Raw genomic sequence first — 72089 nt, forward strand, 5'->3', positions numbered from 1 at the left:
GGCTAACACGGTGAAACCCCGTCTCTACTAAAAAATACAAAAAATTAGCCGGGTGTGGTGGCAGGAGCCTGTAGTCCCAGCTACTCTGGAGTCTGAGGCAGGAGAATGGCGTGAACCCGGGAGGCGGAGCTTGCAGTGAGCCGAGATCGCACCACTGCACTCCGGCCTGGGCAACAGAGGTAGACTCCGTCTCAAAAAAAAAAAAAAAAAAAAAAAGATAGAAAACCAGATTTTCCTAAGACTAACTGGTAAGCCAGTTTGCATTCCCATTTCCCCTTCCTTAAAACAACAATTTACCTTTTGTCTGACTCAATCTTAAAAAGTTGCCCCATTCTGAGGCATAAAAACCTTCAAAAAGTGGGGTTGAGTATTAAAATAAATAATGCATGTTAAGCACTCGCATAGTGCCTAGCATAAAATAGGTGCTCAATAAAATCATAATCTTTTAAATAAGGCAAAATTGGCCCTTATGAGTACAGTGTTTGTGTACTATGTTCAGAGTTGCTCAAGCATTCTGGATTTCCTTTTCTTGCATTTCTCTATTGGGATGGGATTTGCCTTATGATTAGCATAAGTTATAAGCATCTTGGTCTGTTCTTCAGGAAAAGGAGGTAATTTGGGCTGCAGGCATGTTCTCATTAGAGAAAATGAGGGCAGTTAATGGTTAGTGTTCAAGAACAACAAAGCTCTTTCAGTTGCTTAGCAACTGAAGCGAAGGGGTGGGCAGACACTGTGTGAACAGTGGGGAAGAGAGAAGCAGGGAGGAGTGTAAAAATGAATTTAATGTCCGGCTCATTCCCAGGTGGGTGAAAAGTGATTTATATAGCTCTGGTATTTATAGCTATTTATTTGTTACATGACTGGAAATTGTAATGAAATATTTTGAAATTCAGCAGTGGTAAGTCACAGTGGACATTTACTGCTCTAATGCAAAGGAAATGTAAACTGTTTATTTAACACGTTGATTGCAAATGAAATATAGAAATGGTTTAGAAGTCTTCTAGCTTTGGAAATCCGTCAGGCTGCACAGACGCTACTGCCACCGTGTGGACAATACGGGGAGCCTAGCGGGAGCTGAGGGATGGGTATAAGAAGCTCCATCTCTGAGACCTTCTGATGGTTTTGCTCACGTGCCCCTGAAAATAATTTTGAAAACTTATGGCACATTTTTAAGTTGATATGTAAACATTTTAATTATAAGTTTAAATGGTTGTAAATAATATAATCTCTTATGGTTCATGAATATTGACATTTCAAAATAAAATTGCTATATTTCTCCTTTAAATGTATAGAAGGGAATTTAAATACCAGAGGGATTTGATATTCACCATCAGCTATTTTTAAATTACACAAAAAAGCTTTTTTAAATGAGTAATTTTCACATAATTCCTTTTCCTCCTTGGACTTATATTTGAATTCCATTTCCCCAACAGACTTCAATTCTGTTTTACACACATTTATGTTTTAATACATAATGCTATATTTAATATTATGTATATATAAAACACTATATATATTTCTCTGTAACAAAAATAAATATAAATTAAAATTTAAGTTATAATTTTTTCTGTTGACCACAAGGCCTTAGTTATCTACATTTTTAAGTATACAACTGATTGAAACACAGATGTTAAAATATTTATCAATAATTATTAAACACTAAAAAGTAATACTTTAGATATATGAGGCTTTAAAAAATTAGTTTACATATCCATGATGAATATTCATTATTGCTAGAATGAGACAAGGGTCAGCATCGATACTATTCATATTTATCATTTTTCTCTAGTTGTAAGCCTCAAGAAACTTCAGTCACAGAAATAAGTATGGAAGAAATTTTATTAGGAAGCATTAACTGAATTTTTAGAACAATTTGGAAGCATTAACTGAATTTTTAGAACAATTTCCAAGTTATTTGCCCTAAATGATGTATACTTTTTAAAAAAATTTATTTTATTTTTGAGACAGAGTCTCGCTCTGTTGCCCAGGCTGGAGTGCAGTGGCGTGATCTCAGCTCACTGCAACCTCCACCTCCTGGGTTCAAGCAATTCTCCTGCCTCAGCCTCCTGAATATCTGGGATTACAGGTGCCCACCACCAAGCCCGGCTAATTTTTGTATTTTAACAGAGATGAGATTTTGCCATTTTGGCCAGGCTGGTCTTGAACTCCTGACCTCAGGTGATCTTTTTTAGTAGAGATGAGATTTCGCCATTTTGGCCAGGCTGGTCTTGAACTCCTGACCTCAGGTGATCTGCCTCCCAAAGTGCTGGGATTGTAAGCATGAGCCACTGTGCCCAGCCGACTTATACTTTAAATAATTTTCTTTTTTTAATGACCAGTGGACACCTTGATTAGGTTTTGCTTCAAGGTTGTTGACAGCCAAGGAATCGGAAACTATAGGACCTGCAGCAGGATTTGGTGCCCAGTCATCAGAATCATTTACTCTTTCAGCACAGACAATAATATTTCAAATCATCCCTGTGATGGATGTTCTAGAGGTTTCTATACCCCAGACAGGGAATGTTTGTAACCTTCAATTGCATGGGGGGTAAGCTCTTCTTTTGCAGTGAGAGGGAAAATTTAGAGAAAGGGGCAATGGAAACAGAGAACTAGCTTAACAGTTGACTGGAGATTACCTAGGCAAATACATTTTAGAGATGCACACAGATGGAATTTGAAGATATAAATAAATTAATCCCCTTAAAATTATCTGTATAGATCTATCCTTTGAAAAGTCTTTCCACACTGATGCTGAAATCACTGGTTTATCCCAAAAGCTTCTCTATAAGGAAGCTTTTCACAAGGCTGATGCCAAAATGAGCTACATGGTAGGGGTCGAGGGGGCATAGTTAAGGTTTCAGTGTTGGATTCACTGAGTTTAAGTAACTATTATTTTGCTAGAATAACTTCTGCACTAAAAAAACCCCCAGAAAAACCCAAACCAACAACAAAAGATGGTGTTGGAAAATGTTAGCAATGATTTTGAAAGCTCTGACTTTCTAAAATCCCATGTTGGCCGTACTGTGTTGGTCCCCTCACTTATTATTATTATTAAATTGTGCCAGTCAGGATAGCCTAAATTAGGTCGAGGTAGCAAACAACCCCAAAACTCAACCACTTGAAGACAAGTCCTTGTTCATTGCAGATTGGCTACAGCTCTGCTTCTTGCCCAAGACAGTAACAGAGCAGCCCATTTGGAGCATCTGGTTTCTTGGCAGAGAGAGAAACAAGATCTTGTAAACCATGAGCAGTCTTTCAAAACTTCTGTTCCAGGAGAACACACATCATTTCCATCTAGTTTCTTTAGAAAAAGTAAGTTCATGGCCTCTGTTGAGTTCAACATGGTAAGGATGTACACACTTCCTCCAGGAAGAGATCACAGGTCTTCAAGCCAACGTAATAACTTATCACAAAAATCCAAAATCTAGGAACTGTTGGTAACCATAGTAAACAGATGTTTATCATTTTCTAAAATTGTTAAAAATACAGTTGACCCTTGAACAACATGGGTTTGAACTGTGTGGGTCCACACAGTGTGTGGGACTTTTTTTCAAAACAGTTACACCCAGCAAGACTGCTTCTCCTGCCTCCCCTTCCACCTTCTCCACTTCTGCCTTTGCCACCCCTGAGACAGCAAGACCAACTCTTCTCCTTCCTCTTCCTCAGCCTACTCAATGTGACGATGATGAGGATGAAGATCTTTATGATCCAGTTTCACTTTGTGAATAGTAAATACATTTTTTCTTCCTTATAGTTTTCTTAATGACATTTTCTTTTCTCTAGCTTACTTTATTATAGGAATACAGTATATAATGCATACAACATGCAGAATATGTGTTAATCAACTGTTTATGTTATTGGTAAGGCCTCTGGTCAACAGTAGACTATTAGTAGTTAAGTTTTGGGGAAGTCAAAAGTTATATTTAGATTTTCGACTACATGCAGGTCACAGCCCCAACCCCTTCATTGTTTAAGGGTCAACTGTATTCATTTTAATTTTACAACTTATTCCATCATACAGAAAAGTACAGAGATCAATACAAAAAAGACATGAGAATTTATATCCCAAAATTACCAACTGTTAACATTTGCTATATTTACAGCTTTTTCCACTCAGCAGTATATATTTTAGACATATCCATGTTGTTGTACATATAGATCTAGCTATTTCAGTTAAACTATTTAGTAGTAGTACATTATGGAAAGAGATCACAGTTTATTTATCCCTGTTGTTGGAACTTCAGTTTGTTTATACCTTTTGATTGTTACAAACAATGGCACAATAAACACTGTTATACCTGTCTCTCTGTGTACAAGAGTTTCTCTAAGATTTATGTGGACAACATAATTGAAAGGCTTCACAGAGTGGCCTTGTAGGGTTTAAAAAGCTAATTGCTTTTCAAGTAGCAGCTTTAGAAATGGTGGCTCCAAGGGGGCAGACTTCACAGGAAATGAAACTGTGGCTTAGTCTTACCCTAGACGATTTTCTTGTCAGAAAGAAGCCAAGACAGCCTCATGAGCCTCTCCCGGGCCTCTGGGCAGTGAGTAAGGCAGTAGAAAGCTTTCGTAGGGGCTGTTGAGTGCCGTGGTGACATTGAACTGAGAGCCAGCTGATCCAGAGTGGCCTTGCCTTCCAATGAGGGGGGCCGAGCAAGGCCCAGCCAGGTATTCCAGGGAGTGGATTTGGCGCCCAAGGAAGTTGCCGTGACATCAAAAGGGACAACTGGGGCCAAAGAGCAGAAGGGAAAATATACATCTCAGCTGATGACAATTTGAACAGGTAAGGACTGAGAACCAGTCTGCCCTTGCTCATGGCTTGATGTGTGACTGTAGGAACTGGGTTCAGGGCTGTAGTGAAATTGCTGTTGCTAGCTAGCATCTGTTTTATGTCTTTTCCGTTCTAAGAGAACCTGATTTTTGGTCAGGTGTTACCCCTTCCTCCCCCAGCTTCCAGGAGCCCATGTGCTTCAGTTCCAGGGTAGGTCTACATGGAATAAAGATAATCCTATCTGGACCTAACTGGTGTAGAAATGGGTAAGGAACCCAGTTTGGACCAATAAGAATTGAGGAGAGACTTACTGGGGAACTCTGAGAAAGTTCTTACCCCTCTGGAAGAACTTTGATAAGTTGTTTTCTTCTCTTCTTTTGAAGAGAAGGCTGCAGCCTGTGGATTAAACTGACATATGGAGCAAAGCAGAACCAAATGAACTGGAGCTAAAACGAGCTGGAGTCCTTGTCTTACCTCTGTGCTTTCAGTGATGTAAGCCAACAAGGCCCCTTATTGTTAAGCCTGTTTGAATTATGTTTTCAAATACTTGCCACTAAAAGTACTTCAACTGCCTCTAGAGAGTTTCAGGGAGTTGTGTGTAGAGTGGAGGCTGAATTGAATGAGACTAATTTCTGCCAGAAAGTAGAATGAGGGCTTAAAATAGAAATTAATTTCAATCCCAGAAATATATATATATATAGGCAGCCGTTGCTTTGCCTGGTTCTAATATGCATGTATGTCAGTTGTCATGGGTTAAATAATATCAATCTTCTAATAATATGGTTCAGATTTTAGTTAGTATGATACACTCTCTACATAAATAACAGATGCCCATCATGACCAACAAGCAATCATGTCATTTCTTTCTTCTTTTTTTTTTGAGACGGAGTCTTGCTCTGTCGCCGAGGCTGGAGTGCAGTGGCGCGATCTTGGCTCACTGCAAGCTCCGCCTCCCGGGTTCACGCCATTCTCCTGCCTCAGCCTCCAGAGTAGCTGGGACTACAGGCGCCCGCCACCACGCTCGGCTAATTTTTTGTATTTTTAGTAGAGATGGGGTTTCACTGTGTTAGCCAGGATGGTCTCAATCTCCTGACCTCATGATCCACCCGCCTTAGCCTCCCAAAGTGCTGGGATTATAGCTGTGAGCCACTGTGCCCGGCCGTCATTTATTTCAAAGTCTGTTGTCAATGCACAAAGTCTCTCTTCATGTAGACAGCAAAGCATGCCTGTTTGTTTCCTGGCGATAGACACATGACATTTAATAAAATGAATAATCAGAAGAGAGAATTGGCCAGTAAAGATGAAAGTGAAGTACCATATGAGAAACTGTAGATACGCAGTTACGGAAACTTAGGGTGAATGTATCAACCTGTGAGGAATGTGGCTGTGATGAAAACCACGAAGGTGCCCCAGAGGAAGAGATGACTGTAAAAACTATCCATTAAATGAACTCTTGGAGATATTTTCTGCAATCAAAAGTGTAAAAGATAAAATGTTGGAAGCTGATCCAAACTTAGAAAGGAACATGACAATTCACCAAGGCATAAAAAAGATGTTCAGTACTTATCATTAAGTTATATGTTGATGAGAAGGTAAGTGTTCTTCAAGCTGCTCTTGATAAGTTTTTACAAAGAAACAAAACACTTTAATTCTCAATCTCTCTAATACTATATATACTAAATAAATATTAGTTTTAATATCTTTTCATTTCTCTATAGCCAACAGTAAGAGAATTTTTAATATCTTGATAAAAATTTAAGAAGTCACAGAACAATTGCAATTATGCATGCATGCTTTTGCAGCAATCACTTGGCTTAAAATGCCTCCCACCCAGCAATCTAATAGGCATCTTTCAAGACCAGTTCAAATGTGAAGATTGCTTTGCACACTTTGTTTGCATGACTATTTTTATGGTCTTGCATCACTATGTAAAGACAGGACTGTCTGCATAATAAAATTACAACTTCCTGCACATACAAGTGTGTGGTCTATAAAATTCATACAATCTGAGAATTGTATGGATCACCTATTTGATGGGTTTGTATGGACTACACCTATCACATTTTGTTAAAACAATTTGTCTTATCTTGGTAAGTGGCATAGCATAGGGGTGAGGGTGCAGGACTGGGATATTTGGAGTTTTGTGCTCTAGTCTCAGCTTTGTGGTTAAATTACTGTTTAATGCAGGGCAAATTACTTAATTTCCTTGTTTCGATTTCCTCCTTGTAAAATAGGTGCACAAATAAGACAATTTTTAAAGTTCCATTGGGCATTGTTTCTAGAGTTCTCTACCATTATTAAAGAGAAAAAAAGAGGGTAGAATGCCCTCCCACCAAGGCTACTTCTGTTTGCATAGGAACCATGAATGTTTATTGAGTAAATAAATAATTAGCATGACTATGGTGCAATAGAGCTATGCATAAAATGTTTGATTTTGGTGAGAAGCTTCTGTTTATTGTACTCACTATTTTCATGTTGCCATTGCATATTAAACTACGGCTACTCTAATAAGTCAAGGTGCACTATTATGTATCCTTTTCAGTATGGTTGACTATTTGTTCCTATACTAAGCCCAATGCTGGGCCCTAGATGAGAAAAACTTAATTCCTGCCTTGAAGGATCTCACAATGGGGTGAGGGAAACAACTTCTTCCTGAGGGATGGGCATTTGAAATGGGTTTGGGAAGATGCATATGAGGTAGTCTGACAGGAAGAGAAATGGGGGTGTCAGGGCATGTTAGAAAAAGGGAATGGCTGGCACTAAGGCATGGATGAATAAAATAATATGAAGAATGTGACCACCAAGAGTAGAGTGACAGGATGGGCAGAGGAGTGGGGAGAAGAAGGGAGTAGAGGTGGGAGATAGCACTGCAGGGTTCTGTGTAGAAATTAGAAAACACTCCAGGTATTTCTAACAGGAAGGTTTTAATACAGGGAATTAGGTGCTTACACAATTGTAGGAAGGGAGGGAAAGTGGAAATTAAGGGGTTGCTGTGAAGTTTTTGGATCATGCCACCATGGCTGTTACTCAGAGGATGGGGGGAATGCTGCTGCTGCACGATGGCTGGGAACAGTGTAAAACCACTGCCAGTGTGACAGCTGATACAGTCCTGGACTACACAGTAGAATAAAGTATGGCTGCTGCAAAAACTGATCCTGCTGCAATTTGTGCATGAATTGCTTCTACCGTAAGAGGGAGAACAGCCTCAGCTTCCTTTCTATCTACCAGATCTTGCATGAGTCTATTTTACTAACAAAATCATCTGTAGCAAGGGAATGTGGGAATGTAGTTGCCTGCCTTGTTGCCCATGTGATTAAAAAAACTTAGAAAAGGAGTGAAAATAAATGCTGAGGGTCAATAGGCAATATCTTGCATAGCTGGCAGGCAAGTTGAGAGCCAGGGTAGACTCTGTAGGAACTGGGAAGGCATGCCTAAGAGGAAAACGCTGCATGGCATGCCAGTAAAGTTTAAATGCAGAGGCCAGGCACAGGGGCTCATGCCTGTAATCTCAGCACTTTGGGAGGCCGAGGCAGGCAGATCATGAGGTCAGGAGTTTGAGACCAGCCTGACCAACATGGTGAAACCCCGTCTCTACTAAGGCGGATCACGAGGTCAGGAGATCGAGACCATCCTGGCTAACACGGTGAAACCTTGTCTCTACTAAAAATACAAAAAATTAGCCGGGCGCAGTGGCGGGTGCCTGTAGTCCCAGTTACTCGGGAGGCTGAGGCAGAATGGTGTGAACCTGGGAGGCAGAGATTGCAGTGAGCCGAGATAGCACCACTGCAGTCCAGCCTGGGCGAAAGAGTGAGACTCCATCTCAAAAAAAAAAAAAAATTACAAAAATTAGTCTGATGTGGTGGCGCACACCTGTAGTCCCAGCTACTCAGGAGGCTGAGGCAGGAGAATTGCTTGAACCCAGGAGGTGGTGGTTGCAGTGAGCTGAGATTGTGCCATTGTGCTCCCACCCGGGCAACAGAGCGAGACTCCAGCTCAAAAAAAAAAAAAACAAAAAAGAAAGTTTAAATGCAGAATTATCATGATTAATTTTGTTTTATGAACATTGGTGATGCTGTGGAGGCCATTCTAAAGTAAAACAAACCAACAGAAACAAGCAAAACAAACAAGCTATGTACATGGAACCGTGCAATGGAAGAGCCCTCTAAGGTTTTTTAAAAACAATGTTTGTGCTAACTAATCCATCCCATATTCTTCCCCCCCGTTTTTTATTGGGTACACATTTTGTGGTGGGTATGGTGAATACAGATATAAATCACCTAGGGGCTCTGCCCTTAAGAAGCTAATACTGTTTTTCTTTTCAGTGAAGAGTAAGTAATTTTAGGGTTTTTTAATGGGATTCTTTGCTTGGAGTATCTTCTGCTGCTTGTAAGATAGTCGAAGAAAAAATGGTCTCATAATCAAACCAGTTTAAAAACACATTGTATGTATATTTCCTCTTATAAGCTTATGTCTCTAATCTTACAGTGAAAAAAAATGACTGTTTTACCAGTATTATCCACTTTTGATTCTTACTATTAAGAATATCGAGTTAATATCTTAATATTAAGAATACTAAGTTCTTCAGAGCACAGTTGGGGCAAGACTGGATGTTTCTATATTAATAGAAAAGACAGTCAAATTGAAGACTATCAGTGGGTTAGTTACAAGAAAAGGATTTTGATGTAAGAGTATGAAAATAAGAAAATAATTTTAGCTTTGGGTATGATTTATTAATTTCGGAAGCATTTTCAAGTAGAAAAGGACATCGAATTAAACTGATTTTCACACTAAAAACAAATTGATAGCTATCAAAAGTTACTCTGATAAGTGTGACATATGGAGTGCCATAACTACAAATCCTGGACAATGGCAGCTTGTAACTATTGTAACAGGAGATTGAATGGCAAGCTTGGCTACAGCACCTAGTCACAGGAAATGCTGCATTCCAAAGGTGTTGGACTCTGCAGAATTGATGGAGGAAATTTTGCAAAACCAGTGAACCAGGTATTGAATGCATTCACCTGCAAGTCTGTGAAAGGGTTGAAGGGATGGAAAAAGAAATGGATTTAGTGAGGATCTCTTTGAAGTTATGCTGTAATTCTTCACTTCTGCCACTTACGAGCCAATAAGGGGAGGTGTTCAGGGTGATGCTTCTCTCTCACCTCTTTCCTGCAGTGAGAGGTATGCTCTGGTGTCTGACTCACCTGGGGGACCTAAGGGAGATGAGCGGGCCAGCAGCTTTGGCAGTGGAGGGAGGGAGAAGTCTGGGTGTTTGGCTGGGTTTTCTCTCCTAGAATCAAGGCAAAGAGCACTGGATGTGGCTGATGGGAGATAGGGCCTGTATTAGTCCATCCTCATGCTGCTGATAAAGATGAACCTGAGAATGGGTAATTTACAAAGAAAAAAGAGGTTTAATTGACTCAGTTCCACGTGGCTGGGGAGGCCTCACAATCATGGCAGAAGGCGAAAGGAATATCTTACATGGCAGCAGCCAGAGAGGGAATAAGAGCCAAGCGAAAGGGGTTTCCTCTTATAAAACCATCAGATTTTATGAAACGAGTACAGTATGAGGGAAACCACCCCCATGATTCAGTTAACCACATCAGGGCAGGACTAGGACCATTCAAAATCCTGCCCAAGGATCTGTGTGGAATGGACGGCAGGAGAACCAGCAGCAGAGAGAGAGTTGCAGCTGGAAGTATATGTATTGCTTGCATCACAGTTCAGGCAAATGCTCCCAAGATGAGGCCTTCGAAGAATTCTCCATGTGAATCAACTCAAACATCTCCAAGTGTCACCTCAGAATTTAGCAGGGGAGTCCGACAACAGTGCAACATAGATCACCCTGGAGATATAAAGAGCTAGGGGGACATCAGATTAAGTCTTCTTGCAGGTCAATTTAAAAGTGAGGGCTAACAATAGAAATTGGCTTTCAGTGAAAGGCGGGCATTAGCTACAATGAGAAGCATTTGACTTAATGGATGCTACAAAAGAAGTTGAGGGGTGGTCTGCATTTACCTATGATTCCTAGATTGGATAAACATCAGAATCATCTGGAAGCTCCAAACCTACAGAGATTGGGACTTAGTAGAAATCAGAAACTCAGTTACACAGTACCTCAACCCCCACAAGCTCCCATGTAATTCTGATGCACTAGGTTTCAGCATTTAGCAACCACGGGGTGGTCTCAGCAAAAAGATCTGACTTGTGTTTATGAGGGCCTGGTTGGCTATGTTGTAGCTGTTAATGGTTTTACTCAAAACAGTATGCAAAAAAAGCCTACCAAAAAATACAACCACCATCTCTTCTTAAATGAATTATTTTTTATTGCTATTTTATAAAGCTTAATATTTTCCTAAAAATATTAGAAAAAAAATCAGAACAAAAAATCAGTTTACATGTAGTACAGTTACAAGTAAATAGCTATAGATAATATAGCCATTAGGAAAAAGAGCAGAGCTAAATAATAAGAAAACAAAAGCAGTAAGCAGCAATAAAATTAATACCTACTACAACTAGCAGTGCAATAAGATAAGCAGAAAGCAGCTTTACGTTAAAAGAAAGTTATTTAAATACAGAAATAGCACCTTACAAAAAGGAATTGAGAAATGTAAACTTGGTAGGTAGATTCAAGTATAAAAGTTATACCCCCGACTCTTGTACCAGAATGAAAGGGTTTTACAAACCCTGGTCAGTGTAGGGCACACACAGCCTCTGTGACAACTCAAAAAAGCTGCATTCTCTTAGTAGGACCACCAACGATTATTTTTTTCTTTTACTAAATTATACAATAATAGACTCAAGATTGCCATTGCTTCTTCACTACCCAAAATATCCAAGTCTAGCGCAGCAGCTTCAATTCCACCAGTTGTTCTGTAAGATTCATTTTCCTGACAGAAACAACCACTGCATTATTATTTTTACATATAAAGCCACATTAAGAAGTGGATATTGAATACAGAAGCAATTGTCCTTGGTCTTCTACTCCTAAGTATGGTCACCAAGTCATAATATCCTCACCAATGGGACTGCTTCTTAACATCCCTCAGGAATTATGAATTCTGAGGTTAAGATGGTCATATCATGATCAGAATAACAAAGATAGCAAAAATGTTAAAACAAGTATAGAGCATTCAGGAACAGTGAGGGGAAAAGCAATTTCTGTTTCCGTCTAAATGCAGACCTCTCCATGAAATATTTTGTGGAAGTTCTTAAGCATGGTAGAATTAAAATGCATATACCCTGCACAGATTGAAACCTGAAAAAGGTATATTTTTATTTGTTTTGATAGGGAACCCATCAGTTTTAGTTCAGGGTCATTATTACCATGCAATTGTTGATGGTTAGAACCACATTTTTAACCTAACTCTATAGAAGACTGTAACAAAGGAAAAAAAAATCTTGTAAACTTTAAAAGTTTAGTGTTGATAAAAATTTTTATATAAGTAGCAAATTTATTTAATGTAGCTACCTACCTCAAGTTTTAAAAAATCTTGTGGGGGGTAATAAGGCTAATATTATCCTGTAGTTAATATAAAGCTACTTTATTCAGACTCCCAGAGTCTCTTAAATTAATATTTTTATTCTTTCATATAACATTTTATTGGGTCAAAAAATAAAAATAAAATAAAACCCTACACCAGGATTCTACATCTAAGATAGAAGTTTTAAGAGAGGAAGAGGAAGGAAGAAAAGAAGTAGGAAGGAGGGAAGGAAGAGAGAATGAAGGAAAATAGGAAGGAAAGAAGGGAACCATTTACTCTGAAGAGACAAGAGAGAGGTAAATATCAGCAAGTCTAGGAATACAAAGAACTAGTATAGTTTGGTGACATAATGCACCCCTAAAGTAATGTGGGTTAAAAAAGGGAAATTGCATAACAGTTTCCAGAATTGTATTCATGCTAGAACAACCAACCCGTGCGCTCACCATTCTTATTTTTCAGAGGTACCATCTAACTACAGTTTGAATACCCTTGGATATGAAACATATGTCCATTTTCCCTCTTACTCTTCCGGACATGAAGTAGAAGAAAAACAAAAGAATCATCTCTTGCCCTGTATCAATTTTCACATCATTACTCTTCAGAATTCAACGAAAAGGTCTCATCCAGGTTCCAATTTTCCATATAATCACTTTCTACCATCCTGATTTATTTTACAAACAGCAATTGTTAGAAGGCATCCATATCTGATGGCGCTACAGCTAAACATTTAAATAAAAAACGCAGGGCATGTAGTGAAGGAAACTGGGCACAGTAGGATTTTTAGAAACAAACAGTAATATCTCACTGTTCACACAGTTATTTGAGAAGCAGCAGTTAGGCTGCTAGAGTTCTAGAGTTCATCTTTGTTCTCATGCCCACAGTCAGGGTTAGCACAGTTCATTTACAGCAAGGTGTGTCATTCACAGTTATTTTGGTCTTGACATGTGTCATGTAGATACATTTATCCACATTATTACTAGGTTGTAAAATAAGTGCAGGGCAAATTATAGAATAAAAGTATAAACATTCAAGTCGTCATACCCTGAAAAAAATGTGTTAAAGACTGTAGTTGTAAACTTTTTGCACTAAATCCCATTTCAGGAACAAAATAAATAATACCATAGGATTCACAACTGAAGGTGGCTTCCTGATGAAGCCTAAGGAAGCAGTAGCTTTTTTTAACTGCAGAAAGGAAGCTTCTCTCACCACAGATTTATTCAGGGCAAGTGGAAATACATGTTAAGAATGCTTACCCTAGTTAAGTGCTAGACAGCGCCCCCCTTTAGAAAAACCACAAGGCTCCGGTAGCCTATTCAGATCTACTTCCAGCAATAAGAAGATTCTTGAATCAAAACCGTAAGTCAGTCGGCGCTTTCACTGTGACACCATGCAGAGTCGGAACTCTAACTGGTATTAAATGCACAATTGATTACTTTCAGGAAATCAGATGATTGATGGTGGTGGGAAGTTAACAGAAGTGTGGATGAAAGAGAGAGGAAGGACCCGTGCTCAGGGCGGGATGGTTTGCATCCCGCCTCGGACATCCGGGACTCTCAGGGCGTTTGATCCCACCCCCACCGGCAAAGCGGCAGGTTAGTCAGCGCCGCCGCTGGGGATTTCTAGTCTCCTCTGGGCCGAGCTGGTGTTTCGTGACTGGTTCCTTTCTCTTCTCTTCAGGACAGGGTCTCCAAGGCTGCCGGGTGTCTTGAAAAACGTCTCACGATGTGTGCGTTGGATGCTCTTGGGGGTCACTGGAACTGGTGACTGAAAAAAAAAAAAAGTAAAAACAGAAGTGAAGTCATATTGTTTCTGATCTCTGAGTAGAAGGGCAGCCCTCTCTTGACCTGTGTGTTAGGATCCCAAGGCAGGTGTTCCTTCTTTTTGCTTTCCTATCACACTTACCCGGTTTGTCTCCCCTGCTTACCACAACTGAAAATTAAATTCATATTTGTTGTTTTGGGTGCAGAAAGGCAGTCTACCAAAGAGGTATCTTTGGTATCTGGAGCCAGGGACGGGGCTCTGCCACTGTGGACAAGTTACTTAAGCAACCTGTCCCTCAGTTTCTTCCTCCATCCAACGGCGATGGTAAAAGTACTGACTTCAAAAGCTTGTAGGAATTAAATAAGATAATTGTAAAGCACTTTAGAGCATGTGAGGCTAACATGGTTTGTGTGTTGGCTCTTTCTCTTTACTTGCTAATATTTATCCCCTAATGTTAAATGTTAAATATTTATTCCCTTAATGTGCCATAAAATGGCAGGGACCATTATCCTGTTCACTGGTTCACTGCTCTATCTTCACTGCCTAGATCGGTGCCTGGCACATGGTGATAGACAATTCTATGTTATGCTATAATCATCTTGTTTCAAACCTAACATGTTCATTTCAATGTCTCGCAAACTTTTGAGCCTCTGAATAACTTGTTTAAAATATTTTTGGCTAAACATAATTCTTTGTCTGGGAGAGTAATCACTGTGAACAACCTAATGTGTAATAGGAATTCAACAAATACTTGAACTACAAATGGAGGTTGGGGGACAAACATAGACTCATTAACTTATATTGGTAATATATCTTTATGTATATTTTTGTTTTCTGCGTATGTATAGATGTATATACATCTATGTATTATAGATGTATATACATACAGACATTATACACACACAGTCTCTAAACATCACATCTTAAGAAATGACTGACAGGCTAAGAATCTCAGAGTTACTATCAAGACTTCTGTTTCCTTTGATTGTTTTTATAGCTGTATAATTAAAATTTAGGGTAGCTTCTTTTATTGACCTAGTGAAATAAAAGCTTGAAGATCATCAAAATAATAAAAATCTTCAGCATTCCTTAAAAATCCCCCTGAACTATGCCTAAAACAGGTCCCTCTAAGAAACAGAATGACAACTAAAAACATACATTTTTGTCTTTAAAGCACAGGATCTCTCACCTCATGTCTCAGTGCTTTATAAAAGGAGCAGATAACTCTAGGTCTACAACGGAAGCCAGGTGGAGCCTGACCTAGTGCCTCTGTCCGGCAGTCATGTGGCTAAAATGAAAGCTAAACACAAGCATACCCCTTCCCAGAGTGACAGTGTCTTCAGGAAACTTCAGGCCTCACCTGATGTAATTTTACTACTGAGACTGGATGTCCCACGTAAACTGGGGACTCAGGTTGGACGACACTGTGTGACCTTGACATCACTGGACTCAGGTTTAGTGAGGGCTGACCCTGAAGCTGAGGGTCTGCAGAAGGGAGTGTGGACGACTTTGGATTAACCACAGCTGTGGGGCCGATGAGAAGCTGGGCTATTGATCCAAGGCCAGGCAAGCTGAAATTCACAGGTCCTGTGTTTGGGAGAGCACCAAGAGTAGAAGAAACCGGGCCTGGCACTGCAGGAGAATAGAGAACAGGAAAAGGGCCCAGAGATGGAGATGGTAAGACCATGCAAGGGACGCTGAAAGACGGCAGCTGACCTGAGGATGGGCCCACAGTAGGGGGGGTTTGAGTGCCAGATAAAAGTACATTGAAACCATTTAATCCTGAAAGAAAAGCAGAACAGGCGAAAATCAATATATGTCATCATGAGGGTATCATTCAAGCTCACATTTGTCATGGCCCTTTCAAACGGGAGTCCACAATAAATCAATGAATGATGAGACCTTCCCCCAGCTGACCAGGCCAAACAGCCCACACCCTGCTCCTTCACAGCTGTGGCCGAGATTGTAATCCCACATTTATCTGTGTGATCATTTAGTTGGTGCCTGTGAAGTTTTTAACATGAGTTCCACTGAACCCAAACTGAGAAGGCAAAAAGCTTGGATGGGAAAGATTACATCTTTATTTTTATTTATTTACTTATTTTTTTTGTTGTTTTGTTTTGACACCCAGTCTTGCTCTGTTACCCAGGCTGGAGTGCAGTGGTGTGATCATGGCTTACTGTAGCCTCACCCTCCTGGGCTCAAGCAGTCGTCCCATTTCAGCCTGCAGAGTGGCTGGGACCACAAGCATGCCACCACACCCAGCTAATTTTTTTTTATTTTTTGTAGAGACAGGGTCTTCCTATGTTGCCCGGCTGGTGTCAAACTCCTGGGCTCAAGTGATCTTCCCACCTCAGCCTCCCAAAGTGCTGAGATTACAGGCATGAGCCACTGTGCCTGGCCAAAATATCTTTATAAGTTCCTAACTGAAAATTTTTATTTCCCTCAATTATCATAGGCAACAAATCAACAATTTTAACAGTACCTTGACTTTGTCATTAGGAAATAGTACAGATATGTGCATATTACATTAAACCTATTACAGATTTCTTAATATACTGTTAAGCTCATCACAACTTAGAAATTTTGACACTATTGGGCTTGCTGCCAGGTCTTTTTATTACTATCAGTAATTTTAAAAATGATTTTTCTAGTTGCATTCAATATAATTGGCTTCCTTTGTAATCCCATGTATTTAATTCTGTGCATCCGTAACATTCTGAGGAGGAATCCATGGCCTTCACCAGACTGCCAAAAGGTCCATGGCACAGAAAAAGTTAAAAACCCCTGTGCTGGGCTGTAATTTTCATTCAGCAGGGGCTGAATCTTATTTTTGTTCATTTGTGTATCCGCAATACTCAGTGCTTAGAGAAAGCACTAAAAGATACTTACTAAAGAAATAAAGAATTTTTTCTAGATAAGTGAATAATCATAAATACTAACCTAACCTGTTCTAGCAGGTTAGGCTTAAGCCAACAGGGAATTGAGGAAAATCAATTTAGATATCTTTGCATCAAGAGCAGCTTTATGTACAAAGTACATATTTTTAAAATCTGGCATCTGTATTTCGGCTTTAATACAAAATAGTAACAGCATTTATTGAGTCTTACTAAGTGCCAGGTGCTATTATTCTAAGTGCTTTAGATGTATTATCTTATTAAATTTAATTTAATTTTCACATCGCCCATATGAAGCAGGTGCTATTATTACTGCTGTTTAACCAATGAGGATGAAGATAATAAGTGGTTTTAAATGTCAAGCCCTCTTACTCCAGACCTGGCACTTGGCCACAATGCTATATACTCAGTACCTCTAGATGTTCAAGACCTCAAAACACTAGCTGCACGCAATGGCCAACAAGTTCACACTATTATACTAAACCAATGCTAGATTCAGCTGAATTACCGTGCTTTTTCACCAAATAATGTTTAATGTATTTTTTTAAATCACCTGCCTCAATTATTTTCCCATTACTCCTGAAGTTGGTGAAAGTAGAAGCAGCTTCTCCCTTCATTTATAGATGGAGAAAACAAAGGGGCTAAGAGTAAAATGACTCAGGCACATCAATAAGCCACTTTGGTCAGGTGACACAGACAAAAATTTAAAAATCCAATTCTTGATCTGACTGCCACAAGGGACTCTAAGACATGATGACATCCCTTACCTGCAGGAGACTGCACACAAAGATACTGTAGCAAAGAAGGCTCTTTGGTGCTTTCATTTTCTTTTGAAGGCTTTTCAACATCTGTATTTCTTGAAGGATTTCCCCACTCAGAAGAAACAAAACAGTTTGCTGTTGCCTTTCCTGAAATCTCTTCTGCAGCAGGGAGTTGGCCATTCACATGAATGTCTTTGAGGGGTACAGATGTCCTGTTACCCACAGTCTTGGGAGAGGCAAGGTCTGTGGAATCTGAGGGTTTCTAAACACAACCAAACCAGGAAGCAAGAAAGTAAGTTAAAATTCCAGTAGTAAATCTCTCTCTTTTTTTTTTTTGAGACGGAGTCTCACTCTGTTGCCCAAGCTGGAGTGCAGTGGCATGATCCCAGCTCACTGCAAACTCCGCCTCCCAGGTTCAAGTGATTCTTCTGCCTCAGCCTCCCGAGTAGCTGGGATTACAGGGGCATCCCCCATGCCTGGCTAATTTTTGTATTTTTAGTAGAGATGGGGTTTCACCATGTTGGCTAGGCTGGTCTCGAACTCCTGACCTCAGGTGATCCACCTGTCTCAGCCTCCCAAAGTACTGGGATTAGTAAATCTTTTTTTTTTCTTTTTTTTGAGATGGAGTCTCGCTCTGTCACCCAGGCTGGAGTGCAGTGGCGCGATCTCGGCCCACTGCAAGCTCTGCCTCCTGGGTTCACACCATTCTCCTGCCTCAGCCTCCCAAGCAGCTGGGACTAGAGGCGCCCGCCACCACACCCAGCTAATTTTTTTTTTTTTTGTATTTTTAGTCGAGACGGGCTTTCACTGTTTTAGCCAGGATGGTCTTGATCTCCTGACCTCGTGATCCGCCCGCCTCGGCCTCCAAAGTGCTGGGATTACAGGTGTGAGCCACCGTGCCCGGATGGGATTAGTAAATCTTAATAACAACTTTCTTAATATTGCTAACACATAAGGGTAGCATATAGCTGCGTGCCACACTGATTTGTGTATGTCAGAGGTTTCCATTGTATTTGTAGGAATGGTCTGAAAAGGTCATGTCCTGTGCATCGATAGTATTGTGATTTCGAAGTATAGAAATGACAAGAGATTTTAGCAATGGAAAACTGGCCATGGTGGTTAGACTGTGAAATATATTTCTGAGCTAGTAACACACATAAAGGGTGTTGATACTAGTCTTTTGGGGTCTCATAAGAACTGTGGGCTGGCCCAAGATGTCTTGGTTACCTAAGACATATGCCAGTCAGTCTTTCACTTCTGATGTGCAACCCCAGACTATCTACAAAATGAGAAAAATTCATTCTGGCAAGAGAAAAAAAATAGAGAAAGGTTCTTAATTATTGTAATGATTTCCACAAAGTGTGCCCAGCCTACCCACTGCAAACCACTGTAATGACAGTGCTCCTGCTTTCTGGATTTACTGGTCATATCTCATTAACCTCTGAATGGCCACTAAGCAGGAGAGGTGGACAGCTCATATTTTTGTTCTTTTCATTTTGAAGCTAGGGAAACAGGATCACTGAACAGTGAAGAGAAGTGACCAAGCATAAGATCTGATAGCTAGACAGCACCCACATTCCTCCCTCTGGAACTCAGCTGCATCCTGGATTAAGATGTTTATTTCAGTGATCCTAATTTGTTTTAAAAAAAGGATGTAAAAAAGACTGGATGGAAATATATAAATATGTTAACAGTGATGCCTCTATGTGGTGGGATTCTGGGTAACTTTTCTTCTTTATACTTTTTAGCATTTCATAGAAAGTGTGAGTTTTATAAAAATCACCTTTCTTATGCACTATTTTAAGGCAAGATTTTTGGCAGAGCCACTCCAGTGCTTAATTCATTATGCAAGTGACATGAAACAGCCCCATATTCCAGACTCCACTGCTTATTAATATCAGTGTATCTTCATTAGGAAGAAGCTCAGGGCTAACAGGATGTCACCAGACACATCCACCTACACTCCCTTACCTTGGGCATGACGAGTGACAGCGGGCCGTCTTCATATTCCCTGCTTTGCCTTTTAGTGGCTGGCTCATCCTCCTCCTGAGGTTTCCTCTCCTCACAGAGGCGCTTCTGAGCTGAGGGTGCAGATGACAGCTCTACTGTGGCTGGGGCTTCTGAGCTTCTGTCATCCCTCTCTGACCCTGACCCTGGTCCCTCCTGCAGACTTCCATACAGCATGAACAGTGAGGCAGAGGGCACGTACACTAGAGGCTGGCCAGCAAGGAGTGCTGGCTTCAGGCTCTCCACAGCAGAGGCTGCAGAAGCAAGTGAGACGTCCACTTGTCCATTCAGACCGTTCTGCATGGAGAATGCCTGCAGGTCCGTCTGAGCAACAGAAAATACTGGGTGGGCTAAAGGATTAACACAATATTCTGGGTCAACAGAGAGGACAGGGAAAGGAGCAACAGGGTCCAAGCTGCTTGATGGAGGCACCACTCTCTTACTGGCAAAGGCTTTTCCCCTATAATAAAAAAGAAACGTAACGAAGTTAGCACATTCTACCAACTCCTGACCCTTTACTTTCCCAAAGACAGCCATGCCAAATCAGGAATGAGATAATACTCCTGAGGCAGATACGAAAACGCACTCGCGGAGCACGTGTTAGCTCATCCCAGAGGCAGACGCCCAGGTATGGCCTGGATAAATGGTTAGGATGGGGTGGGAGAGCAGATGTGGGAAGAGCCATTGGAATCTCAGGTGAGAGTGAACATTCATTCCTCCTTCATCTCTTCCACATCTGATAGTTATCAATTACCAAGCACTTACACCCTTGCCAGGCATGTACATACTATTATAATTAGCATTAACAGTATAACAATTTTATGCAATTATTATAATAATAGCTACTCTCATTTCCCCAGTTTACTAGCGAGGAAGACTGAAGCGCAGAGGTTGATCACCCTGCCTCGGGTGAGCCAGCTCTGAAGTGAGAAGCTGGGCCCCATGCCCACATCTGTTTGATGGCAAAATCCATGTTCTCAGTGACTGTGAGAGATGCTGGGAGAGTAACAGAGACTGGACTTTGATTTAAAAAAAGATTAATCTCATTTGTCTCATTTCACAAGTCCAGTATGAAAGAAATGAAGTGGGCAGTGAGGAAACAAACTTATCTTCTAAATTATTATTTTAGAAGATAAATAATTCTTGTCCCATTCTGCTCGATGTTATTAACAAAATTTTAGGCAGCATACAATCAAAATTAAGTCCCATAAATGTACAAGTTTATAGGCCAGCAGGGTGGCTCATGCCTCCTGTGGGGGGCCTAGGAGGATTGCTCGAGCCCAGGAGTTTGAGGCTGCAGTGAGCTACGATCACGCCACTGCACTCCAGCCTGGGCGACCCTGTCTCTAAAATAAGAAAATGAAATAAATAAGATATAAACAATGTTTGGGCCTTTTGTTTGGAAAAATTTCCAAATATTTAAAACCATGTTTATGTTCTTAGTATATTTTTAGGAATAGAGAAGAACGATCCTTTAAGAAATAGTAGGAACAGAGGGCCAGGCGTGGTGGCTCACGTCTGTAATCCCAGCACTTTGGGAGGCTAAGGCAGGTGGATAACCTGAAGTCAGGAGTTCAAGACCAGCGTGGCTAACATGGCGAAACCCCGTCTCTACTAAAAATACAAAAATTAGCTGGGCATGGTGGCACATGCCTGTAATCCCAGCTACTCTGGAGGCTGAGGCACAAGAATTGCTTGAACCCAGGAGGCAGAGGTTGCAGTGAGCTGAGATCATGCCACTGCACCCCAGCCTGGGCAACAGAGTGAGACTCTGTCTCTAAAAAGAAAAAGCAAAAAGCAGAAAACAAAACAAAACAAAACAAAACAAAAACATACAACAAAAAAAAAACAGTAAACAGAGGACCAGGATTTCTTTCTGTCTTTCTGATGGAATCATGGAAGACCTGTTTTGCCTACCATCTCACTGCCCACTGTGCTGCTGAGAATAAAATGGAGTACCCTGGGCCGCAGAGATGAGTCATCTCTCCAATCAGCTGCCTCTGGTTGAGTAATGGGTATTGCTCAGCTCTGTGAAACTGAACATGCCCACCCTGGTTATATTACCCACCATCCCTCCACCCAGCCACCCACCTTCAACTTCTCCATCTCCACCAACGACATCACCATCACCTGACATGCAGACATTCTTTCTGATGCCTGTCTCCTTTAGCGAGCCCTGACAACTCACTGTCTCACACTGGTTTCCCTTTCTTTCCACTTCCGGTGAGCACAGCTCAGCTCTGCCCCACAGCAGACCAGAACCACTACAAATGCTCTGTTCTGTGGCCTGCCTTTCTCTACTCCTAATCCCACCTGCGAAAAGTAGCCAGGATGATCTTCATCAGTGAACCTCCAATAGCTCTTTATGGTTTCCCTGATGAATCCAACTCTTCTCTGGCTTTCAAAGCTTTTTGCCAACTTGACCTACTTGCCTCCAACACCTAACCTAATCTCTTTTGCTGAATGATTTTTCCTTTTCCTGTCCTGTTTGGACAAACCATGACAGCAAAACGAGCCAGGCTTTGGTGTCTTCTACTCCCTGGCCCTGCCTTGTAATCTGCTTCTTCCCATATCTGTCGTTAAACACTTTTCTAATTACTCTGTTTAGCGTTTCTTCTGCTTTCTCTGGTGACACATGATTTCCTTCAAAATTGGGCCCCAAATTTAAGTCAGACAGCCTGGGTATGAATCCCAGCTTTGTCACCTATTAGCAATGTGACTGGGCAAGTTACATAACCTTTTTGCACTTCAGTTTCCTCTCTGTAAAATGAGGGTAATACCTCTCTGTAAAACCTCAAAGGATTGCTCTTATGATCAGATGAGTCAATATACACTAAGGCTCCTGGAACGGTACCTGGTAGTTAGTGGCAAAACCAACTATGATAATGATGAAGTGATTCATGGAACTCTGATGCATCATTTCTCAGGGTCATGTTAATTATGAATTGTCTCTTTTCCGTGTTGGTCTTTTTATCTTGTTCCTATAAGCCCTCATAGCTTACAGGATACATTTTTCATACTTTTGTGTCCCTGATGCTACTTCCTGCACAGTGTAGGGCACAAAGGGAAAACTTACCAATTCCTAACAAATAAATGGCTGACCTAAATTTTTTCTTTTGATGGGTGGCACTGCAATTTAGTCAAAGTTAACACTAGGAGATAGAAAAGAATACACTCTGAGCTTTTATAGACTACTTACTGTGAATTGTCTTCTATTTTCTGTCTATAGACAGCTGCCAGGCTTCCAATTTCTAAAGAGAAGCCACCTGATCCTGAAAAGGAAGATGAAGGCTTAACAAATATAGCAAGAGACTTATACACACCAACTATATACTGAGAATTATATAGCTGAGAATTCATTATTCTCAGCTCAAAGATTACTCAAATCTGTTATGGTTTTGATTCAAAGAGAAATTTTCAGAAGCTAGCTGTTCATGAATTCAGGTCTCGTTAAGAATTCAAAATAAGCCTGGGCAACACAGGAAGACCCCGTCTCTACAAAAAACAAAAAATTAGCCAGGCATGGTGTAAATAAAAAATTACCACATGCCTGTGGTCCCAGCTACTTGGGAGGCTGAGATGGGAGGACTGTTTGAGTCTGAGAGGTCAAGGCTGCAGTGAGCCGTGATCATGCGACTGTACTCCAGCCTGGGTGACAGAGTGAACTTTCTCTCAAAAGAAAAAAAAGAAGTATTCAAAACAAGCATTGCTTTAAGTCTAATGAATTTCTGAGATACATCAAATAGGGCCAACTATGCCAAACCAATTGGTCTACAAGGTGACTAGGATCAATTTTAGGCAAGAGGTCATGTTCACAGACTGTGATATCAGCACCTCCTTTGCTTCCAATAATTGTTTCACTTCAGCTAAGTAAAAAGTAGACCACTGGAAAAAACAGGCAGGGCTGAGAGAGTCAGTTTGTTTTAAAACGCCAGCACATGGGTGCTGCACTGGCATGGGCTACAGCTACATGGCAACTGATGGACTCCATAGATTATGCAAGGGCATATACCTTGTTCTTCTCTGTATGGGCTGCTCGGTTCTGAGTTCACCTTCCTCTGGATCCTCTCAGAAGCCTGAACTGTGTTAAAAGAACCATGGCGAGCCAGCTTCTGTTTTGCACAGACTTGAATCTGGCCATATGTTTCTCTTTTCAATTCTGGTAAGACAGATGCAGAAACATCCACCAGTTCTTCATCTACATAAATGAGAGAATTGGTAGTGGTGTTATACAGCTGTAATTCAGGATAATTTTCGTCTATTTAAGAGATGGCTTTGAACCTATAATTGTAATGGAGCTACCACCCTATAAATCAAAAACTAAGACAATCAAAGGAATTTTACGAGCCTTGTCTCAAACCCCAATTTCTTTCAATGTACCTTTTTTTTAAGTTAGTGGATGACTACAAAATGAGATTGAATCCATATATATTCTAAAATTATCTGAATTGCAACAGAAGTAGAGCAAGATGTTCTTCAACCCGAATTAGAATGCGCCTCACATTTTAGATGCTCTATTTGAGCAGAGTATCAAAGGAAAGCCCGACCATGCTCAGCCCAACATGCATATTTTGAGATTCACTTTCAAGATTAATTGAGACCAGCTTCCTACGCCACAGACCTACAGCAATGAATAGGAGAATCTCTATTTTCTGTGATGCTTTATTATTTCTTTCTTATGCAGTAGGAGGCTCAGTTACTACGTGACCAAAGGAATAAGGTCAGCAGAAACCTCATAGTTGAAATGCTGCAGAACAGTGAGATAATAAAAGGTTAGGCTCTGGAGACACAGTTTGTGTTTAACGGAATGTATGTGGGGTTAAGACACAACTTTCTATATAGACTGAGGCAGCTATCCTTGTTGTACAGACGGTCATCTCTACCGTATTCATTTGTGCTAATTTTTTTCTAAGCTCAAAGCATGCACATTTTAGTTAGAAGATTGATTTAATAAACTGAAAGGCCCAGCTGGACTTACATTTTCTAAAACATGCACTTTCACATTAATGCAACTTTAAAATGAAAAACAACAACAAAAAGTCACCTTTACGGTTTTCTTTTTCTTATAACAAAAGCCCAATTAGAAAAATCAGAAATTACGAAATCAAAAAGAAAATAGGTCAAGTCAGTAATAGGGGCCATATCTGCCTCCTTCTTGAAACAAAATATTGGACATAATGCATAAAACTGTGGCTCTCAACACATTTGGACATCAGGACATGAAGGACAGTGATCTCTGTCAGACAGGAATCAAATAGGCTGAGCTCTATAATGATTTTTGCTTACTGCCTGGAGAATGTTTCTAGGTTGGGATGTAGGGAGGGGGACCTAGACAGAGACTGTAGGTCTCCCTAAGTTGAGGGTAGAGCTGGGAGTCCTGGAAAGTCAAGGCAGCTAGGGTTTGCAGGGCAGAATGCTGGAGAGGGGAGCTATACAGAAAGAGAATGCTGGGGATTTGCAAAGGTCCAAACTGAACCTTCAGTGGAGTACAGATGCATGTGAGAAAGATACCCAAGGCCAGGGAAAGAACCATTCAAAAGCACTAGAGGGTACAATGCAGCTCATATAGGACTGGGAAAAGTGCCTGTTGCCAATGGCTACAGTAGAAAAACCTCCTAATTCAGGAGGCATTTGTTAGAGTACTAAAAAGGGTGTTGCCCCAGTAATGGGGAAAATGTACTAAAGACTAAAAGCTGATAGACTCTTGCTGAGCCAAACTTAAAAGCAAGACCCAAAAGGATCACTGTTTCCATGTAACTTCACCACACCCCAGAACAAAGCTCAAGAATATTTTTAGGAATACAGAAATGTCTATCACCTAATAATGTATAATTCTCAGTGTCTGGTATACAACTGAAAATATTACCCACAATGAGGAGAAAAATCAATTGAAATGGACCCAGAAGTGACGCAGATGATAGAGAAGTAGACCAGCACACTAAAACATATACTAGTATTGCATACCATAAATTCAAGACACTAGAGGAAAGACTGGATATGTTAAGTCTTAGAGACATCAAAAATATAAAGGCTCAAATCAAACTTCTAGAGATAAAAAAAATACAGTGGGGGGATGAAAAATACAGTGTATACATTTAATGGCAGATTAGAAATTGTAGAAATAAAGAATAGAGAACTTAAAGACACAGCAATAGAAACTGTACAAAAATGAAACAAGAGAAAAGACAGAAATTAACACAGCAAACTGTGGGACAACTTTAGGTAACCAAAAGCAAGCATAAGTGGAATCTGTAAAAATAGGAGGGGACAGGAAAAATACTTGATTAAGTAATGGCCGAAAATTTGCCAAATTTGATGAAAACTTTAAACCCAAAGATCCAAGAAACGCAACAAACCCAAGTACAAGAAACATGAAGAAAAGGACACCAAGTCATACATCATCAAATCGCTTAAAACCAATCATAGATGGGTGCAGCACACCAGCATGGCACATGTATACATATGTAACTTACCTGCACATTGCGCACATGTACCATAAAACCTAAAGTATAATAATAATAATAATAATAATAAAAGAAAAAAAAAAAAAAAAAACCAATCATAGAGAGAAACTTAAAAGCAACCAGGGAAAAATGACATGTTACATATAAAGAATAGGATGATGGTTGATTCCTTGCCAGAAACTATGCAGGCTAGAAAACAGTGCAGCAACTTCTTTAAAGAACTAAAGGGCTGAGTGTGTGGGCTCACACCTGTAATCCCAGCATTTTGGGAGGCTGAGGTGGGATGATTGCCTGAGCCCGGGAGTTTGAGGTTGCAGTGAGCCATGATCATGCCATCGCGCCACTGCACTCCAGTTTGGGTGACAGAGTAAGACCTTGTCTCTAAAAAAAATAAAATAAATTTAAAAAAAGGAACAAAAGGAAAAAAATCTTCAAAGCAAAATTCTTTTATTTGAGACAGGGGTCTTACTGTATTGTCTAGGCTGGACTCGAACTTCTGGGCTCAAACAATCCTCCCGCCATCTTCCTCCCGAGTAGTTGGGACTACAGGTGTGGGCAATACCACCTGGCGTCAACCTAGAATTCTCTTTTTTTTTTTTTGAGACAGAGTCTTGCTCTGTTGCCCAGGCTGGAGTGCAGTGGTACGATCTCGGCTCACTGCAAGCTGCGCCTCCTGGGTTCATGCCATTCTCCTGCCTCAGCCTCCTGAGTAACTGGGACTACAGGCACCTGCCACCACGCCTGGCTAATCGGCTAATTTTTTGTATTTTTACTGGAGACGGGGTTTCACCGTGTTAGCCAGGATGGTCTCAATCTCCTGACCTCATGATCCACCTGCCTCGGCCTCCCAAAGTGCTGGGATTACAGGCGTGAGCCACCGTGCCCGGCCCAACCTAGAATTCTTTACCCAGCAAAAATGTTTTTTAAAAGCAAGGGCACAATAAAGACATTCTCAGACATACAACAGCTAGAAGAATTCATCATTGGCAGGCTTGCACTAAAAGAAATGTTAAAGTTAATCAGGCAGAAAAAAAATATTAGATGGAAACTTACATTTACAAAAAAATGACAAGCACTGGAAATGTTAACAACATGGGTTGGGGTTAGAAAATTTTCTTATTAAAGTTTCTTTAAAAGGTAATTAACTGTGGGCCAGGCATAGTAGTTCACACCCCTAATCCTAACACTTTGGGAGGCTGAGGCGGGTGGATCACTTGAGCTCAGGAGTTCGAGACCAGCCTGGGCAACGTAGTGAAACCCTGTCTCTACCAAAAAAAACAAACAAAAAACCCCCAGTAACACACTATGGGGTTTGTAACATATATAGCAGTAAAATGTTTGACAACAATGGCACAAAGGCCAGGCAGGGAGAAATAAAAGCAAGTTATTGTAAGATTCTTGTACAATACATGTAGCATACTATCACTTGAAAGTAGACTGGGACAAATTAAAACTGTATACTATAAACCCTAAAGGAACTATTAACATAACACAACAAAGAATTATAGCCAAGAAACCAACAAAGGAGATAAAATGGAAGCATAAAAAATACTTAATAAATCCAAAAAAAAGAAAAAGAGGAAAAAGAAACAATAAGCAAATGGGACAAATAGAACACAAATAGCAAGATGACAGATTAAAATCCAAGTAGATCAAGAATCACATTAAGTATAAATGGTCATTAAATAACCCAATTGAAAAGCATAAATTGTCAGATTAGATTTAAAAAAATTCAACTATATACTGCCCACCAGACACTCACATTAAAGAGACAGAAATTATTTAAATAAAAGGATAAACAATATATATTATGCTAACTAATAAAAAGAAAGCTGAAGTGACTATATCACTATGAGACAAAGTAGATTTCAGAGCAAAGAATTATCTCCAGGAATAAAGAGGGTCATTTTATAATGATAAAAGAGTCAGTTCATCAAGAAGACAGTGATCCTAAATATTTATGCAGACAGAGTTCATCATAGAGCTTCAAAATCCATTCCACAAAACTTTAAAGAACTGCAAAAAGAAACAGACAAATCTGCAACTATAATCAAAGATTTCAATATCCATATATCAATAATTGCTAGAACAAGTAAACATAAAATCAGTAAGAATATAAAAGAACTGGACATTTATAGAACATTCCACCAAACAACGGAATATATACTCTGTATATTTGTGTATATTTACCAAGATGGACTGTATCTGTACCATAAAACAAGTCTCAATAAATTTAAAAGATTCAAGTTATACAAAGTATATTCTCTGGTTACATTAAATGAAATTAAAAATCCATAAGAGAAAGGTATCTGGAAAATCCCAGAATATTTAGAAACTATATGTTACATGTCTAAATAATTTGTGGGCCAAAGAAGACATCAAAAGGGAAAATAGAAAGTATTTTGAATTGGAAGACAATGAAAACACACATATCGACATTTGTTAGATACAGCTAAAGCAGTACTGAGAGGAAAATTTATAGTACTAAATGCTTATTGGAAGAGAATAAAGGTCTCAAATTAATGATTTCAGCTTCCACCTTGAGAAACTAGAATAAGAACAAATTGAACTCAAAGTTAAAGGAGCTATAAAGAGATAATCTGAATAGCTCTATAGCTATTAAAAAATTGTAATCTGTAGTTAAAAATCTTCTCACATAGAAAGTTTTTAACTACAGATAAAAACCAGACTCAAATGGCTTCACTGAAAAATTCTTTATTTATCAATTCTTCACTGATAAATTCTTCCAAACATTTAAGGAAAAAATAGTAACAATTCTACACAAACTCTTCCAGAAAACTGAAGAGGAGTAACTACTTCACAACTTGTTTTAAGAGGCTAGTATTAGCATGACACCAAATAGACAAACAGATCAATGTAGCAGTTTGGAGAGTCCAGAAACATTACCATACATATATGTGGTCAATTTATTTTTAATAAAAGCACAAAGGAAATTTAGTAGAGAAAGGATAATACTTTCAACAAATGGTGCTGGTACAACTGGATATCCATATGCAACCTCCCATCCCCTCAGAAAAGCACCCCATTGATCCATACCTCACACCACATGTGTGATCTTGTGTTAGGCAAAGATTTCTTAGATAAAAACTGAAAGCATGACCCACTAAAGAAAAAATTAATAAAAATTAATACATTAGTGGACTTCCTGAAGATTAAGATCTTCTGATTTTCAAAAACACTGTTAAGAAAATGAAAAGACAAAGCCACAGATGGAGAGGAAATATTTGGAAATCATGTATCTGATAAAAAATACTTGTATGCAGAATGTATATACAACTCTCACAATTCAGTAATAAGAAAGCAAACAACCCAATAGCAACAAATGGGCAAAAGAATTGAGCACACACTTCACCAAGGAAGATAAACAGATGGCGAAACAGATCATTAATCACTAGAGAAATGCAAATTAAAACCAAAATAAGATACCACTACACACCTACTAGGATGGCTAAAATTAAAAAGTCTGACCATATCAAGTTTTGGCAAGATATGGTTGAACTAGAACTGTCATATACTGTTGGTAGGAATGTAAAATGTTATAACTGCTTTGGAAAACAGTTTGGAAGTTTCTCAAAAATTTCAAACATCCACCTACCATATGATGCAGCCTTTCCACTCCTAGGTATTTACCCAAGAGAAATGAAAACATATGCCCATACAACGATATGTACATAAATAATCACAGGAGCTTTATTTATAATAGCCTCTTCAGTAATAAAAATGAATTACTGAAACATGCTATAATATGTATAAATCTCAAAATAATTATGCTGAGTGAAAGGAGTCTGACCAAAAGAGTACAGGTTATAGCTGATTCTCATTATTCACAGTAGTTATGTTCTATAAACTCACTGCGAACACTGAATTAGCAAATACTGACCCACTGCTTCTAGGGGACATAAAGGGTTAGGTTCCTGTGAACTTCTGGTTACAATATTTTCATAAGCCGATCAATATATGACCTTGTTTATGTGTGTTTCTTTTTAAAGAAACCTTGTTTAATATTTGTTGTTGATTTATTAACATTGAACTTGGCCAGCAGTACTATAACTCATGCCTGATCAAAGCTTATCTAACACATGTGTATTCTCCATAAGGCACAATGCAGCTTTCTTGTGCTAAGAAACACTAGACAGCAATATTTGGAAGCCAAAAAGCACAAAAATGTGAAATAGTGGCACTAAAAAGACTGCAAACAGAATGCTGGCTTATGGTACGAGAGCTGGAACAAGAAGGCAGAGTACTGCCTGATTCATCTGGGAACAAGTGCATTGGGAGACCCAAATTCTTCACTAAGCTGTGCATGACCACAGCTGACTGTGGAAACACCCTGAGTATTGACTTTGGAGTTACAAGTACATTTTAGTAAGTAGACAGATTTGCAAATATGAAATCTGTGAATAATGAAGATCAACCATACATGATTCACTTACCAAAAAATTATAGAAAATACAAACAAACCCAGAATGACAGAAAGCAGGTCAGTGGTTGCCTGGGGATGGGAGTGGGGACCAGGAGGGAGGAATTACAAAGGGGGCAGGAGGAGGCTTTTGAAGGTAATGGATATGTTCATTTTCTTGATGATTTCACAGGTACATACATATGAAAAACTTATCGAATTGTAACTTTAACTTCCTGCCATTTATTGCATATCAATGATATCTCGATAAAGCTGTTAAAAAGAAAACACTATTGGTAATACACTGTACCGTGCTGGTAGGAAAGAAGAGGAGAAAGACATTTATGAAATTTGTGAAAACTTGCCAGCCAAGGGGTGAAGGAGAGTGGCTCAAGGAATCAAAGGAAACTTGATGTTATCAGTAATGAAACTAGGGAATACAGAAAGATCAGGTTTCTGGAGGGCAGAGAAAATACGTTCAATTTAATGTTCCTGACTTGCCTCCAAAGTCTTTCTCTCATGTCAAATCAGAGAGTTCTCCCAGTTCTGTCCCTCCGTGCAAATACACGAACTCCTCGACTTCTCAACAGCCACTCATCTTCCAGCTATCTTACTTTCTTTTTTTTTGATGGAATTTCACTCTTGTTGCCCAGGCTGGAGTGCAATGGCGTGATCTCGGCTCACTGCAACCTCTGCCTCCCGCGTTCAAGCGATTCTCCTGTCTCAGTCTCCTGAGCAGCTGGGATTACAGGTGCATGCCACCATGCCTGGCTAATTTTTGTATTTTTAGTAGAGACGGGGTTTCATCATATTGGTCAGGCTGGTCTCGAACTCCTGACCTCAGGTGATCTGCCTGCCTTGGCCTCCCAAAGTGCTGGGATTACAGGTGTGAGCCACTGTGCCCAGCCCAGCTATCTTATTTTCTTCAATGGAACGACCACCTTTGAGTCCTTCCTCTCCTTTAATCATTGTCCGAAGACTCTTGGTTAATTCTGTCTATCACATCTAGTCCAAATTTCTTGCCTCAATTTTTGAGGCCTTCCAAAAATGCAGTCCCCACTGATCACATTGTATCTCATTATTTTCTATCCCATGTTCTCTTCATCCCTCCAAAACCTAACAGCCTATCAGAACTTAATCTGTATCCTCTCTGAATGCCTACAGAGCCAGTACCACCCCGCCTAGGGCATAATTGCTCTCCTAACTTTCAAATGTATGCTAACTATATGCCTAATTATAGAAGCTCATTAACCAACTAAAGTGAATAAGGCACTGTTCTGGATACTATGGGGTAATCAAGGATGAATAAAGATAATGTCTGGTCTCAAATGTGTAGGGCAGGGATGACACCACCATATCTACCTCACCCAGCACAAACAGCACAATACTCAATTGCAGTTGTTCAGATGAGACACTCTGCTCTGGGCTATCAGGAAAACTTCATAGAGGAGTTGACATTTGAGCCAGATCTTGAAGGTTGAGAATATTTTCATGTTAAAAAGAAGAGGGCTTCACAGGTGAAAAGAACGGGAGAAACCAGAGGCAGAAAGGAGAAAATGGCAAAGTTGTATGCTTCACGCAGGTAGGGACTGTGTCACCCACATCTTCAATCTCTCAGGGCCCTTAATATAGTCATTGGCACACAGTCCACTCTCAGTGTGTACGTACTGGGTTGAATTTGTTATACTTGATTTTAAGTCGTTTCATCTAGATCCTAAGTGAATAATGTGCTACAAGTGAGGTGGAAAGCTCTATATATTTATAAGCCTGGGTTAAGTGGCTCACATTTATACCACTAACACCAAAATTGGAAGGGTAATTTAAAAATGACTTTAATGGCTTTTTCCCAGGCAGTACAGCTGTATGTAAAATAGCTGGTGCAGTTGGATCTAGTCCCTGATTGCTCATATATTACCCATGAAATAAGTAGAAGATAATATCCTCTTTGACTCCAGTTTTGTAAAATTATGATATTTATAACCTTTTAAATAAAAAAAGTCCACTACATCCATACTATATTCAGATGCAATCTTAACCACATATTAGTTTTGTGATGGTAATTGATGTGATTTTTACTCATAATTTTACTCATAATTTTTACATTATGTAGAATTTCAAAGAGAAACCACGTTTTATTCTGCTAACGTAGCAACAACTGGAGTTCAAAAGAGGTGTCATTTTTACTTCTCGGTCCCAAACTTTCAGGAAAAAGCTTCAGATCAAAATTTAAACAGCTAAAGAGCTGCAAATTAGTAGTTACAGAAACTCCCACATTATAAACACTCAGTATTTCCTTTCCTACCGTGTGTGGGCAAACCAGCACGCACAATTTGTAGGCTAATATTAACTGTTCCAAGAGTGGAGTCACTAGTCTATTTTGTATGTGACATGGGAAAAGATCAGTCTCACTGTGTAGTAGATGTGAGACTTGGAAAAGGAACTGAGAATTCTAAATAAAACAGCCTGCTAGCAAAACCACGCCACCTTACCACTTGAGCTGAAGTCCACAGGCCCGATCCACTTGAAGGCTGGTTTACGGCCTCGCTCTTCTGTTACATGCACTTTCTTTATCAGAGCCAAGCTGGTCAGAACATTGGCTATGTCATAGAGGCGTCGTACCTTTGCTTGAAGATATAAAACATGATTACGGTCATGCTGCCTGTGACACCATGACAGTTTAGTTTATGTGACAGGTAACTTTTCTCGGCTGCCATATAAACCTCGGGTGGAAAGCAGCAGGTTGGGATGAGGAGACCAGTGGCTCTGTCATAAAATCACCCAGGATTTATGTACCTGCAGTATCTGAAGGCTAAGGGAAGGTCAGTGTGTCCTTCCATTTCCACAACTTCACACCTCTTACAAGAGGCACCTGGCGACACACAGGGAGCACTGTGATTGCAAAAACACCAAGGGAGGGAACACGCTGTAATTAAAGGCTTAGTAAATGTAATTCTGACATGGCACGTCAAAAGCATGCCCTGAGTTTCTCCTAGCAGGAGACTGTGGCGCCAGCTCCACCAGGCAGCTGGTCTGTGAAAATGACAAAGATTCCCCAGAGCTTCCTGTCAGGCTGCACTCCTGGGCACGCAGGATGCTCAAGGTCAACAGTACAAATGTACTAAAGACAGGCAGCTCCTCACCTGAAATTGTAGCATTCTAGCCACCCAGTGAGAAGGGGTTGGATGGGCCTCGCCTGAATCTTAAGTGGCTTTGGGAGAAACACTTAAATATGTACAAAGTATAGGAAATACTCAGAAGGGGTGGTAGCACATGAAACAGGCAGGATAATGACCACAAAGTATTTTCTATTCAAGAAACTGATTTACAGGTGGGAAACCCACTTGACCTCAGTGTTAAGATCAAGCAAAGGAGTTTGAATTATCATCCGGAAATAGGAAGTATTCACCCTGGATGCAGCTTTCTTCTTCCCAATCCTGATTTTATCTAGCCATTTCACCCACAGGGTAACTGTAATTTCAGCTGGAAACAAAAAATAGCTAGAGTGTTGCAGCTCATGGTTTCCCGGGTCTTACAGGCTACCAGCAGCCCAGGGCATTTGGCTCAGTATCCAAGCTGGACAGAAAAGGAGGATGCACTGGCTGTGATGCTTGGAAACTCTCTCCCTGTCCATGTCCCACCACCCTTACCCTGGCCATTCTTCTGGTTCTTACCTGTAGACAATTTTCATCTCCACCCTTCAGAAGAGTATGCAGGGGGTGGGGAAAAAAGGGGAAAGAAAACTCAGACATTCTGTCTTGGATGCAGCAATACTAAAGAGAAATGCAAAATAATTCATACCCTCCCTGACCGGAGTTCTCAGGATAGTGTTCTGTTTTTCACTCTACTGAAACCACCAAGGAAAAGGCACTGACAGGACTCTAAGCTGAATTCTAGTAGGTAACTAACTTACCTCTCACAGCACCAAAAGCCTTGATGAATGCAGGAAAGGAGTATATATGTCAAAAACAATATAAATATTTTTAATCTTGGAAGCAGAAAATATCAACACATGAAATCCCACCCTTTATGTGCTAGTAAGTTGATGTAGGTGAAGATTCTTACTTTTAAATTTACTATGGTCCGGGGCATCTTGGCTTTCTTCTATCAGTATTTTGGCAGCCACATCCAGAGTGACAATCTTGGTTTTGGAGACGAGGAACAGCATGACAAACTTCTGGCTCATAATTCTCAGAGACTTGTCTTTTCTACTGTTTGCAGATGCTACACAAGGAATGAAACAAAAGCATCAAAGCATATGATTTTCTACAAGAAAGACTATACTTGCAGCTTGCCAAAATGATCTAGCCCTATCAGCACATGGAAAGATCACCCTTGTTATTGGCAGAAGCTTACTGGATACACATCACAGAAGTCAGCTCAGGAAGAAATGAGGCAGATTTTCTTGTGGCTCGTAAAATTACTCTACAGTAGGCACAAACTCTGAGATGCATATTTTAAACCACTCAATGCTTTATACTTATACTTCCTATAATAGAATCCATACGGTAGTTTTCCTGAAGCAACTTCTTGGAAAGATTAATGTAGAAGGATAAAAAGATAGGGTGGGAATACAGAATTCTTTTCAGAACCTCAACTCTCTTCTCAAAGGCAAAAACTCCATTTTTATTTCTCTGTGCCCGCAATATCTAGACTATACCCTAAACATAGAAGATGCCCGCCTCTTCCACTTCTTTTCAGAAATATGTGAATAAATGAACTATATATAAACAGGAGACAGATTAGATATGTGCTCCTGTGGATGGCAGGCAAACCATCCCCAACAGATGGCTGTCTTCTCTGGTTATTAAGATAAGTACTGGCTCATGGGGTGGAACTAAAAGGCAGGAGGCAGTAACTCTAATGAAAACCAGGCCCACCTTTCTTTCTATTTCTTACATTTGCAAGTGAGACGTGATACTTGTACTTTGTCATCTTAGCAACAGGGATGAAGATCAATGGCTAAAACAAGAAGAGGCTAAATATGAATTGGGAATGAAGAACGATGCCGATGTAAATAAAAATTCTGCACCAAATGAAAGCAGAGGTTGTCTGTCTTTCTTATCAATATTTTCTGCGAATGGAGTTCTTTTCTAAGTAGTCTAAGCCTACTCCAGTATATAATTAGATAAAATTCTTTGAAAATATAACTTTTTCAAAGTAAATCTTACAGCTGCACAAAAAGAACCAGCATGGGGCTGCCAATCTAAAAATGGGAGTAATGCTAATGATCTATTCTCCCAACAGGCCAAACTGCCATGAGCCAGGTTTATTTGAATGAGGTCAAGTGGGCAGTCCAGTTGGGGAGACATCTGCTTCTCTTTCTTCAGTGAAGAGAATAAGAGGACATCTCCCTCCAGGGTTGTCAACCTGGCACCTCCCATCTGAGCAGTGAATCTCTGCAGAAGAGACCATCACTTGCTCTTTCTCTGCCATTACTCATGAAATTACAATGGACTCACAAGAGGGACAGTCGGGTTCAGAGAAATCCAATAACTGTTGTTCCTGGGAATCTGGATCGCCATCTTTTTTACGTTCTCCAAATTTATAATCTATCAGGTCCAGCTCTTTCTGTTGGAGGTAGGCCATTTGCTCTTCATATTTCTGCTCCTCTCCTAGTCTCTGGAGGTTCCTCAGGGTTTTTGGCAGGCTGTGCCGTCCATGCCAGCCATACTGATTCTTAGCCACCCGGCTGACCAGATGCAGCGACTCCAGCACATTTACGATGTCATAGATGCGTCTCCTTTCCACACCTGTTTGAAAAACAGAGGCCGATGGACATCATGCAGACAAACATTTTTGATGAGAAGTTCCTTGAGGGCCTGGACTATGTCTGTGAACTACTTTGTCTGATCCCCAATATAATGCCCACTGAATGCATGCTCAAGAAATTCAACCTGTAAGGATGCAAGCAATAGAAATTATTTTTCTTTTTCCTTCTTGAGATCCAACCCTTAAAAAAATCTAAGATAAAACATCTATCTAGAGATGGTGACATTTCCATCTGTCTGACAAACAGTATAGCAACTGCTCTTTAGACCCATTAGGCAAACCACACAAACATTTCAGCACGCTGAAACTGGTGGCCTGAGCAATACATGTAACAGTGTGCCTAATGGACACTTGATGAATGGATGGTTGACTGTGACTTGTGTTCCTAATCATGCAGACTACAAAATCAACTGTGTCCAATAACTGACACTTCCGTATTAGACAATACTATCTATCCTTTCATGAAGTTCCAATGATATAATAAAATTACCTTGATAACGCTCTTAATGGACCAGTAAGGAAAATGGATGCAAATATTATGTTTTCTATTTTGAACTGGAAATGCAGGTGTCAAGGGCTTGAATACCCTTCTCATATTGCTGAAGGAAGACAGAGCTGGGGTTGGAACAACATGGGAGTCTCCTTTTGTTCATCATGGCTATTGACAATTCTCTGTGTTCTCATTCACCATAACCCAGCAAACAGCCCAAAAGTGAAACACAGAGACTCCAGTACAAGCTGACCACGAAGCTTGGCAGCTCACTACTCACTTTCCCAACACTCCCAAGGCAGCTAGGATTATAAACTGTCCATTAAACCTAGCAAAAATACTTATAGTTGTTAAGGGTGGGGGGCTTTTGGGTCAGACTGCCTAGATTTGAATCCCTGATACATCCCTTACTAGCTGAGTGATCTTGGGAAGTTACTTAACCTTTTTGTGCCTTTGTATTTATCTTATATAATAATGAGGATGAAATATAACTGTAACTGTAGCGTCCCCAGTAGGTGTTCATTTTAAATACATACTTTTGTCATTCCTTTTGGCACGACATTGGTTATACCTAAAATCCCTGCTAGCATAAGAGGTCATAGTAGAAACAGATTTTAAAAATCTCACGTCTGTGACTCATTCTGTTATCCAACAGGCCCTTGGGCACAAAGCAAAAGCCTCCAGGCATCTTGCAGAAAACCAGTCCAGCTACAAAGATGCCTTCTTTCATTTCACTTGCCAGGAGCTGTTATATAATCAGGGCAGACTCTGAATGTAGCTGTTGGCCCTTCAAAAATTTAACATGAGAAATATACCAAATTACAATGAGAACTCCAGAGCTGAGAGGAAGTTCTATCACATGCATGAAGAGGCATTTCACAGTAAATCAGAACATTTTAGCTCATGACCCTGAAAGGCTTGTTACCCTCACAAGCTCAGGCTTCGGTGCCAGATGCCTGCCGGAAGGTGCTGGCAGGAGCAGGCAGCAGCCCCTTGTCCAGAACTGCCTGCTTCTTTATTCCAGTCTGTTTTCATGCATTAACACATCTTGTTTAGAGCATAGCATTCTATAAACCTTCCCATTAGAAATGTCATGTGACCGCAACTGACACCCCAGGGCCAGCCATATGCCCGGCTGTTTTGTTAGCTGATATCTGATAACAAGCTGTTAAGTCTCCATCTAGTGGCTAGACAGCCCAAGAAGGGAAAACAATAAGTTTCTGACTACCTGGAGATTCTCAGTATGATTCTCAGGATGCACAGTGAGTGTTTAGTAGGTGCTTTTGGTGAAAACCAACATGACAGCTGCCTGTCTGCACAATCCCTTACCTCCTTCATCTGAACTGAGTTTACCCATCCACTGGCTGGTGCACTAAACAGTTCCATTTCACAGGTCTCAAGACCCGTAGGTTACTCTGGGGGCTTGCTCTTTCAGAACGGTTTTCCCTGCAGTCTTCTTTTTCTTTTGTATTGAGGTCATTCTATTAATCCCAATCATGGCATTAGTTATATGGTCAAGGATTTACTAATTTTTGCTATGCTTCCCTTAGTTGCTGATGGGACTTACTAAGAATTCTCAGCCCAGAAAAATAGTTTCCTAGGCTGTGCTATTAAGTCCCTTACAGTTCTCTAAACTGTTACCCATGATATCCAATGTCAAATCTACACGGCACTGGAATCTGGAAAACAATGCAATTTGAATGCTCTGCACATCCTTAGTTAAATACAGTCCTGCAGTCTGTAACCTGGGACGTAGCAGAGACTTCAGACTCAACCCCAAAAGATAGTCGTCAGTGAAATAGCTTCCAGCAAGGGACGCCATTTTATGATGTCACACGAAAAGATGGCATGCTTATTTGGCAGGTCTGGGTGATCAGGAGGCACTGGGAAGCTGTGGAAAAATCTCTGGAGTTCTGCTCCAGGCAGCCATAACATGGGGATGTGCACAACGATCTGCAGCCATACGAAAGTAGGAGTCCACTTTTCTGTCCTCCCTGGGATGTAACACAGCCCTCCAACATCTAATCCTTTGTCTTCTGCAGTGACACCAGTGCAAGACTCCTCAATAGAAGCTGGGTACATGGAAGAAGTAGGCTTCATGAACCCAAATGAAAAGGATATCAGACGATCTTTCATTTTACCTTCATTACTGTAAGACTACTTTCTAGGACCCTGGACCCAAAAGCTCTCAACTGGATTTTCACCATGCCTACTGGAAGATGCTGGCAGGAGCAGTCAGCAGTCCCTTGCCTAAAACTGCCTGCTTCTTTATTCTAGTCTGTTTTCATATATTAACACATCTTGTTGAGGGAGTATAACATTCCGTACACCCTCCCATTAGAAATGCCATATGAATGCAACTGATACACCCAGGGCCAGCAAGGGGACCCAATTTTTTGATGTTCAGTTGGCTCACTTTCCCTTTCTTGATTAATTGCCTCCAATCCTAGAATACTATATTATACTTCTGGGCTCCAAATTGGCCCCCAAACCATAGCATTCTACTTCCTCTTCCTATAGAGATGGACAGGACAGCTAGGGTATCAACGTTTTAGTAAGAGCTGACTAGAAACTGTTCCACATAATAAGAGCTCTCCATGCCAGCCATTGACTTTGGCATGTTACTGACATTATCCCTAACTTTGCTATGTCTCTGCAAGGTAGGTGCTGCAGTCTTTAAATTATAGACCAAAAAAAGGTTAATTCACTTTTTAAAGCTCTTACAGCCTGTAAATTAGAGCTGGGCTTCAAATCCAGCCCTATGTGACCCAAAGCCCAGCCCATGGTCTTCTTAACATAACCCACTGTCTCTTCTTCTCAGTTTCCAACAACCAAAATCTGTTTAGCTTTCAGCTTGAATAATTCAAGTTGACCCTCCTCTACTTGGGCACATTTCTCTAGGATATGGAAGAAATAGAACTAAGAAACAAACTAAAAAGTATAATCTATCATTTATTTATTTGGCTGATTTCTTCAGAACTTTTTCTTTTTTGTGTGTATGTAAAACCTTCCTATTTTTAAGGGGACACCCTGACACCCTCATGTCATTGTGATTTCTGCTTATTTAACGAGTGTCAACAATATGTTTACTCTGGAACTAACTGCAATGTCCACTAGGGGTCTCTATTCTGAAGCAGGTATATACATATTTCCAGCACACACACCCATCTCACATCATACACTCATGCACGTGAACACACGGATTCTTCTTTGTTATAAGGTTTAGTTGTTTGAGTTATGTCCAAATGACCTTTTTCTAATTTGACCCACTTGCTGTGCCAATCATTGTATAGGGCTTTAAACATAATGCTCTTGCTCTCAAATCTTGCTTTACAAAGTTGAAATAACACCAGTTCTGAACTCCTGGAAGCATTACTAAAAATAAAAAGCAGGCTATTTCTAAATAGTTTTGGGTCTGTCTGAAGTAAGATGAATTTAAAATATGAGATACTAATTTGTAACGTAACTCTATTATAAAAATATTACTCATTATAAAACGATTTTTTAAGGTTAAAAAAGACTGCATTCTCATTTGGTCCTCAGGTCTAAAAGGCTCCCTGAAATTCCATGTATAATGAAAACAAATTTGACGATGACAAAGGAAGCTCTGCCTGTTCCTCTGTCTTCACCCAATTGAGGGGCCGACTCTACCGTAAGCCTTCGGCCTGCCCAAGGAAACCAGTTTCCCACTGTAACTGGAGACAGGCCTCCAGGTAATCTGATGATACATACCAAGACTGACAGCAACTTCATCTAGGGAGATGGTAGTTTTCTCAGTTGACAAGGGATAACTTGGATAGCGAGCTAGAAACTTCTGGCACAGGAGTCCTAAACTTTTCTGTTTTCTGCTTGGCCTTTGCTTTTCAAATTCGTCCACAGCACTGTCCCCAACAACATCAAGCTACAGAGGGCAGATAGAAGGGAGGGGGAAGATGTCACAGTTAACACCCTAATGGAGAAATGGCAATGGCCAGTGTTGGCAAACTGGGGGGACATCTCAATACATACCATCCTAGATTCTAGTTAAAATACATTTCCTAATCTAATTCCCTGAATGTTTTATCTATTGTCTTCTCTGGACTGAATTTTTTTCTCCTTTATAATTTGAGGCTGAGTCTATTAGTCAAAAGTTTGACAAATGAAAAATGAGAGTCATTTACAGGTTACTACAGTCTAGCTACTAGTGCGCTCGCTAGGCCTGTGGAATCAGCATCACCAAGAGCTTGTGAGATGTAGAAGCTCAGGCATCAGCTGTATCAGAATCTGCCTTTTCATAAGATTCTAGGTGATTTCTAATGACGTGGAAGTTTCAGACGCACTGGCCTGCATTCTGTCACCAAACTGTTTTATATTTTACAATCGACCAAAGGTTGACGAAAGTGAATGAAGGCAGTCCAATCATATTCTTCCTTATCCTTTTATTTGTAAATACATTAAACTAGCATCCTGTCTCCTCAACCCACATTTGAAAGGGGCTCCATTCAAGCCCCAAGAAAGTAAAAGGCTTTTCGACAAAGAGATTCAAAAGAAAAGTGATATAATTATTTCTACAGAGTCAGAAAAAGCATTTGATAAATTTAACAGTCATTCATGATTTTCAAAAACACCTTTAAAAAACTAGGAATAACATACCGGGGCCTGTCGTGGGGTGGGGGGAGGGGGAGGGATAGCATTAGGAGATATACCTAATGTAAATGACGAGTTAATGGGTGCAGCACACCAACATGGGACATGTATACATATGTAACAAACCTGCACGTTGTGCACATGTACCCTAGAACTTAAAGTATAATTAAAAAAAATTTAAAAAAACTAGGAATAACAGAGAATTTCTTCAATGAAGAGTATTCATGAAAACAACAGCAAACATCTATTTGTAAAACCTTGGACGTGTTCCCTTAAAGTCAGGAAACAATATGGATGCCCATTATCACTTTCTCTTCTATATCATATTGAAGACCCTAGTCAATGCATGAGGACAAGAAAAAGAAACTGAGGCACAGGGACTGGAAAGGAATCAGCTACTTTCCTTCTGCAGAAGATGTCACTATTCACACAAAAAAACTCAAAAGAATTTCAGACAAATCATTAAAAATAGTTTTAGAATTTATCAAGGTAGTTGAATACAAGACAATATGTTTTTTAAAATCTGCTGCATTCCTATTCAACAGTAACAGCAAATAAACTGAAAAGACATCATTTACGAAAGCAACAAAAATGATAAGGATTTTAGAAATAAATCTAGCAAAAATCTATTTGCATAAAATCCTAAAACTTAGATTTTAAAGAATACTTAAAATTTAGTGAAATATATTGTCTTCATATATAAGAAAACTCAGTATCTTAAAGAGGTTAATTCTTAATCTCTAGATTAAACGCAATCTGAATAAAATCCAATCTAAAATACATATGGAAGAACAAACAGCCCAGAGTAGCCCACACACTCTGAAGAAAAATAAGTTGAGGGTCCCGTTTTACCTGATATCAGTGCTTATTACAATAGGGTATTAGGGCAGGGACGGACAATTGAACAGGAGGAGTTCAGAAACAGACACACATGTAAATGGAATTTTAATATGAAAGCAGTTGCACTGACAGCTGGGGGGAAGAGAAAGACCTCCTGAATAAATGGTGCAGGGACAACTGATGATATGTATAGAAAAACAAAGTTGTATCTTGACTCACACCATACACAGAAAGCAATTCCAAATGGATCAAGGATTTCATGTAAAGCAAATTTTAAATGAAGAAAATGAAGGAGAATATTTTTCTAACCTTGGAATAGGGAAGAGCTTCTTCAGACACAAAAAACATTACCCTTAAAAGGAAAAAATGAACTATATTAAACTTAAGAACTTTTGTCCATCAAGAAATAACATAAAGGGAAAAGACAATTACCAAACTGAAAGAATAGATACATAACACATATAATAAAGGTTTAGTATCATTATATAATCAACTCCTACAAATCAATATGACAAAAAACCAATTAAAATTGGCAAAGAACACAAACAGGCATTTCACAGAGGAGCAAAAAACATGGTGGCCAGTAAACATGTGGAAAGAAGCTTAATCTCATGAGTAATCAAAGAAAAGCAAATGAATATCACAAAAAGATACACACTGTATAGACATGAGATTAGCAGAAATTACTAAATTTGACAATTTCAAGTGTCAGAGAGGATATGGATGACTAAAAGTTTATATATTTCTGGGGGGAGGCAAACAGTACTTTGGAGAGCAATTTGGCATTATCTTGTGAACATCTGCATATCTAATGACCTAGCACCTCTACTAGTAGGTATGTACCCAAAACAGTAGTTCTCAAACTTTTTGCTCCAAGGACCCCTTTATGTTCTTAAAAATTACTGAGGACTCTACAGGGCTTTTTGTTTATGTGGGTTATCTATTGATAGTTACCATGTTAGAAATTAAAATTGAGGCAGTTAAAATGTTTTGTGAGAAAGGGGTATGTTATATATTATTTTTCAAATCTCTTTAGTTTCTGGATTAATAGAAGAGAACTGATTCTTGTGCTTGCCTTTTGTAGTCAGTCTGTTGCAATATCCACATTGTGTACTTCCTGGAAGACTCCAGTGTACACTTGGGAGAGAATGAGAGTTCAAATGGCAAAGGTCTTTGTATAATTATGAAAACAGTTTTGACCTCCTGACTCTCTGAAAGACTGTCTGTGGACATTGTGAGGTCCCCAGATGACCCTTTGAGAACCACTGCCCAAGGGAAACTTGTATATGTACACCAGGAGACATAAACAAGAACGAATATCATAGCATAGTCTGTATTAGCCCTAAACTGCAAATAACCCAAATGGCTATAAACAGGAGAATGAATAAATTGTGGTGTAGTCATGCAATGGAATATCATACAGCGATGAAAGAACTACAGCTACATGCGAAAACACAAATGAACCTAAAGGATGTATGTTGACTGACAAAAGCAAGTCCCCTAAGACTATAAATACAAATTCAGAAGAGTGGTTATTCTGTTGGGGAGAGAAATGTAAATTAATTACATTGCACCCATTTTTGGGCTGAGAGGTAGATTCATGGTGTTAAAGGTACTGCAAAGGATAAGTGATGATCAAATAGTCTATCAAAAGGTAATAAAGACTAGTTTAAAAAAGGTATTAAAAGTCTGTTTTAACACTGAGTACCCCAAGACAGTAAGAAGGGAACAATAGACACCAGGGTCGACTTGAGGCTAGAGGGTGAGAGGAGGGTGAGGATTGAAAAACTACCTATTGGGTATTATGCTCATTACCTGGGTGACCAAATTATCTGTACACCAAACACTCGCAAAATGCAATTTACCCATGTAACAAACCTGCACATGTACCCACTGAACTTAAAAGTTAGAAAGAAAAAAAAACTACTTAAAACACTTGACTTTGATATAATAAATCAGACATTAAAAGCATCAGTATAGTAAGTTTTCTGGATACAAGATCAATACACACACACAAAAAAATCAATTGTATTTGTATATACTAGAAACAAACTACTGGAAACTGAAACTAAAAAAAAAAAAAAATACAATTTGCAATAGCATCAAAAAATTTGGAAATCTAGAGATAAATCTGACAAAAGATGTATAACACCTGTATACCAAAAATTGTGAAACACTGCTGAAAGATATTAAAGCCCTAAATTTTAAAAGAAAGTCTGTTTTAAATCCACCGAAATTTTAGGCATTTACTTCCTACAGGTGGTGAACATTTCTAGTGACTGATCAGCTAAAATCTCTCTATAAAGCCTGGGTAGAAAACCAAAATTTTAATTGTTTTAGGGGCGTGTTAAACAACTAGTTCTACCAAAGTAAGAGATCAACAATGTTACCTTGTGAAAGAGGTCACTAACGATTCCCATTGGCTGATTTTCACTTTGCTATATTTTTGTCAAAAAAATTACAAAAAATCTAATACTTACATGCCTTTGACAACAAAAGGCACATTTAATCTTATTTAGTTTTTAGAACCCCAATAAAACCAGGACAGGTACCACGACCCTCATTTTACAGGTGAGTAAACTGAGATGCAGAGATCCTGACTGATATCCCCCACTCACCCAGCTAGTGATTTGAACCTAAGGCCTTAGACCAGCTCCTTGTGTGTTCCACATCAGATATAAAACGGAAAGGAAGCCAAAGAACAGCCCAGACTTAAAAAAAGGAATTGTGAAATTCCTCTGGCTTCAAGCACATAGGAACTACTGTGTGATTTGTATTTAGTTACATGAAAGAATCTCTTCCTACTACCACTAATCTACCACTACAAGATATATAACAGATTAAATTCATTTTGTTCTATGAATTTCAAGTTGTAATTTGAGACATCTTTTTTCTCTCTTCCCAATTTCTTCATTTTGGCAATTTTTATAGCTTGAAAAATCCACCAAAAAGAGAAAAATGGTTAAGAATACTGAAATCTGCAAAACTTTTCTTAGCAAGTCTGAGGAAAAGCTTGATGGGAAATGAAAATAATTAACTTTTGTTTTAACAAAGTATAGACATGCTGCTTATTCAATAGCACTGGTTCCCCACAGAACAGGTAATTTAAAGATGGCTTAACTTCAATAAAGCCCCAAACTAACAAACTGAACATATATAAGAATAATGGAATTTCCTAAATCAAAAATATTTACATTAATATTATCCCTAAAATCTGGGAAAAATTAAAATTCATAGCAGCATTTAAAAAATCCAAATTCCTTCATTAAATAAAAATGATTAAATATCATTACTTTAAAATAATTTATCATTTTTAAATGAGCCCTGGTCCAGGGAGTATCATACAGAAAAAAAAGCATTCATTATGAAAAATAAGATAGAATGAGAACTCTACTATAAATCAAAAGATACTCAGTTTGCCACTGCTTTTGGCTCAATAGGAGCTGAAAAGTTGACAGTTCTATGACTTTTTAATAATCAAGTAAAATTGTTTAAGTTCTAAAAAATCCCTGAGGAGCACTGTCTGTTTACCTGTAGAGAATCTGTAAATGCATCGTCCTTGTTTTCAATGGGTCGGAATAGTCCCTTTTTCTTCTCCCGGTCCCTTATATCTGGGCTGGCAGCACTAATGAGCATCTTCAGGTTAGCTGTGGGTGTCCATGGTTCCGCTTGCTGTCTGTCCACAAGCTTAACTGGAGTAATGGGATTTCTTTCTGGAGTAAATTTTTTTTGCTTCGATAAATCAATTGGTTCATTTTTTATTGGAGTCTTCGGGGCCATCCTTGATCGATCAACAAATATATTTTCCTATTTTAAAAAAGAGACTTTTAGCAAGAATGAGAAAGGGCAGCTATCAGCTAAGAGTACACTTTGTTCCCACCATTCACTAAGACTTGAAAATACAAATAGGACCATATGTTTAGGGCTGAAAAGTATCAGGATAGGACCAATGAAAAGTAGTCATGGGAATAGAAGAGTGGCTCCAATGAGAAGTAGATTATACTCTGCTACTCCTTTTACACCAATCTTTCATGGTATCTCTGTAAGAGAAATCACAACGTATCTGTTACTGTTGCATGTTTATAACAGATGAGGACTATGAGGGCCAATGTGGGTTGAGTCCATATTGTTCCTAAGTGTCATCTTTTTTAAAACACTACTTGCAAGTTTGCGTTGACTAGTGAAGAGCAACAATGCTTCTGCAGTTCAATGTGCACCAGTGCTAATACAGCACTTAGTAGCAGGACCAGTTAATAGAAGAGCAACCAACAAAATCCCACATTTTAAGCCAACCTAAAGAGCTCTCTAATGTCATTCTCCTAGAGCAGTGCATCTCAAACTACCCATGGTAAAGGACTTGTTTTTTTAGATTTCCAAACTCCTGCAAACTGATAAGTGACCTTACTTCATAGGACTAATATGCAACACAACTCCCACCAGATGTGATCTGCCATTTGAGTTTGTCACTCAAACTGACCCACAGCTTCTTCAACAAGAAGAGACTACTAATCATAAGCTTAGATATGGTGGCAATACTGAATTGCTACTGAGGTTTATTTTTCTTCCTTTTTTTTTTTTTTAAAGATAGGGTCTCACTCTGTTGCCCAGCCTGAGTACAGTGGTGTGATCATAATTCACTATAGCCTCAAACTCCTGGGCATGTGCAATCTTCTCACCTTAGCCTCCCAAGTAGCTGGAACCACGGACATGCACCACCACACCCAAATACTTATATTTTACTTTTTGGAGATAGGGTCTCACTCTGTCACCCAGGCTGGAGGGCAGTGGCATGATCACAGCTAACTGCAGCCTCAAACTCCTGGGCTCAAGCGATCTTCCCACCTCAGCCTCCCAAAGTGCTGGGATTTCCAGTGGTGTGCATACTACAGTGGTGTGCACACCACTGTACCCAGCTAATTTTTAAAATTTTGTGTGGAGACAGGGTCTTGCCATGTTGCCCAGGCTGGTCTTGAACTTCTAGCTTCAAGTGATTCTCCTGCCTCAGCCTCCCAAAGTGCTAGAATTACAGGCATGAGACACCACGCCTGGCCTTTTTTAATTTTTTGTAGAGATCGGGGTCTCACTATGTTACCAAGGCTCATCTCAAACTCCTGGCTTCAAGTAATCATCCCATCTTGGCCTCTCAAAGTGCTAGGATTACAGGCACGAGCCACCACATCTAGACTACTGAGGTTTTTAGGTGCTTAACTCCCAAGTTCCGTTCTTAATTTTTTGCACCCTGGTGATAGTTTGTGGAATAGCATCTGCCTCCAGAACACCCGTTGAGGTAGACTGTCTTAAATAATTCTAAGAAAAGATTAACGATGGGCCCATTGTAAAAAAGGACTAAGTATATAGAATCCACTTTTGGAACTAACAAGTAATTAAAACATATCTTTCCCCTAAAAAAGTTTCAAAAATTCAATATGAGAATTCGATAATTCAATATTCAAAAACAAAGATTCTGCTCTTTCTGTAGTATTCCTTTCCAGTCAATAGTGTCTCATATAATTACAAAGGTAGATGAGTTCTCTGTCACTCCTTCCCTGTACACTCTATATAGCTACTGAATGCTTGGGTTTTGGTTGAGCAGGGGTTTACAGTAAGCGTTTTCCTATAAATGAGCAACGTGTGAAGAGGTAAATTATTGGGAGAAACTGGAGTTTGTATAGGCAAGGCAACTCTTGCTCCTTGGATCAGCAGAAGCTGCATGCTAGCCATGGCAACATTCGGTCCTAGTATAAGAGGAAGGACAGGAGTCAGTGGAAGTGGCGATTTCTCATACTACAGTAAGTACCCAGCCCAGAATGCTGCATCTACCCACCTCTTTTAACAAGTCCCTGTTAGCGTGCTATTCTGATAAAGGCTTCTACAGGTGAACTCTCAAGGGAAATTACTGTTTACTATGTGCCACGCTCTGTTTCATGTATTTTGCATGTATTGACTCCTCATCCAAACCTGTGACATAGGCACTAATATTTTTCCGTTGTATAGATGAAGAAACTGAGGCACAGAGAAGTCAAATAACTTGCCTGAGGTCACCTATGACCTCATTCAGTGTAAAATCACTGGTATGCAAAAAATAGCTGCAGGCAGGCAGAACTTTCTGAAATTCTGCATCTAAAAATGAGCTTGTGTCCTGGGTACAAACTGGGAGGAAGTTATCTTTTTCACAGCTCCAACCAAAGGTACCCAGCAGGCCACTGATCCCCACTAGCACCTAGAGAGAGGCAGCATGGGGAAATAGTTATATACGCAGGATGTAGGGCCAGCTAACCTACCCCTGCTACTTATCAGCAGGGGTGAGTGTGGCAAGTTCCTGTACCTCACTATACTTTATTTCTCTCAACAGAAAATGAAGTTCATAAAAATATCAATCTCAAGGGTTATGAGATTAGTTCCTGGCATATAGTCAGCGTTCGATAAAAATTAGCTATTATCTTTTCCCTCTTTTCTATTCTTTATTACCATTCACTCTGGCATTTCAAGCTAAATATACTACAGCACATCATATTGCTATTTAACTCCCAGGATGTGTGTCTTGTCTCAATAACAAGACTGTGCCCTTGAAAAGGTCAAGAAGCAAGTTCCACAGGTCTTGTTCATCACAATTTTTGGCACAATGCCTTGCCCACTTCAGGTACTCAAAGAATACTGTGCTTTGATGAGTTATTCCAAAAGGTATCCTCATGGTGGAGGGTGTGGTCCAGGCAAGCTGGGTGGACAGAAATTTACACGCCTTCTCCATTGCTTCCAACAGTTACTTTTTCTCTAGCGAGGGAGCAACTGAGAATGGATTATTTCTTCATATAGATATATTTTCACTGTAGTTTACTGAATACTTAAAGTAGGAGGGGAGCTAGGTCATGTGGTAGGTTATGATTGTATTACACCTCTACATCAAGAGAAAAAAATGCCAAGCCAATTGTTTTCTAAGGTCTCAGGTGGACAGAAAGTCAACTGCAATCTAGTCATACCTTGCTCCATCTGTCTGTCCTGCTATGCTGACAGCATATACGGCTGTGGAAAGGGCACTGCAATGGAAACCTGATTTGTGTCCCAGCTGTTTGTATCTTTTTGATCCTGGACAACTGTTCATTCTGTCTGGGCCCAGATTTCCGTATGTATAAAATGAGGAATTTAGATGAAAGTATCTGTCTCCAAGGTTTTCTAGCACTCCTAGCTGTGGAGTGGATGCTGGGATGCACCCTGATCTCTTAAGACATGACTCATTCCCCAGCTGCTGGAAATAATGCCAACAGTCATCCCATAACTGGACTGCTCTGGCTGAAGACGGCTGACTTGTCCAAGGTCACACCACTTCCTGGGAAGCCTCTCCTGTACTCACTGGCTGGTAGAAGTAGCACAGACATATAAAAGCCAGGACTCTGGGAGGCCAAGGTGGGCGGATCACGAGGTCAGGAGATCGAGACCATCCTGGCTAACACGGTGAAACTCTGTCTCTACTAAAAATACAAAAACAAAAGTTAGCCGGGCATGGTGGTGGGCACCTGTAGTCCCAGCTACTCTGGAGGCTGAGGCAGGAGAATGGCGTCAACCGAGGAGGCAGGGCTTGCAGTGAGCCGAGATCACGCCATTGCACCCCAGCCTAGGTGACAGAGCAAGATTCTGTCTCAAAAAAAAGAAAAAAAAAGCCAGACCTCCTTGCCCCAACTCTGGACTCCTCTGATGGCTGCCCTAGAACTCCCCAGAGAGTAACTGCCACTGTGACTGTATTACAGCTCCACTTATCCTTCTGTCCAATTCCATGCCTTCCTGTCCCTTCCCTAGGCATTGATCCCAAGAGTACTTCCTAATAAACCTCCTGCACACTTAACCTCTGGGTAAGATCTGCTTCAGGAAATCTAACCTGCAACACCCTGGAAATCACTCCCTCCATTAGAGTGTCATGTGAAACGGCCCTCTAGTTCTCATATGTAAATAGAGGTAATATACCTTGGCTTACCTACCATAGAGTTGCTGTGATGATGAGCTCAGAAGGTAAAAGCACTCTGTCATCTGTGAAGTGCTATACAAATGTTCATTATTATTACTAATAACACCAGCACACTGACTATAGGTAAACTAGTTTATGCTGCCATAGAAAGGTCTTCATTGTCTTGGTTCTAGTCCTGCTCCTGTGTCCGATACAGCTTTGATCATGTTATCTCAAACAATATACACAGTCAAGTGTATATATTAGCTCTGGGCCATATTTAGCCAACTTCTTTTTCAGTTCCCTCTCATGCACATCCCACATTCTGCCCAAACAGTCCCCCTGCTACTCAAACCTGCCCTGCACTTTGTCACAGCTAAGCTGGTGCTCACACCACCACTTCCTCTTTAATGCCACTGGCTTTGCCTGTTGAAATTCTGTCTACTATTTAAGTCTCATTGCAACGACTACATGTTAGAAAGTGTCTCCTTCTAGCTATGGACCAACAACTCTCCTTCTTTCCAGAGCACACTTTCTAGAAGCAATCCACACTGAGGGTTTCCTCTGCCTACCTCCTAGGGGTCCCTCAAACTACCAGTCTGTTCTGACCCACTGCTCTTACTTAGGTCACCTCTCAGTTGCCAGATCAAGTCAATGGCAAAATATCTTACTTGACCTCACTGCAGCAGTTAAGACTGTTGACTATTCTTTGTTCTATAGAACTCTCAGCCCTTAACTTGTGAGATACCACTGTTTCTTTCTCTCCTGGTTCTTCTCATACTTCTGATTGTGCCTTCTCAGCCTCCTTCTATTTTTACTCTTACAAACCAAACCGCAAGAGTCCACACACAACCCTCTGCCGCTCTCTCATTATTTGCCACTCTCACGTATAAAGCTTTAAAATCAACCTGTATGCTGACAATTCCTGTTTGGACCTGATTACGACCTTTCATGAATTCCAAAATCAGGCTACCTGCTGCTTTCTGCACATATTTATTTACCTATAAATCACACAGGTACAAACATATTCCAAACTGAACTCACCTTCTTTCTCACCCACTCCCAAGAGAGATGAATAACCTTCAAAGAACACCCATGCCCATTAAGTTTGGGCATTGTCCCCAAATATGCCATGCTCATTTCTACTTCTTCACTAACTCCCCTCCTCTCTACTTGCCTGAGACTCAGTATTCCTTCCTTCCAGCCACAGCTCAAGTGCTAGCTCCTTCACAAAGCTCTCCTAGCCACTTTGGCCCAGATTGTTTTCCACCTTTGTTGTCTCAAGTGCATTGTAAACAGGTAAGAGGCATAGTAACTTTGGGTAATGAAGTTGGAAACTCCTTTATGTTTTAAAGAAAAGTTTCTCCATGACTGGTAAGAAGATGCATGCATAATACAGTACTTACAGACCTTGACCAATGGGCAAATGGCCAAGAAAGAAATCCTCTAAATGACCGCTGATCCAGCAAGACACCACTCCAGGTATTCCCCGGAGAGATTCCAAGAAGGAACAACTCAGCACCACTAGCTTCCAGCCACTCTTGATTTCTTGAACATTTTTTTGAATGCTCACACCTCATGCTGTTACTTCTGCCTAAAATGTCCATCCATCTCGTCCACTCTTGCTTTCTTGTAGGTTGAGCTTCCTCATCCACTAAGGCTTAGCCCAAATGTTCCTTCCTCTGTGAAGCTTTTTAACTCTCTCTGAACTTCCCATGAATTTATTTCTTCCTCTTCTTTCTGCCCAGGTAATTTGTTCCTACTCCTAGTATAGCACTTACCAAACCACAGTATAGTTTTACATCTGGGCCCCTGAAAGTCTCCCTGGTAACTGAGGGCAGGGTAGACATCGTGTTCATCTTTAGGCCATCAGTCTGATTCAAAACAATGTGAAGACTATGTGCCTATGGGTGCTTTACAAAAACTCAATGTGGGGAGTATTATATATTGATTCCAACTTATGGAAGAAAAAAATGGATTTAGGGAGATTAGGAAACTCATTAAATCATCATATCCCCAGCATCTGGAACAAAAATATTTGTCGAAAGACTTTCTAAGTATATTTGTTTTAGGTCACATAGCTAATAAATGGCAAAGTAGGAAATCAAACTCAGGACCCCTTGGCTCTTAAACCCCATGTTTTCATTATCCCTAGAAAGCATCCTTCCTTTACTTCATAGCAGCATGAAAAAGACAGACAGAAGCCCCTCCTAGTAACTCTGTGCCAGCACCCTGTTCTCATCTCTTGCCTTCTATTTGAGTTGACATAATCCCTGCTCATAAATGCTATTTCAAACATTTTCACTGCTTTCCCAATCTCTTTAAGTCACTTGAGTTTTTCTTCCCACACACATTAGAATGTGAAAGCTTAAATGGACACAGTAGCACTTGCTGATGCTAGAGGAGGAGAAGGGTCCTTCTTGAAGGTACTTGATAAAAGTCATTGACCCAGAGGAAAAGTAAAGCACTGACTTAGACGTTATATATAAATGTATGGATATATATTTTTTCAAGGCTGAACCATCCAAATTGGAAAGGAAAACAAAGTTTTGCTCTAAAACTCTCAAAGCCAAAACTCTGAATATATACTTTAAGTCTGGGCATTTCCACCCTCATGACTTAGATAATTAAAAAAAAAAAAAGGCCACTTTAAATAATCTTTGCTTTATCTGTGGTTTCACTTCCAGTGGCCAACTGTGGTCCAAAAATATCACATGGAAAATTCCAGAAATAAACCATTCATGAGTTTTAGATTGTGTGCAGTTCTGCGTAATGAAATCTCACGTCATCCTGCTCCGTCCTGCTTCGGATGTGACTCACCCCTTTGTCCAGCGTATTTGCACTGTAGATACTACCTGCTCGAGCAGCCACTGTGTTATCAGGCTGGCTGTCACGGTATTGCAGTGCTCATGTTCAAGTAACTCTTATTTGACTTCATAATGGCTCCAAAGCACAAGAGTAGTGATGCTGGCAATTTGGATATGCCAAAGTGAAGCCATAAAGTGCTTCTTTTAAATGAAAAGGTGAACGTTCTTGACTTAAGGAAAGAAAAAAATCATACGCCGAGGTTGCTAAGATCTACTGTAAGAATTAGTCTCCTATCTGTGAAATTGTAAAGAATGAAAGAGAAATTCATGCTAGTTTTGCTGTCATACCCCAAACTGCAAAAGTTATAGCCATGGTACATAAGTGCTTAGTTAAGATGGAAAAGGCACTAAATTTGGGGGTGGAAAACATAAACAGGATAAACAGAGATGTGTTCCAACTAATGGCAATCCGGTTCACTATTATCCACAGGTACTCACTGCAGGTCTTGGAACACATTCCCTGTGGATAAGGGGGACTACTGTATTTCTTTACCTAATAAAAATAAATCAAAATGCTGGACAAAAAAAAAAATCCCTAGATGGGGGAGCATACAATTTCGCATCTATCCTAAATTAGCAATTATCAAGTATTCTTCAAAGGCTCATATGAGCCTGGGTTGCTTTGCAACCAAGGAGTTTCACTGTTGATGCTAAGCCTAAAAATAAGACCAGGAGCTCAGAGAAGTTCAATGCCCAAGTTGCTACTCACAGATTTATATTCAAAGTTTCTAAAACTTGGTTTGTTGTTTCTATTTGCCTCTGCCTAAAAATGTTCAGATAGTTTAGACATTGTTATGGCCAGTTTACTTTGTAATGTTTCTTGAAAACAACATCTTGGTCTTACAAATCACAAGGGGTGCAAAATGAAAGGGAATGGCTCAGTGCAAAACTAGCAACAGTACGGGAAAATATTCAGAATATACTGATGAGTTCAGCCACTTTATCTCCCTATATAGTAGGCACAGGTCTACTCTTGGGTGAATGGAACAGTCTCTGGGAGCTAGTTCATTGGTTTGAAGATATTTCACAGCACTTTAATAATCCAGCATTTATGCCTGCGAAGGTCTATTTTCCTGGGAACTGAGGCTTAGCATTCCTACAGAGCATTAGCTACACCACCTTTGACAACTGTATTATAAACTTTGACTGCTGTAGCCAGCATATTTTTGACTTATATAAATTGGTTACAACATTACATGTAACCTTGTCTATTTTTCCCACTATATCTGAGAGTAGAATTGCAACAATAATGGTTTGGATGGCTCTATTTTTAAAAAAGAATGTTTCTATAATGTTTATCAATATTAATTATTATGCTTAAATACAAATACAAATGGCATGTTGGAACACTTAATTGAATTCAACATCACCATCCTTAATATGTTAGAAACTAAGGTGTTTATGTTTGCTTACCTTTTGTGCATTTTCCCCATCTTCAACTGCAAAATCTAGTCTGGGCTGCCTGGGGCTGATCAGGTCTTTTAGTGTTAAACAATTTATCTCCATCTGTAATGCACAATTACACTAGAAAATGATTTTGCAATTAGCTATTTTTTCCTCAAACAAAAATATCTACATATGTGTTACTTGTTTGTCAATATGAAATTCCCCCTTCTCTAAGCACATCCTGGGCATTTCCAGGAGTTGTAGCCACCCTCAACTTTCTAAAACTCACACGAACAAACTCAAACACCTAAAGTGTGCTTAGTAATACTGAAAATCTGGGAAGAAAAAAATCTACAAAAATAGTAACTCCTTATGAAAAGCTAGACGGCAAAATAAAATTACCAAGTCGGAAGGGTGTTGGGCAAATCTGTCAGAAAGTACAAGGTCTCCCGGGTCAGTTAATTTTGGCGCAAAGAACTGAGAGGAATTCGGCTTTGAGGGGTTTTGAATCGGGGGAAGGAAACCCGATCGCTAGACCAAACCCACTCAGCGCTGAGCGCAGCCCCTTCCCAGGCCTCCAAGCAGATCCCCCAAATAAACTCCTCCAATGAAAGCTCCAAATTGTGGGGAAGGGCAAATCCCCTCTACTGCCGGGCCGGAGGGAGAGCTGCACCCGGCACACCCTCTGCGCACCGGGTTCCCCGGCAGAAACACCTCGAGCCCTCGCCAGCCGGGAGACGTGAGGAGTGGCAGGCTGGCAGCCGGGACGGGAGTGGGCCCCTTATCCCAATTCCCGCCTCCCCACCGGCGCTGGGGCCGCGCGCTTACCCCTGCTTTCCTAAGGAGGCTTCCTGCCTCTGCAGGGACCTCCACGGACCCAAGCCGATGAGGGAAGGTGGTGCGGCGATCAGCAGCCGGGCGGCGGCATCGGGAAGGGAGAGCGAGGCGCGCAGATCCCCGCGCCCAGAGCCCTGGGCTGGAGGGGACCCTGTGGCGTCCGGGAAGCGCCAGCGCTCAGACCGGCCGAGCGCGACTCCAGCCTGGATCGTAGTCCCCGCTAAAACACCTCCTCTGGCGCCTTGAGACCGAATTTGAGAATCCACCAATCAGCGGCGGCCGGCGGGGCGGCCCCGGCCAATCGTGCGGCGGCACGGCCCGGGCTCACCGCCCCTCGGAGTCTTGGCGCTCCGAGCCGCGCGTTTTGCCCTCACCCGCCCAATTGTTGCCGCCTCGGCCCCCTCCCCCTTCCGGGTACCTGGAAACCTCGGGCCCGGGAGCCAATTCCTGCTGGGGACGCGGGCCCGGGCGGCCGCGGGAAGCCAAGGTGGGGGCGGCGCGGGGCGGCGCGGGGCGGCGGGAGAAGAAGGAGGAGGAAGAGGGCTCTTTTGTTATGCATAGAAGACCCGCGCACGTCCCCGCGGCTTGCCGCGCCCGGGGACCCCGGGCACAGCCAGAGGAGAGGAAAGCAGATGGGGTTTGGAAGAACGATCTACACCCTCTGGATGCTGCTGCCGCCATCCCCGCCCGCCCTCAGCAACCTGTGCGGAAGCGGAGTTGTCCAGACTTGCCGCCGGGGCAAACTTCTTAACACCGCACGCTGGTGTGACACATGAACCATGGTTACCGCTCTGCTGCGAGCAGATGGCACGCCAGTTAGCCCTGGAGACAAGACTGGAAGCCAAACCAGAAGTTTTTCTAACTTTTTTTTTTTTTCTTGTGTGTGGCAAATCCGGAAATGTTTTTTGATGTTCCCTTTTCGGCAAATTGCAAATAATTAGAAGGGAAAAAGCTTTATATAAAAAAGTAGTTCTTTGCAATAGGGACTAGCATTCTAGGAGACAGTCTAGAAAATTTCCTCAACACCACTGATCTGTATTAAATGTTTCACTTCTTCCATCCTACAGTTTTTTGTTTAAAATATGAATGTTGGCAGAGATAGACTTTTTACAAAATAGACTTTATTGTTTAGAAGTTTTCAATTTACAGAAAAATTGAGATAGTACCAAGAATTCCCATATATTCAGCACCCAATTTCACCCACTATTAACATTTTGTGTTAGTATAGAATATTTTTTGAAATTACTGAACTAATATTGGTACATTCTTCTGAGCTCAAGTCATTACTTTATTCAGATTTACTTAATTTTTTCCTAATGCCCCTTTTTTCTGTTCAGGATACCACATTACCTTTAGTTTCCATGTGTCTAGGCTCCTCTTGGCTATGACAGTTTCTCATACTTTCCTCATTTTTGATACCTGGACATTTTTGAGTAGTATTGGTCAAGTATTTTGTAGGATATCCCTCAACTGAAATGTGAGACAGCCTTCTTAAAGCATCAGACATTCTTAAATGTACAGACATTTCCCTACCCCCCATATACTTTACAGCAAAGGTATCATTTTCCTTTCTATACCAAGGCTCCATTCTTCACCACTTACCCTCCAAATATTTTATTTTATTTTATTTTATTTATTTTATTTTATTTTATTTATTTTATTTTATTTTAATTTAATTTTATTTATTTTTGGAGATGGAGTCTTGCACTGTTACCCAGGCTGGAGTGTAGTGGCACGATCTTGGCTCACTGAAACCTCCACATCCTGGGTTCAAGTGATTCTCTGCCCCAGCCTCCCGAGTAGCTGGGACTACAGCCGTGCGCCACCACGCCCAGCTAATTTTTGTATTTTTAGTAGAGATGGGATTTCGCTGTGTTGGCCAGGCTGGTCTCGAACTCCTGACCTCAGGTGATCTGCCTGCCTGCCTTGGCCTCCCAAAGTGCTGGGATTACGGGTATGAGACACTGTGCCTGGCCTCAAATACATATATTTTAAATGAACTCTCAGCAGAATTCAGAATGCTCAATCAAGTCCTTCACTTCATACTCTAGATTGCTGGTAAACACAGCCTAAAAAAAAAAAATCACTGCTAGGTCATACATTGAAAAGAGAAAAGTGTGCAAAACATTATACAAAAGAAACAACAGTAATAAAAATCCGACATTTTTTATAGAAATAACATTTTGAACTGAAATCTCTTTTGTAGGTAGAAACCTAATGAGTAGTTTAAACAATAAAAAATTGCAACTTATTAAATTTTGCACATATGTGGAAGCAGTTTAGATAAGGAAATACTTTTCCCAACAGTATTCATTTTCTATGGCTGTTGTAACAAATTACCACAACTGGCTTATAAGGACAGAGATTTAGTCTCTCACAGTTCTGGAAAGTTAAGGTGTTCCCAGGGCCACACTCCCTCTAGGGCTCTTGTCCTTTTCCTCTTCCAGTTTCTGGTGGCTGTTAACAGTCCTTGACATGTGGCAGCCTCACTCCAATTTCTACCTCCATGGTTACGTTGCTTTCTCTTTTGTCTGTTAAGTCTCTCCTGTGTGTCTCCTATGAGGACACACCTGTCAATGAATTTAGGTCCCACCTGGATAGTCCAGGATGATCTCATCTTGAATATATACTGAAATAATATTTAGAAATATTGTGCTTGGAAAATGTATTGTTAAAATGAATTTCATGTGTTTCTTTTTACTCATACAGAAAATACAGAAGAACATATATGGCTCACTTTATATTTCTGCCAGATAGAACTGTTCTGAAGCCTCAGAGTCTTCTGTTTCAGCTGGCAGAAGGGGAAAGAGAGAGGAGAGAATGCACACCTAATTCATTAAAGCTCCAGTCTGGAGGTAAGATAAGGCACTTCTGTTCAAATTCCATTGGTGATAATTAGTTACATAGCTATGTCTACATGCAAGAAGGGCTGGGAAATGCAGTCCTGGCTCAGAGGCCAGCTCTTAGCAATAATTCTGCGCTAAGCAGGGGAGCATAAATTTTTGTGGACAGCTAGTTCTATCTACCACCAGGTCTTTGCTCAAACATCACCTCCTCTATGAAGTCTTCTCTGACCGCTACAACTATCCTGAGCGCTCACTCTCAGCATTCCCTATCTACTTTGTCTGTTTTGTCTTTCTCTAGAATGCTTTCACTATTTGGCACATTGCATGCTGTGTTCATTTTTTCATTTTCTGTCTTTCTTTTTATACATATAATGTCCATGAAGTCATCCTTTTTTGTCTGTATATTCAGTGCTGTGTGTCCAGTGCCTGTAACTGTGCTGCCATGTATGAGACACTCAAGGACTGTATGCCGACCCAAAGACGATGACGCTTATCGACCTGCTAAACCACAAATAAAGCTTTGAGGAAGTCATTTTGGGTCCTCGTGATAACACAGTTCAGAAACTCATTAGTATGGTTCAGGTAAATCATGTACTGTGTTCTATCAGGACACATAATTATGAGAAAACCAGAGTTAGACGTAATGGCAATATCAGCTTACCTCACAGAGGTTAAACTGACTGTCCTTGAGCTGAAATGACACCCTGGTGTTTTATGTTGTTGTTTTTGTTCTTCACAGTATTATACTTTTTTTTGAGAATTTTAATTTTGTATCTATTTTTACTAGTGGCTAACTGGGTACTTTTACATTACAAATCAAGATTCTATTTCTAATTTGGCTGTTTTGTGAGTTATAAATTCTACTTATACCCTTTAGTTATTATTTTAAAAATTGTATCATATCAGCATACTATTACTGCTGCTACTACTCCTCCTACTAAATACTTCATGGGGTTAAAAAGAAGGCAGAACATAACTTTTCACAACAAATCTATGTAATCTGGGAGGAAGAACATCAGAGTCAAGTTTCTAAATTCCTTGTATTGTTTGGAGAGAATTAAAACATTAACATGTAGACTTTGTTATCATTTAAAAGATAACCAATAGACTAGACATAGAGTCTGTAATCTTTAACCAATAGAATGGGGAAAAATCAAATAAGAAAGCAAACTGCAATTCCAATCCTAGGTTTATACCCAAAAGAATCTAAGGCAGGGACTCAGATATTGTAAACCCATGTTCCTTGAAGCATTATTCATAATAGCCAAAAGGCAGAAACAACCCAAGTGTCCATCAGCAGATGAATGGATAAATAAAACGTGGCATATACTTACAATGGAATATTATTCTGTCATAAAAGGAACAAAGTTCTGATACATGCTGCAACATTGATGAACCTTGAAGACTTTATGCTAAGGGAAATAAGACACAAAAGGATAAAGATGGTATGATTTCACTTACATGAAATATCTAAAATAGGCAAATTCCTAGACACAGAAAGTACATCAGAGCTTACCAGAGGCTAGGGAAGGGAGGAATGGAGAGTTATTGCTTAATGGTTACACAGTTTCTGCACTGGGTAATAAAAAATTTTGGAAATGGTGGTGATGGTTGCCCAACATTGTGGATATAGTAACACCACTGAAAGAACATTTGGAATATTGGTTGCTTCTTTTTCTTTGAAAAAAAAAAAAAGGTTAAAATGGCAAGTTTATTTTATATATATTTTACCACAAAATTTTTTTAAAAAGATGATAAATTAACAATTTACCTGAAGAAAGAATGAGAAAATAGAAGAAAGCACAGTAAAGTACCAGCAAGATGATAGAAACAATATCAGGTAACAATGTCTGTAAGTCAGCTGAACTCACCAGCTACAATATAGAGATCATTAGATATAAAAATGCAAAATCCACTTGCATGTTTATAAGAGACGTACCTGAAACATAAGGAAGAAGGAAGGTTAAAAGTAAAAGAATAAAAAAAAGACATACCAGGAAAATGCCAAAAAAAAGTTAAGATTTTTGTAGCAATATTAGCTAAACTTTAAGATAAAAAGTACTGTTAAAGATACAGATCTTGGTGAGGATATGGAGAAAAGGGAATGCTAATTCACTGTTGGTGGGAACGTAATTAGTACAACCTCTGTGGAAAACAGTATAGAGATTTCTCGAAGAACTGAAAACAGAATTTACCATTTGATCCAGCAATCCCACTACTGGGTATCTACCCAAAGGAAAAGAAATTATTACATCAAAAAGGTTCGTGCTCTTCTATGTTTATTGCAGCACTATTCACAATAGCAAAGATATGAAATGAAACTTAGTGTCCATCAGTGGATGATTGTATAAAGAAAATTATATATATGTGTGTGTGTGTGTGTGTATGTGTGTGTGTACGATGGAAAACCACTCAGTCATAAAAATGAATGTAACCACATCATTTGCAGCAACATGGGTGGAACTGAAGGCCATTATCTTAAGTGAAACAACTCAGAAACAGAAAGTCAAATACTGCATGTTCTCTGGGAGGCAGAGGTTGCAGTGAGCCAATATTGTGCCATTGCACTGAAGCCTGGGAGATAAAGCAAGACCTTGTCTAAAAAAAATAAAATAAAAAAACAAAAACAAAACAAATACTGCAAATTCTCACTTGTAAGCTAAATAAGGTTATAATGTTACACATGAACATAGAGTGTGGAATCACAGACAATGGAGACTCAAAAGGGTGAGGGCGGGGAAGGGGTGAGAGATGAGAAATTACCTAATGGCAACAATGTACATTGTTTGGGGGATGGTTACACTAAAAGTCTAGACTTTACCACCACTACACAATATATCCACGTAACAATACAGCACTTGTAGCCCTTAAATTTATTTTTTTAAACTACTGTTAAAGATAAAAAGAGTCACAATGCAATGATAAACAGTTTATCTAAACAGAAAATTCTAATAATTCTAAATTTGCAGGACTCAATAAAATATATAAAACACAATCGAAAATTTATAAAGCCTTAAAATACAGAGTGAATTTGATATAACTAGAGAAGAAGTAGATAAATCCGATATTCAAATGAAAGATTTCAACACATATCTCTCAAAGTTGTACAAACCAAAAATGAATATATGGAAGACTCGAATCATACATTTAATAACCTTGAGTTAATGTATATATATAAAACTATGTACTCAACAATTAGAGAATATGTATTCTTCTGAAGAACATAAGGAACATTGAAACAAAAAACCAAATCTGATCATGTGTTAGGCCATAAAGTAAGCTGTAAGAAATGAGTAGGTATGACATAACTTATATTTTCTGTCAACAATGCAATCTAGTATGAAATCAATAGCAAAAATATTTCTAAAATGCAAAATTTCATACATTTGAAAATTTTAAAATATGCATATCTAAGTAACTCTTAGTCAAAAAGGAATAATAGTCAAAAAGGAAAATATACTTAGACATCAATGGTAATAAAAATGCTAAAAATAATTACTGGAACAATGAGCAAGAACATCATTTAGAGGGAAATTTTTAAAAATAAATGCTCCTTTTTTAGAAAAAAGAAAAAAAAAGTTGGCCAGACATGGTGGCTCATGCCTGTAATTGCAGCACTTTGGGAGGGCAAGGCAGAAGGATCAGTTGAGGCCAGGAGTTCAAGACCAGCCTGGGCAACATAGAGAGACACTGGCTTACAAAAAATAAAATAAAACAAGTAGCCAGGTGTGGTGGTGCATGCCTGTAGTCCTACCTACTCAGGAGGCTGGGAAGGGATGATAACTTGAGCCCAGAGAGTTGAGGGTTCAATAAGCTATGATCGCACCATTGCACTCCAGCCTGGACGACAGAGCGAGACCCTGTCTCTATTTAAAAAAAAAAAAAGAAAAGAAGAAAAGGTAGACTGAAAATCAAAATGCGAGGTATAGTTAGAAAAAATATTGAATAAACCAAATGAAAGTAAAATATAAATATCAGATCAGAAATTAATGTAAAACGAAACAGAGATGCAATGGAGATGCAAATTCTACCCCTAGGTATATATCCCAGAGACAGTCTTACACATGTACATCAGATAAAATAGACATAAATGACTGTAATACATTACTAAAATTGAGATAAAAATGGCATTAGCAAAAGTTACAGATAATAAAAATTGACTCAAAGAGAAACAGAAAATCTGAATAGCCTTCTATATTTTACATAATTTGAATTAATATTTAAAAGCCTTCCCATAAAGAAAACTCTAGTCTCAGATGGACTTACTAGTTAATTGTATCAAAAATTTCAGAAGTAATATTTCCAGTAATACATGACAGTTTTCAGAAAACAGAGATTAAAAAAATCACTTCCCAAGTCATTTTTAATATTTTCAAGTCAGCATTTCCCTGATAATAACCATATTAAAAGATAAGAAAATGAAAGACAAGAACATAGACCAAAAAATTTTAAACAAAATATTAGCAAACCAAATCTAGCAATATAAATAACACCTCATGACCATATTTGATTTATTCCAGAAATGCAAGATTGGTTTAGCCCTCAATGATCAATTAATGTAATTCACCATATCAAAAGAACAAAGAAGAAAAACCAGATTATCATCTTCAGAGATGCAGTAAAAATATGTTTTAGAAATTCAACTCATTAATGACTAAAAAGAACCCCTGGAAAGCTAGAAATAGAAGAAAATTTCAACCTGGTAAGTGGAGCCTGCGAAGAACCTACAACTAGCATCATACTTAATAGTAAAGACTGGACCAGGTGTGGTGGCTTACATCTGTAATCCCAGCACTTTGGGAGGCTGAGGCAGGCAGACCACAAGGTCAGGAGTTTGAGACCAGCCTGGCCAACATAGTGAAACCCATCTCTACTAAAAATACGAAAATTAGCGAGGTATGGTGGTGCATGCCTGCAGTCCCAGCTACTCAGGAGGCTGAGGCAGGAGAATCACTTGAACCCAGCAGGTGGAGGTTGCAGTGAGCTGAGATCCTGCCACTGCTCTCCAGCTTTGGCAACAGAATGAGACTTCGTCTCAAAAACAGAACAAAACAAAAATAGTAAAGATTGAATGCTTCCCCTCTAAGACTGGGAACAGGCAAAGGTGTTCACCACTGTGATACAATATTTTTTTCTTTCTTGTTTTTTATTATACTTTAAGTTCTGGGATACATATGCAGAATGTGCAGGTTTGTTACATAGGTATCTGTGTGCTACGGTGGTTTGCTGCACACATCAACTTGTCATCTACATTAGGTATTTGTCCTAATGCTGTTCCTCCCCTAACCCCCAGACCCACAGGCCCTGGTGTGTGATGTTCCCCTCCCTGTGTCCATGTGTTCTCATTGTTCAGTTCCCACTTAGGAGTGAGAACACGCGGTGTTTGGTTTCCTGTTCTTGTGTTAGTTTGCTGAGAACGATGGTTTCCAGCTGCATCCATGTTCCTGCAAAGGACATTAACTCATCCTTTTTTGTGGCTGCATAGTATTCCATGGTATATATGTGCCACATTTTCTTTATCCAGTCTATCATTGATGGGTATTGGGGTTGGTTCCAAGTCTTTGCTATTGTGAACAGTGCCGCAATAAACATATGTGTGCATGTGTCTTTATAGTAGAATGATTTACAATCCTTTGGGTATATACCTAGTAATGGGATTGCTGGGTCAAATGGTATTTCTGGTTCTAGATCCTTGAGGAATCGCCAGACTGTCTTCCACGGTGGTTGCACTAATTTACACACCCAACAAGAGTTTAAAAGTTTTCCTATTTCTCCACATCCTCTCAAGCATCTGTTGTTTCCTGATATTTTTGTAGAGATCCTGGCAAGAAAGAAGAAATAACAGGTATATAGATTGGAAAAGGAGAAGTAAATTGTTCCATTTGCAGAAGATGTGATAGTTTAGGCAAAAAAATCCCAATGAATCTTTACAAAAGCTACTAGAATTAATTAGTGAATTTAGTCAGCTGGCATGCTACAAATTCAATATACAATACTCTTGAATTTTTTATCCTAGCAGTGAAACACTTGGAAAATCAAATATAAAAAAATCGAATACTATTTACATAGTATAAAAATAAAACATCTAAAAATACATTTAATAAGATATATGTAATACTTGAACACAGAACAGTACCAGACATTTCTGAGGGAAAGAAAAGAAAATCTAAAAAGAAAAAACAGATATATATCATATTCGTGGATTGGAAGACCCAATGTTAGTAAAATTTAAAAATTTTCCAAATTGATTTATCAATTTAACATAACCCCAATCAAAATTCCTATAGGCTGTCTTTTGTAGATCTTAGCAAATTTATTATCAAATTTATATAGAAATGCAGGTGACCTAAAATATCCAATACAATTTTAAAAATTAACAACGAAGAGAATTTATACTATCTAATTTCTAAGTGCCATAAAGTTAAGAACTCAAGATCATGAATATTAGCATAAGAATAGACATATAGATTGATGGGTTAGAATAGAGTCCAGAAATAGACCCATATATACAATTACTTGATTTTTGATAAAGATTTCAAGGTAATTCAATGGATAAAATGGTAATTATTTTCAACAAATGGCATTAAAATAACTGGGTATCCACATGGAATAAAATAAAATCTCAGCATATATATCACATTATACACAAAATTATCTTGAAATGGAGGATCATAAACCTAAACATAAAAGCCAAAATGATAAAAGTTCTAGAAGAAGTTATAGGAGACAATCTTTATGAACTTGGAGTAGGCAATAGTTTCTTAGATAGGACACAAGAAGCACAAATCATAAAATTATGAAAGAGGATAAATTAGACTTCCTCAAGATTAAGAACATTTATTCTTTGAAAGAAATTATTAAGGAAATGAAAGCCATGACACAGATTGGAAGAAATGATTCTCAATACACATATATAAAAAATGTGCTTGTATCAAGAATATGTAAAGAACTGTCACAACTCAAAAACAAGACAAACAACTCAATAATAAATGAGCAAAATATTCAAAAAGATACTTAGCCAAAAAAGATATACCAATGGCCAATAAGCACATAAAAAGATGTTCAAAATTATTGGCCATCAGAAAAATGCAAACTAAAGCTACAGTGATATACAACTATTCATCCATTGGAATGCCTTGAAAAATGAAACATATTAACAGTATAAAATGTTGGCAAAGATATGGTGCATCTGTAATTCTCACACATTGCTGGAGGGAAAGTACAATGGTACACACACTTTGAAAAACAATGTTACAATTTCTTATAAAGTCAAGCATGTAGTTATCATTTATCTGGCAATTCCACACCTAGGAATTTACCTAAGAAAAATGAAAGTATATATCCACATAAAGCTTTGTTTATGAAATTTGTAGCAACTTTACTCATAATAGTGCCAAACTGAAAACAACCTGAATGTCCGTCAAGTAGAGACTGAATAAATAAACTATGGTATAGACATAGAGTGGAATATTTCTCAGCAATAAAGAAAAATAAAAAGGAATACACAACACGCAAGAATCTCAAATATATTATTTGTGCAGCAAAAGAGCCATTCAAAAAACAAAAAGCATATACTGTGAGATTCCATTTACTTGGAATTCTAGAAAATGCAAAATAAACTTTGGAGACAGAAAGCAGACAAGTGATTTCCTAGGGCCAGGAGTGAAGTAGGATTGATTGCAAAGAGACATAATGAATATTAGCATAAGAGTAGCACAAGACGAGGCAGGGAGTTCCAGATCTGAGCATATGTCCGAGAGCAAGCCATGCCAAAACTTGCTGGATTCAAACCACAACAGCTTATTATTCTCAGTGTTGGCTTGAACTGTGGCAGGGTGAAGCTGAGTGTTTCCTCTGCTTCATATGATTGTATCTGGGGTGATTCATGTGGCTGGATTCAATGGGTAGCTCAGCTGGGAGCTGCAACATGCAAGGCCTTTGTCTCTCAGGGCCACTTTCCACATCATTCAGTGTTTAGTCTGGACTTTCCTACATCGTGGTGGCTAGACAACAGTTTAGTTCATCTTTTCATCTAACCCTTGCTTTATCCCTTCAGCCCATTCCCTAAACTCCAAAGAAACGTAAGACACAAGACATGCTCATGAAGTTCTTTCTTGCTCCTCTGCTTACCTTCTACCCATCAACATTTTTCTCATCTCATAATGCCATCTCAACTAGCACTTTCTAGATGAAATCTAGGTCATTTTCCCATACCCTTTAATAGCAGCACCTCAGTTACTTCTTGGCTTTCCACAGAATGCTATTTGTCCCCCTGTCTTGGTTTATCTTGTTGTGTGTTTTTCATTCTGTCTTCTGCCTTGTGTTTTGTTCAGCTGTTAGTTGCTCTAGGAAAAGCCTGGCTTTACCCCATGAGTACTATTCTGGGAACTACTTTTGTGTGGTCTTGAGAACATCTTCTCTTCAGACACATGTCCTATTTACGTGTCTCAACTTTCATAAGAGAATGTCAACTCTTTCCATTTGGACTGACCAATGAAACATATGAAATTGAGCACTCTAAAATAATTTGTACTTCAAATTCTTGTCGGAGGTTATAACCTAGAAATCTCTGCTACCTAGAGCCTATCAAAAGCTCACTTATGAAAAGTAATATGGATGGAGAATCGCCTGAAGGATATGCAGTCCATCCTTTCTCTAGACACATTCAATTTTATTCCTGGATTAAGCCAAACCAAGAGAGAACTGTAGCCTGAAATACTTTCGTTTTAGTTCCCTAGAGAATTGCTTTAATGGAATTGCTCTCAGCATTATGCCATAGGCTTTCATTTTGAAGGATGTTATGAGGAAAACCCTGTTTACCTTTTTGCCAATAAATTCAAAAATCTAGATGAAATAGGTGATTTTCTAAAAAATTGTGAATTATTAAAATGGACTCAAGTGGAGTTAGAGAAACCTGAATAGACTGATGACCATGACCAAGGAGGGAATCGTGAAGATGGCTGAAGATTTATTCTCCACCAGAGCTAAACCCGTTTGTTTTTTTTTAGTCGTTATCTACTGTGTTTGTTTAGCTAGCAATTGTGTGTCTCTCCTTATCTTCTTCTCTTTTTTTTTTCTTTTTTTTTGGTATAAATACTATGCCATCCTTTGGGGATGGATCCTCTCCTACCCCAATTATATGATACTATGATAGCAGAAAACAATTGTACACTGACTCAGGTATGTTTGAGTATAGTAGCCTATATCCTTGTATATATTAATCCAAGGTGGGGCAGGTGACCCAACAAAGTTAACTGAGTCCTGTCTTGTAATATGTAGTATTGTATTTATGGGAAAAGGTCTCTTCTGGGTTGCTAAATGGCAATGGTGTAAGCCTAGAACTGGGTATGGTCACAGCTACCCTCTCCCACATAGATTAAGCTGATCTGCAATGACAGAGAGAGAACTCAGAGAGGGATGGGGGGTGGGGTTGGTATACAGTGACAAAGACAGACACACACACACACACACATACACACACAGTTAGAAACCTCTGACTGACCAAGAAATGGAGACTGAGACAGGCAGAGATGCATAAGGCATAGAACTTAGATGCAGACATAGAAATAAAGAAAAAGAGGAAAAGAGAAAGATCGAACATTGTCTATCAGTGCTACTCCTGTGCTTCCTACATGTGAGATAATAATTTTTTAAAATTTCTTTCCTTTTTTTTTTTTTTTTTTGCTAAAGCTAATTTTATTTAGTTATCTTTCACTTTCAGGTGAAATACTTCTGACCCAAACGGTTTTATCGGTGAATTAAAATAATAATTAAGGAACAGATAATTCCTTTGTTCTTTTTGCTATTCCAAAGCAGAGGGAAAAACACCCATAACATTTTTCCACCTGTTTTATAAGGCTAGTGTAACTATGATATAAAAACTGAAAAGTCACAGCACATGAAAACAACGAGTATAAGACTATAGATGCATATATCCTAAATGTAACCAGAAGACATTTATCTCTTTATCCTCACAGGCTGGTTCCATTTGGCCCTGCATTATTCACTGCAGATCTTACCCTCTTCTCTGGTTTACACAGAAAACTCAGTCACGTTGTCCCTGTCCAGATAGACAAGGTTTTGCTGGGGTAATAAATAAACCCAAGTTCTCAATGATTTTAAACAATGAAAGCCTATTTCTTGCTTGCTCTTCCCAGGGTCAGCTGGGGATTTCCTCACTGAGAACTATACAGGCTTTCAGAGTATCAACTATTTGGCACATTACTTAGTGATTGCTACAAGAGGAAGGAAACATGGAGGATATTTGAGCTCTTGAGGCACATCACAGAGATGATATACTTAATATTCATTTACATGTCACTGGCCAAGGGAAGTCACATGTCTGCATCTATCTTTTAAAGGTTAAGAGCAATCCTACTTTCACTCCAGAAGTAGAAAGAACTGGAATATTTGCAAACATTCTTAATGATTACCAGAGAACTCTTTCCTTCCTTCCTTCCTTCCTTCCTTCCTTCCTTCCTTCCTTCCTTCCTTCCTTCCTTTTCTTTCTCTCTCTCTCTCTTTCTTTCTTTCTTTCTTTCTTTCTTTCTTTCTTTCTTTCTTTCTTTCTTTCTTTCTCTCTTTCTTTCTTTCTTTCTCTTTCCATTATACTTTAAGTTCTAGGGTACATATACCCAATGTGCAGGTTTGATACATAGGTATACATGTGCCATGTTGGTTTGCTGCACCCATCAACTCATCATTTACATTAGGTATTTCTCCTAATGCTGTCCCTCGCCGAGACCCCCAACCCCCGACAGGCCCCAGTGTGTGATGTTCCCCATCCTGTGTCTAAGTGTTCTCATTGTTCAATTCCCACCTATGAGTGAGAACATGTGGCATTTGGTTTTTTGTCCTTGTGATAGTTTGCTGAGAATGATGGTTTCCAGCTTCATCCATGTCCCTGCAAAGGACATGAACTCTTTTTATGGCTGCATAGTATTCCATGGTGTATATGTGCCACATTTTCTTAATCCAGTCTATCATTGATGGACATTTGGGTTGGTTCCAAGTCTTTGCTGTTGTGAATAGTGCCACAATAAACATACTTGTGCATGTGTCTTTATGGCAGCATAATTTATAATTTTTTGGGTATATACCCAGTAATGGGATGGCTGGGTCAAATGGTATTTCTAGTTCTAGATCCTTGAGGAATCTCCATACTGTCTTCCATAATAGTTGAACTAATTTACACTCCCACCAACAGTGTAAAATTGTTCCTATTTCTCCACATCCTCTCAAGCATCTGTTGTTTCCTGACTTTTTAATGATCGCCATTCTAACTGGTGTGAGATGGTATCTCATTGTGGTTTTGATTTGCATTTCTCTGATGGCCAGTGATGATGAGCAGTTTTTCATGTCTGTTGGCTGCATAAATGTCTTCTTTTGAGAAGTGTCCATATCCTTTGCCTACTTTTTGATGGGGTTGTTTGATTTTTCTTGTAAATTTGTTTGAGTTCTTTGTAGATTCTGGATATTAGCCCTTTGTCAGATGAGTAGATTGCAAAAATTTTCTCCCATTCTGTAGGTTGCCTGTTCACCCTGATGGTAGTTTCTTTTGCCATGCAGAAGCTCTTGAGTTTAATTAGATCCCATTTGTCAATTTTGGCTTTTGTTGCCATTGCTTTTGGTGTTTCAGTCATGAAGTCCTTGCCCATGCCTATGTCCTGAATGGTATTGCCTAGGTTTTCTTCTAGGGTTTTTATGGTTTTAGGTCTAACGTTTAAGTCTTTAATCCATCTTGAATTAATTTTTGTATAAGGTTTAAGGAAGGGATCCAGTTTCAGCTTTCTACATATGGCTAGCCAGTTTTCCCAGCACCGTTTATTAAATAGGGAATCCTTTCCCCATTTCTTGTTTTTGTCAGGTTTGTCGAAGATCAGATGGTTGTAGATGTGTGGTGTTATTTCTGAGGCCTCTGTTCTGTTCCATTGGTGTATATCTCTGTTTTGGTAACAGTACCATGCTGTTTTAGCTACTGTAGCCTTGTGGCATAATTTGAAGTGAGGTAGCGTGATGCCTCCAGCTTTGTTCTTTTTGCTTAGGACTGTCTTGGCAATGCGGGCTCTTTTTTGGTTCCATATGAACTTTAAAGTAGTTTTTTCCAATTCTGTGAAGACAGTAATTGCTAGCTTGATGGGGATGGCATTGAATCTATAAATTACCTCGGGCAGTATGGCCATTTTCAGTACATTGATTCTTTCTATCCATGAGCATGGAATGTTCTTCCATTTGTTTGTGTCCTCTTTTATTTCGTTGAGCAGTGGTTTGTAGTTCTCCTTGAAGAGGTCCTGCACATCCCTTGTAAGTTGGATTTCTAGGTATTTTATTCTCTTTGTAGCAATTGTGAATGGAGCTCACTCATGATTTGGCTCTCTGTTTGTCTGTTATTGGTGTATAGGAATGCTTGTGATTTTTGCATGTAGATTTTGTATTCTGAGACTTTGCTGAAGTTGCTTATGAGCTTAAGGAGATTTTGGGCTGAGATGATGGGCTTTTCTAAATATACAATCATGTCATCTGCAAACAGAGACAATTTCACTTCCTCTCTTTCTATTCGAATACCCTTTATTTCTTTCTCTTGCCTGATTGCCCTGGCCAGAACTTCCAACACTATGTTGAATAGGAGTGGTGAGAGAGGGATCCTTGTCTTGTGCTGGTTTTCAAAGGGAATGCTTCCAGTTTTTGCCCATTCAGTTTGATATTGGCTGTGGGTTTGTCATTAATAGCTCTTATTATTTTGAGATATGTTCCATCAATACCTAGTTTATTGAGAGCTTTTAGCATGAAGGGCTGATGAATTTTGTTGAAGGCCTTTTCTGCATCTATTGAGATAATCATGTGGTTTTTATTGTTGGTTCTGTTTATGTGATGGGTTATGTGTATTGGTTTGTGTATGTTGAACCAGCCTTGCCTCCCAGGGATGAAGCCAACATCATCGTGGTGGATAAGCTTTTTGATATGCTGCTGGATTTGGTTTGCCAGTATTTTATTGAGGATTTTCGTATCGATGTTCGTCAGGGATATTGGTCTAAAAGTCTCTTTTTTTGTTGTGTCTTTGCCAGGCTTTGGTATCAGGATGATGCTGGCCTCATAAAATGAATTAGGGAAGATTCCCTTTTTTTCTATTGATTGGAATAGTTTCAGAAGGAGTGGTACCAGCTCCTCTTTGTACCTCTGGTAGAATTTGGCTATGAGTCCGTCTGGTCCTGGACTTTTTTTGGTTGGTAAGCTATTAATTATTGCCTCAATTTCAGAGCCTGTTGAATTCAGAGATTCAACTTCTTCCTGGTTTAGTCTTGGAAGGGTGTATCCTTCCAGGAATTTATCCACTTCTTCTAGATTTTCTAATTTATTTGCGTGGAGGTGTTTATAGTATTCTCTGATGGTAGTTTGTATTTCTGTGGGATCGGTGGTGATATCCCCTTTATCATTTTTTATTGTGTCTATTTGATTCTTCTCTCTTTTCTTCTTTATTAGTCTTGCTAGCGGTCTATCAATTTTGTTGATGTTTTCAAAAAGTCAGCTCCTGGATTCATTGATTTTTTGAAGGGTTTTTTGTGTCTCTATCTCCTTCAGTTCTGCTCTGATCTTAGTTATTTCTTGCCTTCTGCTAGCTTTCGAATGTGTTTGCTCTTGCCTCTCTAGTTCTTTTAATTGTGATGTTAGCGTGTCAATTTTAGATCTTTCCTGCTTTCTCTTGTGGGCATTTAGTGCTATAAATTTCCCTCTACACACTGCTTAAAATGTGTCCCAGAGATTCTGGTACATTGTGTCTTTGTTCTCATTGGTTTCAAAGAACATCTTTATTTCTGCCTTCATTTTGTTATTTACCCAGTAGTCACTCAGGAGCAGGTTGTTTAGTTTCCATGTAGTTGTGCAGTTTTGAGTGAGTTTCTTAATCCTGAGTTCTAATTTGATTGCAGTGTTG

At 39.5% G+C, this 72089-nt stretch overlaps 1 protein-coding gene across 6 annotated transcripts; it reads right to left on the bottom strand.

Annotated features, from left to right (window-relative positions):
* Nucleotides 1–11071: 11071 nt before the first annotated feature.
* Nucleotides 11072–56029, bottom strand: E2F7 (E2F transcription factor 7). 6 transcript variants are annotated; one of them, XM_054527417.2, is made up of 13 exons: nt 56015–56029; nt 54504–54596; nt 45819–46094; nt 40554–40722; nt 36022–36312; nt 34625–34783; nt 33052–33186; nt 23691–23876; nt 22878–22950; nt 19643–20138; nt 17678–17933; nt 15374–15795; nt 11072–14016 (listed from the first exon to the last, which is right to left on the bottom strand). In XM_054527417.2, the coding sequence occupies exons 2-13, from the start codon at nt 54594–54596 to the stop codon at nt 13846–13848; spliced, it is 2727 nt and encodes a 908-aa protein (XP_054383392.1). In that variant the 5' UTR covers nt 56015–56029; the 3' UTR covers nt 11072–13845. The 6 variants fall into 6 exon arrangements, with proteins under 6 accessions (XP_054383392.1, XP_054383391.1, XP_054383393.1 ...); XM_054527416.2 differs by lacking the exon at nt 56015–56029 and adding an exon at nt 55305–55513 and having other exon boundaries at nt 54504–54614; XM_054527418.2 differs by lacking the exon at nt 56015–56029 and adding an exon at nt 55305–55430 and having other exon boundaries at nt 15374–15645.
* Between the last annotated feature and the right edge of the window lie 16060 nt (nt 56030–72089).

Source organism: Pongo abelii, chromosome 10 (genome assembly GCF_028885655.2).
Source record: "Pongo abelii isolate AG06213 chromosome 10, NHGRI_mPonAbe1-v2.0_pri, whole genome shotgun sequence".
NCBI lineage: Eukaryota > Metazoa > Chordata > Mammalia > Primates > Hominidae > Pongo > Pongo abelii.

What these genes read in the sequence shown, in the direction of transcription:
- E2F7 (XM_054527417.2), bottom strand. Translation starts at nt 54,596, where the DNA reads ATGGAGATAAATTGTTTAACACTAAAAGACCTGATCAGCCCCAGGCAG. An exon ending in TGAACCCGACTGTCCCTCTT is followed by an intron (nt 34,784 to 36,021) that starts GTGAGTCCATTG and finishes TTCCTTGTGTAG; the next exon opens with CATCTGCAAACAGTAGAAAA. An exon ending in CCCATACAGAGAAGAACAAG is followed by an intron (nt 22,951 to 23,690) that starts GTATATGCCCTT and finishes CTTCCTTTTCAG; the next exon opens with GATCAGGTGGCTTCTCTTTA.